Here is a 69,747-nt window from a genome sequence, read left to right as displayed (position 1 = left end):
GGCCATCATGGAAACAATATCCGTCATAATGCTCGGAGGTATAGCTTTGCGGAAATGGGGGTGGTGCCACCGCAGATTTTTATGAGAAAAGCAGAATCAGGAATGTTTATCTGATTCGGAGTTTTGTTCACACACACGAGGCGTGAGTCAGTCTGGAGGAAGCTGGCACCTTCTGGAACCAGTTGAAAGGAAACGCTCTGAGTGGGCGTTCTCTCTCTGGGCCAAAAGGTCTTTCCCAGCGATGGCACCTGTCACGTGTTCACAGAGGGATTTGGTCCTTTCGCCGTTATTTATACAGAACCTGCCACGACTCGGTGGGGTGGCTGTCCTTCTGACCGCCGTTTAGGGGGGGCCCTCAAACTCAGAGGAGCCGAGGTGCATTCATGGAGTGATGAAGAAAACCTTATTTTAATGCCGAAAAGATTAATCGACCTCTCATCCTTCGTGGCCTACGATCGGTTTAATGTTGGGAAGAAAGTGGATCACAGTAAAGAAGGAAAATGTTCTTCTTTTTTTTTTTTTTTATCAACCAAGGTGGTCTATTGTACAGTAGGCCTCTCTTGTCTAATATGTCTCAAAATAATCTAATCCAATCTAATCTAATCTAATCTAATCTAATATTTCATAATGTAATAATATAATAATGTAACCCTAACCCTAATCTAATCTAGTCTAATGTAATCAGATTTGGCTCAATATAATCTGTTGTATCATTTGTATAAAATCAAATTCAAAATCAATATATTCTAATCTCATCGAACCCAATCAAATAATCCTCAATCAAATTGAATCTAATCTAGTCTATTCTAATCGAATATAATCCAATCAAATCGGTCTCAATCTAATCTATCGCAATCTAATATAATATATTGTGTAATAATGTAATATATTCTAATATAATCTAATATAATATAATCTTATTTTGTCCTAATATAATATGTTGTATCATGTATATCAATATAATCAATATATTCTATTGTAATCTAATCTAATCTAATGTTTCTCAATCGAATCTAATCTAATCTAATCTAATCGAATCTAATCTAATCTAATCTAATCTAATCTAATCTAATGTTCCTCAGTTTAATTCTATCTAATATAATATAATATTTCTCAATCTAATCTAATCTGATCTAATCTAGTCTAGTCTAGTTGAATCTAATCTCATTGGTCTCAGTGTAATCGGTTGGATCATTTGAATCTATCTAATCAATATATTCTAATCTAATCTAATCAAATATTTCTCAAATTAATCTAATCTAGTCTATTCTAACCGAATAGAATCGAATCGAATCTGTCTCAATCAAATCTATCTCAACCTAATATAAAATATTCTAATCTAGTCTATTCTAATCTAATATAATCTAATATAATCACATCTGATCTAAATTGTGCAACATAATATATTGTCTATCGTAAATAATTACAAATATTTTAATAAAAAATATATATATATTTGACAGAAAAAAATCTATGTCCAAAAATATTTTTTCAGTGTTTTTAAATTCAGCTCAAACGTTACATCTAACTTTTGCTCCACTGCCAAAACACTAAAACCCCTTTTCTCCTCAACCATGAGCCATCAAAATAAATTTAACGCTAATAGGTTTTTTAAGCCCGGGGAGCTGACACCGGAGGGACTCTAAACCACTTTTTCCATGAGAAAAGACATAGTTTGGGACTCGGTTCCCTCTCTGGTGGAAACTTTATTTGAGATGTGGCCTCAGAGCCTCCTGTAATGTTAACAGAAGCCCTGGGCCACTAACCCTTGCTCTTTAACCCCAAACTTCAGTCATTATTATTATTATTATTATTATTATTATTATTATTATTGTTATTTTGGGTTAACGTTTTCAAGAAATCACCTCTAAAGTTAATTGTCATGTAGTCCTCCTCCATCCGATGATCTGAACTGAAGTCATTTTGTTGTGACAAATGTCACGCTTTGAAGGATTGTTTTCTTTGTGAATTCCTCGTCAAGGGGCAATTTGCGATATTTTCCCAAGAAGAAAAGAATAAAAAAATAAATGTTGTGGCTCTCCAAGCCAAGATCCTCTTCTCCCTTCCAAATATTTGTTGACGTGCTGAATTCTCTGACCCCTTTAAATGTGCTGTAGGTCTGTTTCTTGAGCTCAGCGGTAAAATCCAAGGGCACTCAAGCACCCTGGTATTTGGTTCCGGGCAAAGTGTTTCCATGTTGTCCACCTGGCATCCGTGTCCGAGGGTGGGAATCGAACCAGCTTCTTCTTCTGCTGTTGCTGCCGCTGCGAGGGAACGGTGCAGCCGTCAACCTGCTACGAGGTGCTGCTTGCGGAGCCGGCGCCGTCGGACAACTCGACGGCGCGTCCACGCCCTTGTGGGCCGGCCTGGTTAAGCAGCCGGTCCCTCCTGCACGAAATAGCGCAAAAAATACGAAACAGAAAAAGGCAAATGTATAGAAAACAAATCGAACCGTTTAACTTTGGGTGATTTGTCGTGGATTTAACAATGACGCTGTGTGTCGAAGACTAAAGCGATTAACCCTAAACTCTGTATGCGGTGGGGTTTTTTTGCCCTCTTTCTCAGCACACGATGGAAATGATTTAAAGCGAGGTTTGGGCTCCCCCATGGCCACAGACGGCGAGAAAATATAACCTTTGCTTTGATCTACGTTTTTGACAGCTACTACGAATGAAGACGTAAACCAAAAACCTAAATAAACCACAACCAAACATGTTTACTGTAAATCAGGGTTTCCCGAAGTGTGGGCCACGGCCCCCTAGTGGGCCCTGGAGGTACCACGAGGCGAGGAGCGGTCATTTACAATGAATGAATAAAACGTTTTTAATTTTAACATATTTATGAATAAATATTTACATTTTGAAGAGTAATAAGAACTAATAAAATGAAGCCATGGTAATGAAATTACGCGTTATTCATCATTTATCTGACCTATTTTTTGATCCGGATCATATCTTAGATCCCCCCACTGGGCCACAGAAGATTTTCAGATTTCACATGGCACGATTTCAATTGTTTCGTTTGGGAATGGCTGCTTTGAATAGAAAAACAAATACCTAAACAATACAAAGAGGTGGCTTCCTCCCGGTAATAGCTGGATGTAGCTCGCAGACGTAGCTCCCAATTCCTCCTCCTAGCATTCTCTGGGAAAGCATGCGGCGCGAGAAGATACTTAAACCGTCAGGGGATCTGTGCAACGTCTCGCGGCACACACTCCGGCATTCCTGATTGGTTAAACATTCTGACTGGGATATTAGATTTACAGCTCTCCTTGTGGGAGTGAGCGTCATCCCCTGCATCCGAAGGGTTGTTGCACATGGAGCGCATTACGGCGGCGGGTTCCTGTTTAGCTTTTTCTGACTTCTTGGAAGCTTCCATCCCGAGCGAGCCGCCGCGCCCGTCCCGGTAAATCACGTTAAGGAGCAGAAACTGCCGAACGTGACCTTATAGCTCCTGCTGTTGTTACACTCTTGGCAGTTATTGTCAAATAATCAATAGAATTTATTTCATTGCACCAAATGATAGTGTTCGGTTAAGTGGGGATTGTTTTTCAAACTTTCGCGGCCGCCCAGTTGTAGACAACGTGTCATCAGAAATAAATGTGTGTGAGCCCTGTGAGGCTCTCAGGGTGAAATATTTTGTGGATCTCAAAAATTCTTCAGAATGAAAGAATGAATTATAATGATCCCGAATGTTTTTGTTTGGTTCCAAATCCAGGCTGCATAGCCATTCGTTCTCCAGCTATGGGAACACTGCGACGTGGATTTATTATCAAGATAGATGCTTCTACATTCAAGTTCAGACACATTGGATAATGTTGCTTAGAACACAATGCTTCTGCTTGTGTTATAACTAATGATGCGGGCTAATGTTGGAATTATGGTAAAATGTGCACTTGGAACAGTAATTATAATTCACCGACAAACAAACTGTAATCAGTGACTTTTCTATTGTTTCCTATTGTGTCCATTCGTTCGTCGTCAGCATCGATTATGACTTCAAGGTTAATTTGTTATTTCTGTTCAGCGTTTCAGAGAGTTCAGTAATGACGTGCTGTTCAAACCATCAATGTGGAATGCACTATTAAGGAAAAGTTGCTGCGGTCACTCGCTGGCTGTATTCTATCACGTTAAACGCTTGCTGTTCTTTGGCATTTATGTTATGCACTGTGCACATTTGTTTCAGTAAATAATGTTATTGAGCAATGAAACAAAATAGCACATTCCTCCATTTTCTATACGCTATTTTAATCACATTTAACTTCTATCAGTACCTGGTACAACCATAATATTGCACTATAGGAAACATGTTGACATGTGTGCACTGTATGTTACTGTCTGTGTCATGATCTATCCCACTTTTACTTCAAAAAGACAACAAAAGACAGACTCAAACCCAACACATGTGAGAGAAGGCTGTGACCCTGATTTACAGCGGTTTGATGCTACTGTCTATAATATAACTGTAATTTAACTGTAATTTAACTGTAATATAACTGAAATATAACTGTAATATAACTGTAATTTACCTGTTATATAACGGCAATATAACTGTAATTTAATTGAAATTTAACTATAATATAACTGTAATATAACTGTAATTTAACTGTAATATAACTGTAATATAATTGTAATATAACTCAAATTTAACTGTAATATAGCTGTAATTTAACTGTAATATTGCTGTAATATAACTGTAATTTAACTGTAATATAGCTGTAATATAACTGTAATTTTACTGTAATATAACTGTAATTTCAAGTTCAAGTCAAGTTCATACATACGGTCATACATATATGCAGTGAAATGTCATGACACCCGGTGATTACGCACAATAATTTAACTGAACTACAGCTGTAATATAACTGTAATTTAACTGTAATATAACCGAAATTGAACTGTAATACAACTGTAATATAACTGTAATTTAACTGAAATATAACTGTAATATAACTGTATATAACATAATGCATGGTCTCCACCTTATGTGCACTGTATGTACATTTCCACTTGTCTGAAGCATGAAGCCTCCTGCTCATATAAAGCCTGGGATCACTTCCTGCTTCATCCCTCTTTATACTGTTTTACACTTATTGCATTAAGCAGAGAAGTCGCAGGAGAAGACATCCCAACGAGTGGTTTAATTTAAAAATTGCAAAGATAATTAGGGAGAAAACAATTATAACGGTTATTTCTGGACGGTTGCCCTGTCTCTCTTCAAAGCAAATAATAATGATAATGCCCAATCAAATTATTTCTGTTTGCCTTCATCCACCCAGAACAATTACGTAACGAAACAGAGCAAATGGGTTTCAACGAGCTAAACATCCTGATTTATTCATTCAAGTCGCTCTGTTGAGGTTTTTTCTTTTTTACAATGTTTTTTTTTTTCTTTTCTGAGCTTATCAGGAGATCGCACATGTCTAAATGGAGGAAATGAGCGTCAGTCACAGAATGTTATTGTGTTTGTGGAAAAGGAAAGAAACAACAAGCTCGGGCCTGGCGGGGAAATTACAGTTTATGTATTTATGAGGAGGATCACCGTTTAACATTCGCCATGTGGCGTTTTCTCCAGTCTCACACCATTCAAATGCATTTTACTGTATTTTCTCTCACAGCGTCCATTAACCTCACCATTTGATTAAATACACGGAGGAATTACGTTTATAACTAAATTTCATCTATTATCGAAGTATATTTATACCGTTCAGGCCATAATTACATAATTGAGTCACCCATCCATCAGTCAGAGACACTATGATATTTATATAATCTATCTATCTATCTATCTATCTATCTATCTATCTATCTATCTATCTATCTATCTATCTATCTATCTATCTATCTATCTATCTATCTATCTATCTATCTATCTATCTATCTATCTATCTATCTATCTATTTCTCCTTCCTTGTCTTCATTTTTTCTCCCCGTGTCCTGCAGGACATTTGTGGAGGTGGTCATGCGTCGTGAGTCTCTGGACATTGTCACGGCCTCCATCGTCTGTTTCCGCGGAACAAGTTTACATTATTGGATGGACGAGGGGCGGGGGGGGAACAGTGGAACACATTGTTGTAGTTCTCCATTGCCTTCGGTGCTTGGTAACACACTGTAAACATTTACATGCATGTAAATATTTACAGTCAGAAAAAACGTTTTTGGAGGATTAGTGTTGTGTAGATTTTCAACCGTAATTGCTTAAAATGAGCGACCTTAGACCACGGTTGCACTGCTCCACCGTTAACCCTAACCCTGTTCTCCGGTTGAATGGAATCTGAGCTCCCCGCATTTTCCACAATCGTGGACCTGGAAACGGGAAAACGCAGCCTTCCAAAGCGCCCCGCTGGGCCTCAGAACCCTTCACCGCCGGCCAATCGAGAAAAAATCAAAGACAAATCACATGAGGTCAGATGGGTAGACTTAAGTGTGAGTGTGGTTGACTTAAGCTTGTGGTTTAATTATATTTTGCATTCCTCATGGATGATACGGAGCTGATACGCGGGCTTTTGGTGTCACGGGGTCAAAGAGTTCCTTTTGACTGGGGATTTAACCTCGTCATATGGCAGAAAAGACTCAAATAATAAATAAATATTAAAATAAATAAATGCCAGAAATGATGATCCCTCTCAGCTTTTGGGGTGTAAGTTATCTGGAGTCCTTGATGCATTGGTTTGGTGTTATTGACTTGGCAGGCACCGAAACCATACATCTGGTCTTGATGTTATCTTGGTGTTATCACTCGCTCTCTCTCTCTCTCGCTCTCTCTCTCGCTCTCTCTCTCTCTCGCTCGCTCTCTCTCTCGCTCTCTCTCTCTCGCTCTCTCTCGCTCTCTCTCTCGCTCTCTCTCTCGCTCTCTCTCGCTCTCTCTCGCTCTCTCTCTCTCTCTCTCTCGCTCTCTCGCTCTCTCTCGCTCTCTCTCTCTCTCTCTCTCGCTCTCTCTCTCGCTCTCTCTCTCTCTCTCTCTCTCTATCCATCTTCAAAGCTGCAGCGTATCAATTGCTTTACATTAGAATTTCAAAGGGCACGTGACCTCCTTGCAATTTTCTATCGATTTATAAAATTGTTCAATATTTAGACGCATAGCGACACATAATGTCGGCGCGCTGTTTAGAGTGGAGGATGTAATCAGGGGATTGGTGCGAGCTGTGGTTGACTCCAGGTGTCGATTCCTGAAAGCTCATGTTCGATTGACTGTTCAGCCAAAAATGGATCCGTGTCTCCTACAGAACGTATTAGTTGAAGGTCGTGCAGAGTCTACTGCAGCAGTTTGGCCGTGTGTGTGTGTGTGTGTGTGTGTGTGTGTGTGTGTGAGAGAGAGAGAGTGCCTGTGCGTGTGCGTGTGCGCGTGCGCGTGTGCGTGTGCGTATGTGTCCGTGCGATCCGTGCCGCCCCGGTGCCACTATCCACAGGAAGAGCAGCAGCGTAGATCCAAACAAACAGACTGTCCCCTAATATTTCATGCCGGTGCCGGAAACTCTGGGCCCTGATGTGGGAAAAGAGGCTTTTCCATCTGTGTCTCATATGGGACTCGGAGAGAAACGATACCCGTGAAATCGGTGGAGAGGATCCAAGGCCCGCAGTGTGGTGGCGGGGCTCGGAGCCACGCGCTTTGTTTGTGAAACTCGATCCACATCAAATCCCGCGCTGCTCTCAGCCCCGATGGGAGGAGGGGACCCACAGGATGGTACGTGGGAGGCTGTATAAAGTCCATAGACAGAAAGTAAACATGTTATCATCCAGTAATTGGATAAAGACTCAAATCTGCTCCCTACGCTGACCTCACACTGATGGAGCAGAGAGTGAGCCTAAATAAGGCTTCATCCACCTGTTAAATCCTTTTAAAGCTGATGTTGGCGTCTTTCGGTCGACGAGGGTCAACCGAAAGACAGTCGAGAGAATAAATCGTAATCCCGAGGAGACACCTTCCCTTCATTTCATTTCACCTTTATTTAGTTGTCGGGGATACACTGAGGGGCGAAACCTCATTTTTTCGATGATGCCGTTAGGCAGAAACAAATAACACCAATTACAAAAAAATAAAATTATAATAACTCAAAAAGACAATTAATGTCTTTTTGATTTATTATAATTTTAAATGCTAGTTATTAAATTGTTTGTCAAACATCAAAACAACACAAGCAATTCCCAGTTAAAATACTTACATCTAAAAAATGAGATTTTGAAGCATATATCTAAAATGTCCCAGTGGTGTCAAGGAATCAATATTTAAAGTGCATTGTGGGTTATTCCATGAGTCGGGAGCGCAACATTTAAAAGCAGTCTTTTTCGAGTTCGGAGTTGACCCACTGGTTTACACCCGCAGAACGAGTGTCAACCAATCCCGAGAGCGGGTTTGATCAGCTCCTACATTGGGGTGTCGTAGTGAAGTCATGTAAATGGCTCATGTAACGTAAATCGCTTCGTAAATAAACATAATATGGTCTCGTCTCGCCAAGAGAGAGGCCCGGCCAACTTTTTCATATCAAAACAAGCAACGTCCCGAATCCATTCCCTGGCACAAATGCTCTGCTGTGCTGCATTTTTTAAGCACCCACCTGTCCCATAATATATTTATCCCTAACCCCAGGGCCGCTGAATTAGAAATGAGTTCCGGTAACTTTGTAAAAAAACCTATTTGAGCACTTTGATTTCATCCTCTGCCTCAAGCTGTCTCCTCTCATTCTTCCAACTGTCCCAAATTCGGCTCTTCTTGGAATTTTCAGTTCATCCCCAGCAACCCCACCCCACCCCACGTCCTTCCCCATGTCCTTTGACAGGTATCCCCTGCGGCCCCCAGGGGGTCCCGTCATTCCACCACGGGTCGCTGATTGGAAACAGAGAGGGGGCTGTTAGCGTGTCGTCAGAGGTCTCGTCCCACGCCACTTATTTCCAGTTTCATCCCTTCTCCGCCAGCGGTTTTTGAAGTGAGTTCTTGAGAAAGAGGTTAAAGTTCCTTTTTTAATTCAATTAGAGTTAAAGCCACACACACACACATACACACGCACACACAAACACACACGCACACGCACACACGCGCACACGCGCACACACACACACACACACACACACACACACACACACACACACACACACACACACCTTTGGCCTTTCCTCCAGGGGCTTTACATTTTTTTGTGGTTTGCTTTGTAGGTCCCGAAATTCTAAGAAACCACAAAAAGAGGCCGTGACATACTTTCTTCTGTTTTTCCTTAAATTATTTTTATTTTGGAGCCAGCATACACCAATCGAATCCTTTACAATTCACATTTACGCCAGACAAGACAGCTTCACAGCTTCATGTGAATTTGTATTTCACATCGGTACTTTTATTATATTATAGAGCATGGTGGGAGATCCAAATGGATTATATTAAAAATATAATACATTTCAAAGCCATTTCACTACATTTTTAATAAAAAAAAAAAAATCGATCAATAAAACATCAGTCTAAGAAACGTCCCGCGTGCAAATCAACTGACCCCGTTTGGGTTCGCGCCCCCAAGGTTGAGAATGTCTGCATTACTTTACTGTCTTTCATTCATCCTTTACTTTTTGATATTTTGGGCTTTTGTTGCTGGGTATGGATTACGATGTTTCACGGTCAATTTAAATCAAAATAACAATCTCAAATGAGTGCTACTTACAACACCTCAGCTTTTGTTCCGGTTTATTTCGTATGTCATACCTAAATCTGTCTAATGCAATTGAAAAAGAATGCACCTAAATTCCATCTTCCTAGTAATTTGATTCTGTTTTCGATGGCACACACATCCAGTGAGCCAAACGAGTAACAGCAGTTAGAGATAACAAAAATGTAATACCTTATGAAATTATTACCAGGAAATATGCAACAAAATATTTAAACCACTTGTTTTTATGGCTCTCATTATTCTATTCACCAGCTCTGAAAATATTTGAATACGGCCTCTTTGTTTTATTTTTCGGGTTGATCTGTGCCATTATAATAATATGTGCGTGCGTCTGTCTGCAGGCTTTGGTCCAACTTTCCATCCTGAGGTTTGTGTCTCCATCCGGCTCTTGTTTGTGCCTATTCATTTTTTTAATCTGTTACTAACCCTTTTTCCCCATTTTTAATCTCTTCCTTCTGCCTTTTACTTTTATTTTCCCCAAAACATTCAGTAAACTCAGTGGGGATCGTCATAAATTCATTAAGATAAAACAATAAAAGGATGGAGGCATGCCATTTATCCACTGCTACTAAAATTTAAAACCATGAACCTAAATTAATTAGCTGGGAACGTGGAGAGGGCAGAAGAACGCGATAGCGGCTGCCAATCACTATGAAGACCATAATTGTTGAGAAAGATTTGCAGCATTTTGGAGCCCGACGATGTTTTGATTATTTTGAACGCCTGAAACAGTGTTTCCCTGCAATCTGGAGATCCCAGAGGGGAGACAATGACCTTCACAGTAACAATGACCTTGTGTCGGTCGAGCGGGCTGTCCCTCTGAATGGACGGCAGATCTGAGATTCTTCCGTCTGAGGGGCACCTAGAGGGCACTTTACACTGTTTTCTCTATTGTAGGTGCACTCTAGAGGCATCGTCTCAGAGAAGCCGGAGCCCAGCTGCACTCTGTGGTGTAACAGGTTGCAGTCCTGGTTACATCTTGCAATATTATGCCCCTGATACATTGCAGCAGCAGCGCAGCGTTTGATTTCTGTTTGAGCTCAATCTGTTTTACATGTTGCATTGCTCGCAAAAGAAGGTATTCATTTGATGTGCGAGATGTGGAATAAAGAGCACACAAAGACCGGGCCGTGAACTTCGTCTCTGTTAAGTGTCCTGCTTCATGGGCAAAAATCGAACCACCTCCATTCGGAACAAAAAACAAAGCAGAAGAAAATTCCACTAAGCAGCTTAAGTGCGGTCACTAGAAAAGTACAGCTGAAGTACTGCAAAAGAGATACGCATGCAGTATTTGCATGAGCCATATAAGGTAGCCTGCATGATTGCGCGATCGATTAACTTTGTTTTTATGCATTTTAACTCCACCCTTTGATTTGCTCTTATCCCTGGGTGAATGAGAGCACATGATATCCCGCAAATACCATCACAAGGTCAATGGACCCACTTCCCACTAATCACCGCCGGTTGACACAGAACTCCTGTAAGCCGGAATCAAGTGCGGCCCAACAAGAGTCTCATGGTTTTGAGCATTTTACGCCCCGAATCCTTTAAGACCAGGGAGTGATTGCGAGGTGGGATTGGGCGTTGATTCCAGCTGCTCGACCAAATTCTGATAAGCCTCTTATCAATTAATTGCATGTGAGATAGACATATATGACTGCTCGTAACTCAGACATCTTGTATGTGTGCTGTGCAGTTTAATGGATGGCCTTCCGTGACACGCAGAAACACAAGCCAATAGATTAGAAACACAAAAAATAAATGTGAAAACTACACGCCGCGTCAACCAAATGAGGAGTAGTAATATTTATCGGGGATCTGAGAAATATGTCAAGTAAAGAAAAAACACTATAAGTTGCTCCTAGAATTTAAATGTCAGTGTGTCTTGCGTTATTTGGTGCTGTGGGCAATATGTTTAATCCTATTATTTGCGATTGGAATAAAAAGAAAAGGGGACTTGAAATGTTGATTAGTCACTACATTTTCTCCCGTCATTTGAAACATAGCGTGCACAGTTAACAATCCAATAGACTTGAAGAACATCTTGATTCTCGGAAAAAATCAGAGGTGACTGCAGCTAAACGGAGTTATCGCAGCATGAAAACAACGAGCGAGTGGACATCAAGAAGCCTATAAGAAGTATGGCCATCATTTGCCTTCAGAACGGCTAAAATCCTTCCGGGAATACCGTCCTAAGCCCTGAACTGTGTGTTCTGGCGTATTACACCATTGTTCAAGAAGAAAAACTTGAAGAGCTTAGAGGTACAAAGGAAGCGTAAAACACACACTCAACAACGTCCCGCAAAGGTATGATGATGTTAAACATCAGATGTTTGGGCCAGCGCAGGTGTTTCACGAAATCCACTGGATTTGTTTTGTGGTCGAGCACAGGGTTTGATTTCATTCTTGAACATTGGAAACACCAGGTGCAACATCCAGTGCACCTGGTTCCGCAAAATAGCCTCTTAATCCTTGGCCCTCACACAGTGTAACTATTGGACCCAACGGCTCCTCCGCGCTGCCCATACCAACACAGATCCCCCATGTTCAACAGTTGGCAACCGACATTGTGGGTTGAAGGCCGCCGTTGGATTTCTCCAAACCCATCTGGACGTAGGAAAGAGGTTGAAAAATGACTCACCACAAATGTTTTGCGGTGAGTCATTTCTATTTTATTTTGTCCACTGACACGCAACCCCGACATTGAACTCCATAGTACTATATGATTCACCTGCATCCATTTACAGAGGAAACACAAAAGGAAGCATTAAGAAGCGAAACCAAAAACAAAACAACATTGGAAAACTAGAGCGTCGAACAGCCGCTTTCGAATCCTTTGTGGCAATGGTCATCCTGCTGCCAGGGAGATAAAGTCACCCCGCCGTAATCGCTTTAATTGTTGGATAAAAAGGGTTTTTATATTTTGGGGACTTGATAAAGGATTATTTAATTTTCCCTTTTGGTGTACAAGCATAAGCGGTAGATGAATTGCAATTTCCCCAGGATATAATTTATTTTACGTCCCCGATAAGTCAAAAACTTGGACCTAATGTTGGGTTTACTTGACTGAAATTGGAGAGAATCCAGAGCCACTTCACATGGCATTAGTCAGAAGTAAAACAAAAAAACAGCAGGTACAATTTTGACCCCTAGATGGCAGCACATGACCACTCTATGTTGCTATAGCCTTTGGATTCCACCACAGTGTCAGTGCAAATAATCTTGACATTTTCTATGAAACACTGAGATAATGTTGTTTAGGTACAACAACCCGAATGGGGAAAAAAAAATGATGACAGGACATCAGAGTTCTCCCATTTATTCTTGATTTTTCTTTGTGCAAGGATAAGAGTAACAAACTCTACAGGCTAGAGATGATAATATTTCCTGTTTCTATGATACAATATTATTTATATAAGTAACCTTTAACAGTATGCATATCAATAAAATTATACGTACCTATTACACCTCGGAGATATGATGAGAATCCTTATACAACAGACAACCGACAACACCAAGAGTTTAATGTTTTAACATCTACGCCGCTTCGAAACTGATGTGGTGCAATCGTTATTCAAGCTTTAACGTTTTAACTCTGATTTTGCTATAATTTTGAACCGAGTACAACATGATCAAAATGCAAACACAGAAGCTACCAATTTGGGAAAATTCCCAATAGTTTATAAGTGCATTAGTCTCTTAATTGTAAGATTAAGTGTTTAAATGTTTCTTCAAACATAAACAGTATCTATCCATGGCAGAGATGAGTGGATTAAGTGAACCTTATAATGTGCCGAAAGTCCTACGCCAGGTCCACGTACAACCTGTGCGCCGTATTTGAATGAGATGCAATTTCCAGTGAATCCCTTTTACATCCATCATGGCTACGACCCAAAGTATAGGAATAAGGTGTTTTCTTTAATTATTATACATTTTTCCTTTGTGCTTTAACGCGGCTGACGGTCCTTCTAATTTCAATGTTACTGTACATGGGTGCCACCCTGCTGTTTTCCTGCACTGGGTAAACCAAATTAGTACCAATTAGTATCTAAGTATATAGTCTTGTCACCAACAGGTTGTCAGTGCTCTTTTTGGGAGTTGGGGGGAGGGCGGTGATATCAGTGGTGTTCTTCTGGCTCTGCAGAGTGACTGGTTTGTATATGATACCATTATAACCAGTACCGCATCTATATGTTTCCTTGTTTGTCTGAGGAGGAGGAGGAAGTGGAGGGGGACGGGGACGGTGCCTTGGGGAACACCCTGTCGGTCGGAGTGATGCCTGGACTGCCGAGGCCCGAGGAACTGGAGCTGCTGGAGCGGTGTGGACCCGGTCCCTGCCCTGGTCCCTGTCCCAGCACGGGCGCGGGCCGGACGGGTCGCACCGGCGGCGGCCTTAGGGGCGCATTTGGTCGCCGTGCCGACAGCGCCGGCTTGAACGTGGTCATGGTCTCGGAGGAGGAGCTGCTGCTGCTCCGTCGCAGGGCCGCGTCTGGGTCCCGGATCACCATGGTGTGCAGGGGGCTGCCGGGTGGCTCCTGGACCCCCCCACCAGCGGGGTGCTTCAGGGGCTCCAGGGTGTCCAGGACCACGTCGGGAGCTTGCTTGGCCACGTTTTGACGCTCCAGCTCGCGCAGCTCATGAAGAGCCGTGTTCATTGTTTTCTCTATGTCCTGAAGAATGGAAGCAGGACGAAGCATAATGACAAGTAAATGCATTGCCCATGGTTGTGTTTTCCTCCCCAAAAACACAATGGAAAGACATTCATATGGCACCCAGACACACTAAATTACCAAACCACCATTCCATATTAAAAGTGTGGCCGAGAGGTTTCCTTTCATACATAATGGTCAGCCTTATCCTGATGTCTTTGTGAGCTGCCAAAACGAGAATGGAAATCTTATTAACTCTATTGCATAATCCCCCAAACAGCTGCACGTCCCCAAAAAAAAAAAAAGAAGAAAAAAGACCCATGGAAACGGAAAATTGAGTGTAAGCAACTATTCGGTCTATTGCGAGCGAAGTTTCCCTGATATTTGACCATTTCATAATCTATATTTCAGTGCTAAAACTTACTTCATCCAGTGCCTCAGCCTCCAGCGTCTTGTGGTCTCCCAGGCTGGTGTGGCGCGCGGGGCTGGGCGAGGATCTCTGAGAGTTGAGGTTATCGGGGAAGGCCTTCCTGTCAGGGTGGTTGATGCTGCCGGCGCTGCCGAACGTGGTGAGGCGCCGCTTCTCCGGACTCTCCGCCAGGCTCCTGCTGACGGCCATGTTGTGCGGGCTACAGGGCCGCGGCAGGACTCGAGGGGGGTGGTCCGTCGCTCTGGGGGGGCTGTGGCTGTCGGCGCCGCCCCTGTGGCGAGAAATCGCCGCACCGTCCGAACGCACCCTTATCCTGAGAATCAGGATGGAGAATGTTTTAAGCACTGAGAGTAGATTTATCATATGTATTATATCGCTTCATTGTTTTTGCACATCACCTTCCCAGTGCAGCTCCAAAGCGGTGTTCAGGCGTGTGGTCGTAAGGAGTCCCGGCGTCGTTTCTGGACGGCGCTCTGTCTTCGTGGGGACAGACACTGGCCTCGCCGTCCGTCCTGTGAGTCAAACTGTCTGAGAACGCATCGTCCCTACAGGAATACAGTGTTATTAAAATAACTTTCATTTCCATTCTGTTTACCATTCACCTCAAACGCTGTCAATCGAATTGAAAATGGGCTACAGAAATAACATTTGTGATAAAGCAATGTCATTATTTAGTCTTTCACAATCTTAGGGGCAAAACAACCCAGTGATTAGTCCTAGGAGGCAAAGCATAGCGTTTCACAGGTAGAGTATTAGTCTTGAAAATGTATGGTCTCTTTTCTTTTTAATTGAATTATAATATGTGCCCTATGATAAATAATTGTATCTCAGAAACCAAAACTGCATTATTTGATCAACAAAACAAAAACATCAACATGTGTTGATTTGGCAACAAAAAGGTACACCAATCTCAGGATTCTGGACAGTACATATGTCCAGAATCAGAATGTCTCAAACTCTATAACGGCTGCTTATTCCTAGAGAAGGTTTATTGTAGCCGTGACTGTGATATACAGTGGTTTGATACTATGACAAATGTACTTATTGTAAGTCACTTTGGACAAAACTGTAATGTAATGCTAAATGAGGTAATTAAATTTGCAAATGTCTTTAAATAATGATGCCGCATAAAATAATGATATGTATAGTATACGCTACGCTACGTACTTATTATTTTGATTTAGATTATTTTTTGCTAATATTTTCTGCTCCCTGCACATTTATTCTTTCTGATGTAGATCATTTTATTCAATTCCTTTCTTCCTACTTGTTTTGTCCTTTATCATTTTACTGCACCGTTCTTTTATGACTGCATAATAATGACTATATGATAAATAGAGCTTATAGAGCTTATTGTGGATAATCAGCGGATGTCATGACATTTCACTGCATATATGTATGACCATATGTATATGTATGGGACAAATAATCTCTTGAACTTGAAATTGAACTTGAATAATGAAAAATAATAATAATAATCTTGAATCGTGAAATTATAGTCCATGGTTACCTAAAATTATTTCCCTTTGAAAATAAATATTTAATGTCCTCACATGTCCTGCACCACGATGTACTGGTGTGGGATTAGGCCGTCCAACCCGTTGTGGCGTCCCTCCCACCAGTCGTCGGAGGCTCGCAGGTAGAGCAGCAGGGATGCTCCCTTCTTGAAGGACAGCTCTCTGGGACTGCGTCCGACATAGTCAAACTTAGCGATGGCCTCGATCTGCTCAAGTTCTGTAATAGGTTTAAAAAAAAAAAAAAAAAGGTTAATCACTCCAAAAGTTGTCACTCCTTTAGTATTTCTGTGAAAATGCTGATGACTCACCTTCATCACTAGTGTTTGGTCCGGTACCATTATCTACCTCATCCAGTGCTCCGGGTTCACTGTGAGGGCTTTCACTAGAAAGGGAGAACGGAATAAATAAGGAATTCATTTTGCAATAATTTACAATCTCATCCATTGCTATCCATGACTCTATTATTGTATTAATCTGTATTCATACTATACTGAATATCCCAACTACATTTATACTACATATATTATCGGACATTTTTTATAATGTACAAGGCTCTTCTATTTTTTTTTTACTTGTACTCCTCTTACAATTTTATAACTTATTTTTACCTATTATTTTACTGTTTCTTCTACTTGGATTGTTGAGACAGCAGGAGGAGCATTTAATTAGCAAATCATTGACATTTGACAAGTCCCTCTTATTAAATTCACAAAGAAGTCTCAAGTGCTTTGGTCCAAGTATCAAGTCACAGGTTATGTCAAGTCAAGCTGCCGGTTATGCTAAGTCAAGTCAAGTCACAGTATGTCAAGTCAAGTCAAGTCACAGGTTATGCCAAGTCAAGTCACAGGTTAAGCCAAGTCAAGTCAAGTCAAGTCAAGTCACAGGTTATGCCAAGTCAAGTCACAGGTTAAGCCAAGTCAAGTCAAGTCAAGTCAAGTCACAGGTTATGCCAAGTCAAGTCACAGGTTAAGCCAAGTCAAGTCAAGTCAAGTCAAGTCACAGGATATGCCAAGTCAAGTTAAGTCAAGTCAAGTCACAGGTTTTGTCAAGTCAAGTCACAGTTTATGTCAAGTCAAGTCACAGGTTATGTCAAGTCAAGTCACCGATTATGCCAAGTCAAGTCACCGGTTATGCCAAGTCAAGTCAAGTCAAGCCACAAGTTATTTCAAGTTAAGTCACAGGTTATGTCAAATCAAGTCACAGGTTATGTCGAGTCAAGTCAAGTCACAGGTTATGTCGAGTCAAGTCAAGTCACAGGTTATGCAGAGCAAGTCACAGGTTATGTCAAGTCAAGTCACAGGTTATGTCAAGTCAAGTCACAGGTTATGTCAAGTCAAGTAACAGGGTTTTCCAAGTCAAGTCACAGGATATGCCAAGTCAAGTCAAGAAAAGTCACAAGTTTTGTCAAGTCAAGTCACAGGTTATGCCAAGTCAAGTCAAGCCACAGGTTATTTCAAGTCAAGTCAAGTCACAGGATATGCCAAGTCAAGTCAAGTCACAGGTTATGTCAAATCAAGTCAAGAAAAGTCACAGGATATGCCAAGTCAAGTCAAGTCAAGTCACAGGTTATGTCAAGTCAAGTCAAGCCACAGGTTATTTCAAGTCAAGTCAAGTCACGGGATATGCCAAGTCAAGTCAAGTCAAGTCAAGTCAAGTCACAGGTTATGTCAAATCAAGTCAAGAAAAGTCACAGGATATGCCAAGTCAAGTCAAGTCAAGTCACAGGTTATGTCAAGTCAAGCTGCCGGTTATGCCAAGTTAAGTCAAGTCAAGCCACCGGTTATGCCAAGTCAAGTCAAGTCACAGTATGTCATGTCACAGGACAGGCCAAGTCAAGTCACAGGTTAAGCCAAGTCAAGTCAAGTCAAGTCAAGTCAAGTCACAGGATATTCCAAGTCAAGTCACAGGTTATGTCAAGTCACAGGATATTCCAAGTCAAGTCAAGTCAAGTCACAGGATATGCCAAGTCAAGTCAAGTCACAGTATGTCAAGTCAAGTCAAGTCACAGGTTATGCCAAGTCAAGTCAAGTCACAGTATGTCAAGTCAAGTCAAGTCACAGGTTATGCCAAGTCAAGTCAAGTCACAGGTTATGCCAAGTCAAGTCACAGCTTATGTCAAGTCAAGTCACAGGTTATGTCAAGTCAATTGACCGGTTATGCCAAGTCAAGTCACCGGTTATGCCAAGTCAAGTCAAGTCACAGGTTACAGTATGTCAAGTCAAGTCAAGTCAAGTAACAGGTTATGCCAGGTCAAGTCACAGGTTATGCCAAGTCAAGTCAAGTCCCCGGTTACAGTATGTCAAGTCAAGTAAAGTCACAGGTTATGCCAGGTCAAGTCACAGGTTATGTCAAGTCAAGTCACAGGTTATGCCCAGTCAAGTCACTTTTGCCCCCTTGATACTGCAGTCTTCCTGCAGTATCCAGTCTTTATGAAGAGAAAAGAGAAGGTATTAGTACCTGTCTAATAATGACATTATTGGCCAATCTATCTAACCTTTTCAAAAAGTATGACATTGAAATGACTTTGTATTATAATTATTTATATTCAGTGAAATAAATGTAATCAAACAAAAAACTAATAACTAAATAAAAGATTATATATTTCTTCTCAATCAACTATATCACTTGTTAGACGACTATTCAAATTTAAATTTAAATTTGAACTTTCTATGGAGAATTGTTTTAATTTATCTTTGAAGGGGCAATAGACAACCGGATAGCTTTACTTACATCCGATTTTGTATCATTTAACGGGAGCAGCCGAAAGAAAAAGAAGAAGAAGAAGACACGGAGCTCTGTGTAAATGATCAACATCACTTTGGAAATCAGAGAGAAGAAAGAACTATGGACACTGAAGCGGTCGATTAAAAATTGTCACAATTTTAGTTAAATTTTTTTTGCATCATAGACATATAGACAGTATATAGACGCCGCATTGACAGTTTTGGCTCGTTACTGCGATACGTCAACGTCGCCGCCATATTGGAACGCCAAGACTGGCTTGTAAAACAACTACAAGTAAATGGGGGAGCTGCTGTTTTTTCTGGGTATTCAAAGGTTTATGATCGACCTGGAGTAAATTGCTCCACCGTCCACCATTTCTGCTAATGGTTGCGCATTGGTTGACGCACTTCCTGTGGCGCACTGCCATAAATTGATCATTTTCCCGGGAGTTCATACCCAGTGGCAGTCCCAATGCACAGTGATATCGAGGCTTATAGGGAACAAATCGTAACGCCGATGGTGTCATTATTCTACAGCCATTACATTGTGCAATCATCATTAACTTCATAATGATAAGCAAAAGCAAAAAAGTTTATTGCTTAGTTTAGTTTTTAGTTTTTAAAGTCTATTGCTCCTTTAATTTGTTGTTTTAAGAACGTGTCTAAACGTGTCTGGCACGAGATGGCATGGCACCGTTACCCCCCGAAATATGATTGGCCCCCCCCTGGTGCCCCCCTAAAGCCATTGGGCTACAGCAGAAGTTCCCAACCACCACGATCATTGCGGACCAGCGCGGGCAGCGGACCAGCTCTGTGGGCAGCGGACCAGCTCAAATGAAAACAGTCAGAACCAGTCAGGCACCCCCTGAATGGTTCCTGGCCCCCACTGTGACACCTCATTTAAATGATTCTGGACTCATCCCTGCCAATCATGACAATGCCATTCCCAGTGATGTGCTCGCATACCGGGTAACGCCCCACTGACACTTGTAATGTGAACACTGACGACTTGGAACATTTTATTATTTCATATTTAACATATTATTTAAGCTAAAAACATGATTTGAACACAAACGAGCCATTCAAGTCATCCTGTCTCAAGTCAAGTCAAGACAATAAACGACTGAAATAAACGACTTAAAGACAGAGCCAACCGTACCAGTAGTCCTCCCCCCCGGTCATGCACTTCTCGTACACGGGGCCGTCCAGCTCACGGTGGCCGGGGAAGATGAGCTCGTGGTGGACGATGACGGTCTTGATCACCTCGTTGACGTGCGCCTGGCACGCCACGGGGTCCTGGTCGTCCGGGATGGGCATCAGCGTGGGCCCGAAGCAGATCGCCAGGTTGTAGGGGTCCATCATGTTCTCATCGCTGTACTGGGACAGACTGGGGGAGGCAAAGGAAGACGGTTTGATTCCAAGAGAGATATGGGGGATACTGAGTTTGGTAAAAAAATAAATAAAAAATGGAAAAAAGCCAAATGGAAACGTACTGATTGAGAAACGCAAACAGATATCTCATCACGATGACGACGGGACGCTGCAGAGTCACGACTAATTGTTGAAGGTGATGAGCTCGTTCTGCCCCCGGATCCAGCTCTGGACGGAAGGAGGAGAGGGAGTGACATGAAAAATGATGAGAGTGATGGAGAGAAACGTACTAAAACAAAAGGTATCTGATTGATCCATTTATCGATCGATTTCAGCAGGAAGAATTAAACACCTACATTGTTACGATCACAGAGCTTCTATTATTCTGTGTTTTTATATGATTAAAAAATGACCTGGTTATAAATCTTCTTAAACTGATTTTTATTTTTTCTTGTTTGGTTCTCCGCATATTGGCGTTATTTGTTATGCTCTGCACTCACTGGTGGTGGAGATGAAGTCCAGGAAATGCTCCTTGGGGAACAGCGAGTTTTCCAGCCCCCGGAAGTAGAGCTTGAGGACGCCGGCCACCGAGTTGATGTCGTGGTCACTCTGATCGTCCACCAGCGGGTCCTCGCCTACAGGCACAGAACGCACCATACATTAAATCTAGTTTCCAATCACAGGGAAACAGTTTCGCCTCACCGCGTGCCGGACAGCTTTCCAAATATAACGTAACAAGAGTGTAACATGCTATGGTTCACATGGTTATGCTGATCCAAAATCCAGATCCGCCCAATTCAGCATCTTTCGACAGTGCATGCCCGTCGCCAGGGTCGTTACTCAGGACCACGTAACAGATGTGTTCTTTATTTATTTGTATTTATTTTGAACATTGTAGACCCCGCGGCGTGGGGGTAGGGGTGTTGTGGCTTTCAAGGCAGACAAAACGCAATTTAAAAACAATCAAGAGGAGATGGGCCCATGAGCACTGGGACTAACCTCTTTCAAATGAATTTTTAATATCATTGACTTCGACCTGGGAGCCAGGAACTCGGAATATACCCTGCTGCTGGAGACCTGACCACGTGAGCGCCCGGCCGAGGGGGAAAACGGGAGGGGGAAGAAAAAGGAAAAAGCGCCCAAGTTAAATGCACCGACGTAAAGTGATTGAAACACTTTTAATTCATAACGTGTGTGTTGTGTTGTGTCTGGCCGAAAGGGCAAGGCCAAGTATAGCGTGACGACACCTACCGTACAGATTGATGTATCTGACGCAGCTCTCCACCACCACCGGTATGGCCTGTCCCGTGTCCTGTCACACAGAGTAGAAAGCAGGGATGATAATAACATTCATAGAAGAAGAATAATAATAATAAGAATAATAATAATAATAAGCTGACGCACACTAAATAAATGAATAGGCTTTATGGTTAAGTAATAAATGACCATGCCGGCAGATGGGACTATCGAGCCGACACTCTTAAGGGCATCAGTGGACTATGCTATATAAACCAATGGATGAATGGCACTGCGTCACTGTTTTAACATGAAAATCAAGCAGGAAAAACCTCCACCATGTTTTTAAGACAGAAAAAAACCACCTCAAGGACAGAGGCAGAGCAGTTTTGGTTATTATCGATTATCATGCTATTTATTCATAACCCTACTCGCCCCCCCCCCCCCCCCCCCCCAAGAGTACCTGACTCCTGGCCCGGACATTCCGTCTTCCCCTGGAGGCAATGACCAGCGAGGGAGGAAGAGGAGGAGAAGAGGAAGAACCACAACAAGTTAGAAAAAAGAAACAAAAAAAAAGGAGGTACAGAGAGAGAGAGAGAGACCTTTGAGAAAGCGGAGACCCGGTCCGAGAGAGGAGACAGAGCACCAGAGCCTTGTGGGGGTGAGAAGAAGAGCCGTCAGACAGGAGGGCCACGACTGCAGATGGCAGAAGATATGTGACTGCCTTCAAAAAATATTTTTATATCATATAATTTTTTATTATTATATTATTGTTTATGAAATAATATTACATATGTTTTACATATTTTAGTTTGTTATTTCATTGTTTTATTTGGGCTTTTTTGTATTTTTTATAATAAATCTTTTTGAGACTGTTGAGCTTTTTTTTTTTTTTTAACGCCCATTCTCTCTTTATGTAAATACTAGCGCTTGCCTAAAATTGGCTTAAAAATAGATTCCGATTCTGATTATCGATCTTTAGTGTGAATCTTCACTTTCTCTTCAGTTTGCCGCAGCGGTATCGCCGGAAAAGCAGAAAAGCCACCTCGGAGGGACTTTGGAAAAGAAGAAACCAACCGCCTCCAATCCAAGGTCGTTGAATTTCCACCCCCAGGATGAATAAACTGCCCAGTCGAGGGAGAGAAAGCGTGAGCGAGCGAGTGTTTGGGGGGGGGGGGGGGGCCGAAGGAAAAGAGACACCCCCCTCCCCAGCCCCCCATCCCCACCCCCACCCCCCCAGGGCCGAAGAGAGAGCCCGATGCAATGAGCCGGGGTACCTGGATGAAGGCCTCCATATCGCCGTTAAACATCCTGACTCGGTTTTTAAAGAGCCGAGGACTAGCGTTCCGCTTCCCCCGGGGTTTAGGGGGCAGCTTGGGGGGCCTGAGGACATTTTTTTTTAAATGTCAGGAGGAAATGGGAATATTGATCAGAATGCGGTGAAAGAACAAATCTGAATATTCTTTTGGATTTCCCCATCCAGATAACTGTTTTTTTTGTTTGTTTTGTTTTCAGAAACAACCCCCCCCCCGCCCCCACTGTAATACATTTTCACAACTGTCTGGTTTGATTTATGTGTACACCATCTGCTGCACAATAATAGCTTTACCCCGCAAAGAAAATTCATTTTTCTAGTATTCGGCTTCCTAACACGCTTCGTGGATTATCATCGGGGGCAGCAGTTGAACCATTTGTCATGCAAATAAAAATTCACACTCAAACTGCTGTTCGCACATTTTCTGTTGCATTTCCGCCACAGGAAGGATTTCACAGCCCGCCGCCCACGCTATTTACCCCCCTTTTTTTATTTCTCCAAAGAACACCTCACCTTGTTGTTCCGTACTCTGCCCTGTCCCCTGAAAGAGGGAGAGAGAGAGAGAGAGAGAGAGAGAGAGAGAGAGAGAGAGAGGAGAGAAAATTAGTCTTCACGCAACTTTTGACAATGAGGACGGCGAGCGGCGCGGTTGAATGGCGGCCCCGCGCGCACAAAACGGGGGCTAAGCAGATGGGGCGGGGAAGGGGGTGTTATGAGAAAGAAAACGGGCGACTATTCAGGCGGCCTGAATGGTGGAGAGCCGCCATGCCAGCCGAGCGGCGGTCATTCAGCGGTCGCCCTAGAAACCAGAAGCGGGAGGCGAGGGGAGAGAGCCCCAGAAGGGGAAGGCGTCTCCAGGGGGAGGGAAAACAAAAAAAAAAAAAAAAAAAAAAAGGAAATGTGAGCTCGGTCGGTTGGTTGTTTATCGGGCGGGGGCTCATTTTGTACAGCAGAATGACTCCGTGATATTAAAACATAGCTCACTGCACTCACCGGCATCGCGCTGTGACTCCGGCGAATTAAGAGCACGTTGTGATCAGCGACTCAAAATGTCTCTCAAAGAGCACGTCATGTGTGAGGCAGCAGCTCCGAGCACAAAACCACCGCTGATCCCGTGTGGTTTGTAAGATAGTTAGATCATGTATACATCATGACGGGGGACGATTCCATGAGATCTGCAGACTACTGACGTCAGTTTTTCATTATCAAAAGCAATAGGGCTCCCACCCCTGCACCCCTCAGAATAATAATAATAATAATAATAATAATAATAATAATAATAAATATAGCTGCAGGCAGCAATACACAAGGTCTAGTTCAGTCATGTTAGTTATGACCCGACATCACTGAAAATTGCGGATTCTTTCTTTTAATCGCTCTCCTTTTGCTGGGATGGGGGCCGCGCCGGGCTCGGGTTGGGAGGAGAGCACTGCGGCCGGTAAGAGAGCGGAAGAAGCACCGGCGCTCCTGCTCTGTACTGGCTGTTCGTGTTTTGTAAAACGCAGCGCGAGTTACGGTTTTGCGAGTTTCCTTCAAACGCAGCCCCAGCTCAAGCTATCTGTCTGGATGTCGCACTCGCAAGTGGGTGAAGGGGAATGACTTCTGAGAGATGAAGCTTGGAATTATACAACTTTGGATGATGAAGTCACGAAGCAACTACAGTAATGAAAGTACGACAGTTTTTCACTCATTTCTGCTCCAAATGTAGATTGTTATTGATCAAACGCAAACAACAAAATGTCTGAAAAGTCTCGGTCCTAACGAGACCCCAACCATGTCTGTGTTATCGTATTTCAGATCATTTTAGCCCGAAAAATGCAGTGATTAAAAATAAAACAACACAGAGCAATAACAATAGCAATATAAACAGTAATAACAATTTATTATTAATAATAATAATAATAATAATAATAATAATAATAATAATAATAATAATAATAATAATAATAATAATATAAGTGGAAAATTCAAACGGTAAGGTGAGAATCCTTCAATAATATGATCTCCTGGTCCTGCTGTCAATCACAGTAACACACATTTTCTGCCAAAGAATTTTGTAATTTTCCTAATTCCATTTGAAAAGGCAGAAGCACCATTGCTTTGACAAATACAATATACGTCACCATTTGACACTGTTATGGTCCTTTTCTACAGGATATTGTGTTTTAATTCATCAATCTGAAAGGGGCAAAGTAACTGTGGTGTGGGGGTGGTGTGGTTTGAGCAGCCACACCTGTCCCGGGTCCAGGTAACTGGGCCCAGGATCAGTGTGACTATACGCCTGTTGCTCGCTAGAGTAATCAACGGGCAACAGGTAAAACCCCCATCGCCACACACGTAGTAACGTTCAATGCAAGGCTTTTTGATAGCCAAGTCATATGTCAATGCTTAAATAAAGGGAATTGATGGCGGGATGATATTGGACTATAGGTGGAGAGGAAAGATTTGTGTGATCTACGCTGAACTCTAACAACTCGGTGAAAAGAGATGGAGGGATGGCATCGGAGGGAAACCATCATCCCATACGATTCAATCAAGGCCTGAATCCTCCCGGTCTCACCTTCTCCTAGAGTCTGCTTTAAAAGGTCGTGCTTGGCCTGGAGTTTCACGATGAGATTGCTGCCATTCAGGTATTCCTTATATTTCTAGAAAAAGGACGGAGGGGAAAAAAGTGATGCTATCATTCAAGATTTCATCCCACCAGCCCAAATACTCGAATGTCTCGGAACTCACGGTGAAGTAGAATCCCTCCGTCTCTTGCTGGTTGGCTCGTCTCTTGGCGATGTTGGCCTTGCTCATGGACGAGTCTGACGAGGCGGATTTGACCGACTCGGTGGACTGGCTGTGCTGAAAGGCATCCGACACGTCAAAGTCCTCCACCGTCAGCATGTCCTGCAGCGTCTGCATGGTGGCGTCCAGGGTCTTCCTCACCTGGAAACACAGGGGTTGTCCAGGTTATTGAAGAGGTACTGCACACGAGAAGATGTTGAAATACACGACTGTTCTCTAATTGAAACAAAATGTGGTCAAAATCCGAACATTAAATCGGCATGACAACCAGTACGGGTGGCTCAGCGTCCACCTGCTGGTCGAGGATGCTGACGTAGATTACTTTTAGTGACTCTCTACTTCGCAAATGTCCCCCACCCACCCAACCACCCTGCATAGACTGACAAAAACCCTGACTCTTTCACCCACTTCTTGGCATTTTTTGAAATTGTGCAGTGGGTGGGCTGGAGCCAGGGGGTGGAATTACCCTTTAACAGAATATGGTCATTGAAAACGACAACACTATTCATAATGGCTGTACGGAGGCCAGGGCGGAGGAGAGTTCTGCTGCGTGTGTGTTCACCCGATGGGAAGAGAAAAGTGAGAGACGTGGCTGGAAATGGTTTGGAAACCAGGTGTTTGCAGTTGTGTTAATGTTGCTTTTCTGTCTTTTCCGGCACAAACTGTTCTATCCTGCTTTTGCAAGGGAATGTGACTTCGAAAAATGTGGAATCATTTTATATGAATTGCTCAAAATCTGATTGAAACTGGTCGGTAAACAGCGATCAACTCCTTATAGGGGCTTCAACAACTCTCACATAGATCACAGATAATTTCTATTTTTTATCAATGACGGACAGACATAAAGACAGACAGACAGACAGACAGACAGAGAGTGACACAAAGAGCAAATCGTCCCTTGGTGTGAGGAACTGTGATGACAAACTTGTGTCATGTTCATATGAGGCAGAGGGAAGTGAGCTGTGCTTCTAGATTCAGAACGCGCACACACACACACACACACACACACACACACACACACACACACACACACACACACACACACACACACACACACACACACACACACACACAAGGTCAGAGGTCATAGTCTAGGTCAGGGGCAGCGGCGCAGTGGCCCAGGACCAGAGAGTCTCACCACGCGAGTCAAAGCAAAGTCAATAAAAACATCTCCTCACCTCCTCGTTCTCTATCTTCAGCGTGGCCAGGCGGGACTGCAGCTGGTGGTGCCGCATCAGGAGCTCCGTCTGCACGGGCTGCTGTGCACTCACCTGACACATCTGACACGAAGGAAAGAAGGAGAAACACCCCGAGTTGAACGCCAAACGTACCCTTCTCAGTGTAAATATACTCTGTGATATTTCAGGTCCCCACCTCATCCGCCATGTGCGGCTGGTAGTCGAAGCGTGCCGGCGGGCAGAAGATCTGGCTGTGCATGTCCATGACTTTGAGCTTGTCTCCCCTGATGTCCATGGCATCCACGGCGCCCTCCAGCAGGTCCAGGCCCTCGTGGCGCGAGGTCTCCAGGCTGTACTCTGCCGACAGGTAGGTCCTCAGGGTGCGCGCCAGGCTGGCATGGTAGCCCAGGTCACAACACTAGGGGTGGAGAAATGAATCATAAATTAAATATTATATAAATTAATACTTAAATACTAATAATACTACGACCCTATACTACTACTACTACTTCTACTACTACTACTACCTCTACTACTACTACTTATAATAATAATAATAATATTGATAATAAAATAATATTAGTATAGCACCTTAAATATACAACATGCAACTCAAAGTGCTTTACATTAATAGTATTCCATCAAACAGTAAAAATAAAAAAATAAAAATGCCTTTAATAAAAATATGTAAATATTATACTCAATTTCAGTTTTGGATCATCAATTGAGGCCGAGACCTTGAAGGATCACGATCATTCCTCAGCAAATGATTTTCAATCATTATTACTCTTGAATTATTGGTCTCAAAATATTAGACTTGAACTACTCCAACCAGCTGTCAAATAGTTCCTCATAATAACTCTCCCAATAATTGCTTGCTTCTGAGACCAAATATAGTTTCTCTGTCAATATATGTTTTTTTTAACGCTTTAGGAAAATGTGACTCACATCAATCAAATCGGAGACGTCGTGGATGTAGTATTTCGCTACCAAGGCGTTGGTGGCCGCCAGGTTTAGAAGGTAATCGTTCCGGGCCTTGGTGCATTTCAGCTTGTTTTCAGAGTACTTGGCTTGTCTCTGAGGTGGAAGAGGGGGACAGAGAGTCACATCAACACTGGTTTTGCTCAAATATTTCTTGCAATAATAATCCATTATCTTCCAACAAAGGATGGGTGGGGTTGTAAGGAAACTCTATATGTGCGTGAGGCTGTCGGGATCATGACATTTTACTTGATGATGCGATAATTGCGATGGACAATTTATTTGGTTTTTGCTCATTTTATGCCACTATTGCAGAATAAGCTTGTGATTGGTGTAATAATATACAATAATAAAATAGTAATAATACACATCCACCTTCCTAGCAAGAGCTGAACATTAAACATTGTAACATAAAAATTGGGGAAGACAGTTTATTTGCATCAACCTAATTCTATTATTATTATTTTAAAATTCCTCCGAAATTCAGATGGAAACGGAAATGTGTGGTGAAATATGACGGTGGTCAGCTCAAATAGTCGCTATACGGTGACATCGTTTAAAAATATTTTGTCACAACAATATTGAATATACACAATATGCAATATCGTAAGACAGCGACACACTTTAAAGTGGTGACAGGCTCATGTTACTCATAGGATCAGGTTTAGATAACATTAATACACTTCATGAGTCCTTGGGGGGGGATTCAGGTCTGCTGTGTAATCACACTCACACACACGCACGCACGCACACACGCAAACACACACCTTCTCCTTCATCTTCTCCATCTTCTTGACAGAGCTGCGTCTCTGCGGGCGCTCGTCGTGGCCTTGGCGCAGGAGGCCCACGTCGATGGCCTTGCAGATGTGCTTCTCCTCCAGCTTCTCCGCCTCCTTCAGCTTGCTCTCGGCGCTCAGACTCTCCGTGTGGTACATGTGGTAGGTCTTCATAACCTGCAGAGTCACGGAAGACAACCATCGGCCGCCGGGTTTAGTGGCAGAGCGTTGAACACTGGGAACCGCAAAAAAAACCCCACATTTATAGGTCGATCTAAACAACAAATTCTTAAATACAGACAATATTCATTAAAAAATAACCATAGGTGACTTTAATTATAAAATGAATTGCACCTATGGGAGACCTGATACGATAGAAATATTAACTGGACTGATCTTAAAAGGCTCTACTGACACATTTCCAAGATGAGTTGTTTAGAATGTTCCGTTTCTGTCAAAGCACGTTACTGAATTAAGAAACCGGTAAAGATGCAAGCTGAAAAAGTGAATCCCGCTGTTTTCATGAAAAATGTCAAATGCGGATTTGACACTTCAAAAAAATCAGTCGCTGCCATGGAGTGTTTGGTGCTCAACCACATGGGTAATTAATGTCTCCGACTGAAGGAAAAAAAAAAAAAAAAAAAAATGAAACGTGTGTTACGCCGTCTTTCAGCGGAACAAAAATCCAACTCACATGGAGTCAACTGCTAAACTCCCTCCCCTCCATACGTTCCGGTTTCCAAGCAACACTGATTAAGATAATTGATGAGGGGGGGATCAATCAGGGAGGAAGGAGGTTTCAAAGGCAGCGAGCAATTTCCGCTGCTAAAAGCGAAACGAGAAACTATTTGATGAGAAAATAAGCAAGCGGCGGCGGAGGGAAAAACAGATTCCAAATTAGATTCAAGTCAATCGCCGATGTGACGCGTGCACCGTGGCGGTGTTAGCACACGCACACACGCACACGGCTTTAAATAAGTTTTTCCTCGCTATTGTTGCGGGTATTGCACCGAAGGCGGAAAATAGACCCCACCGTGTGTGAGGGGGAGACAGAGCTTTAATAATGCATGGATGAAAAAAACAGAAAGAACGGAAATCAATGACTGCAACGGCCACGTGTTGAGTTACACGTGGGGAATTTTCAGACTGAGTTCCAAATGATTAGTATACAGCACATATATCTTACAGACAATATTTTCGAAATGACTTTGGGAAGACCCCTCTATTAATTACAAAACGACGGCTTAATAAAATAATCTAAAACAATTTCAAAATTCACCATCAAAATAGCTTGATACTTATGATGGTATTTGTTTGCAAATCCTTAGACATTTAAGTACAAACAAAATACCCTCCTAATTTCTTCATACAAGAATGCAGACCATCTTAATCAATCACCAATTCTTTAAACGGTCTAGTTTTTATTTGTGAATGAAAACTCTCTGATAGTCTGAGGAAAACAAGACTCCTATGAGGGTAACAGGGGTCGAGATCAGCTTTCCAATAGTTTGCAATACAACACGTCTGCAAGTGTCTGACGACTATATTGCGTTGCTTTCATAGAGAGTGATTCAAAACTGTTTTCAGACAATCTCTGCCCACCCACCACACAAATATGAAGGATGAATTTGAGGGAGAGACGGCGAAAGGGAGGGGGAGTGCCTCTGTCTACCGGACAAAGCACGATTTGGTGTTTCATAACATGCGCCTGGGGATGGATCGGTAGCGCTCGCATGTACAGTATCTGCACCCTTCTCACTGGTACTTGCACTAGAAACCTCATCACGGTTGCTATGGGACACACAGAAAGGATGTACCGACATCGATGTCATGGAACAAACAAAAAAGATTAGCAGCCTTGTCAGTTCCCTCCATCAGCACAGACGTGAACATACAACAGCTTAGTATCACAGGTCTGGCTACCCACATCCTGCCTCAGCTAAGATATGTCGTGCCTGCGTGTGTATGTGTTTGTGCGTGGGTGTGTGTGTGTGTACGTTTGTGTGTGCATGTGTGCATGTGTGTTTGTGTGTATGTGTTTCTGTGTGTGTATGTGTCCGTGTGTGTGTGTGTGTGTGTGCGTGCGTGCGTACGTGCGTGGGTGGGTGTATGCGTGCATGTCTTGCTTTACTTTGCTCTGTATGGAGAACATTTCAGTAATGAATGGCCATAGGGGTCTGTTTAAGATCGGCTCAACGTGTTCGAGCAGCACGCTGAGCCATTCCGCAGCAGAAAGTGCTGAGTCGGCGCAGAACGTCACCAGGACTGAGAACGCTTTCCCCCTCCAACTGCTGCAGCATCACAGCGGGTGGAGGAAAATGCAAATTCTGCCCTTTGATGTATCTGGGTGCAGGAAGCAATGACCTGTCAGAGGCTGGAGCGCTGATAAGGCATATCTGCCGCGGATGGTGACTGGACGTAGCCCCTCAACAGGTAATAAACAGCTCTCAACCCCGGGCCTCAATATAGAGGCAGCCGAGGTAGCCAGGGTGACAAAGTGAAACGCACAGAATAAAAAAAAAAAAAGAAAACAGGTGCAGAGAGGGGAAAAGATGAGATTTTTTTTTTTTTTTTTTATCTTTTACTCACAGTGTAGAGCTCATTTGTGACTTTCACCAACTCCTCGTGCATCTGCACCCCGATGTCTTTGCTCTGGGGAGAGAAAAAGGTCAAAAAGTATTCCAGTTTACAGTTCCTTAAAGGCGGACAGAATTAGATGTGTGTCATTGCTGCAGAACAGTCTCCAAGGTGCTGGGGTGTCACATTCGGGGCTGAGAGCCAACGACGGCTTGGAAATGTACCATGATGGTTCTTAAAGTGCGTGGAAAAGAGAGGGACACGTGGACAGTGGTTTTGTAATCCAGGGGGGGGGGGGGGGCACGATCCTCTCAGGGACCACGTCTCAAAATAAAACTTTCCCCCCCCCCCATATAGGAGGGAATTGCACTCAACCTCAATACTAATTTTAACTTCCTATTAACTCACATAAGTGCTGGTTAATTTATCTGCCGTATAAACCTCTCGTCTGGAGCCAGCGTCTTGGAAAGGAAAGAGTTTTCCGGTGTTCCGTGTTGAGTTTCTGTGTACCAGGGCTTTCAACGTGGCAACGCCAAGCTCCCTTGAGGGCGTAGTTCATAGAAAATGCTCTATAGATAGCGGATCCTTAAGAGTCTCTAAATGGTTAAAAGTCACATGAATTGCAAACTTTACATTATTCCGCACAAGCTGACGTGTCCCTTGTCCAGTGTGGAACAATACAACAGCTGTGGTCATACACCAAGACGTAGTTTTATGAGCCTTTTGTATAGGAAACCTTCTCACAGCGTTGTAATAAATGAATTATTTAGCATGCCCGAAACAAGCATTTTGCGCACGTACACCGCGTGTCACAGTGCACCGCGGTGACACTCTTTAAATTGAAGGGGTATTGTTGCGTCGTGGGCCGCTGACGTCACGTTTAATTCGTCCTCTGACCTTTTTGAAGAGCCTGATGACGTCCTCGCCCACGTGCGCCAGGCGTACAATGACGTTGTTGTTGTAGATGTCGCTGAGCGTGGCGTGGTCCCGGCTCTCCTGTCTGGTCTGGTTCAGAACCAGATACCAGCAGTTCATCGTGGACAGCAGGTTCTGATCCTTTCTGAAACGCACCAAGGGAGAATCCTCCATCTTTTAATACTGCGGATGTTAGGTTTTCAGGCGAGAAAGTGGCAGGTTCAAGTTGTTGTGGTTGTTTTTCTCCCCCAATGTCACATTTAAATTTAAAGCACATTTTCCTGAATTAAAAGCAGCGACCCGGTGGGTTTCTAAGAATTCTAATCGTTAGGTGAAGAACATTAATAACATATCATTTTGGACTATCAAAATTTGCTATGGAACGCTTGATACTGCATGGAAATAATGAGACTTTGAAGAGGAAGTTTGGTTTTGCACGGAGTCTAAGTATGGATTTAGAGTGTAAGTCGGTGTTCCATTACAGTATAACGCTGGACAAATCGCCATTCGACATGAATAAATCAATAATTTGTAATTGGATTATTTCCCATTAATAATCAGGCTACAATGCTCAAATAACATATTCTCTACCAACAACCAATCAACCAAACGATAAAGCACTGAAGGTTCCCGCTAGTGATTCCCTGACGTGCACGGCAGCGTGAAGCTTCGTTCTCATGCAGGCTGCAGTCTCTGTCTCACTGGCAGATTGTCAAAACTCTGGATTGTATTCTGGGACCTGGAACTGATCAACAGTCCCAGATTTAGAACAGTCCAGTAAACGTCCAAGATGAGAAGGTCACCCCTCGTCTCGCTGAAGAGAGAGCGATATTAAGACGACTGGAAATAACACCAAGCCTGCTGATTAGCAACAGGAACGGGAAAAAAACCTGACTCGCCGCTTTTTTATGCTCTAGATGGTCGTCAGAGGCTGCACCAACTCAACCCATTTCCAAATCGGACAGAAAATCAACAGCAATGGACTGAGTGGTAAGCAACATCCCTTTTGTTTACATTGCAAAAGCAGAACAATCTGCCTGATTTAATTCCACTACACAGTGATCATATTAAGCTGCTTTCACACATGCACTGCAACCCTGAAATTATCCGGACATTACCCAGATGAGCTGTATGTGTGAACGCAAATGTCCGAATCAATTGGACCGGACATTACCCGGACTTTACCCAGCCAGCACCCGAGTACAAAGTCTGCATAATGTCAGATTGAGAGATATGTGTGAACAGGGCAGGTGATTGTCCGGATCATTCGCAGCGAGCGAGTGGGCGTGTCGCGTCAGGATGACGTATCTATCATGCGCCAGTTATTCTCACTACTTTCTGCTTTTCCTTTCTATTCCTTTCCACTCTTTCGTTTATATTATGTCCAAATACATGGAGTATCAACGCAAAAAAAGAGAGAAGTCAGTAGCCTCGTCGTGTGCTAAAACTCTGCAGCGTCATTGTGTCACGTCCTGCCTCCTGCACGCTCCACCCAGGCTCCGCCCCTCGTCTAAACCAGACAGAGTATTTCCAGGTAGTGTACACGCGTCTGACACGGACTATCTCCTGTTGTGTGCTGCATGTGTGAAAGGTCAACTCTGGACAATGTCCAGACCTGATTATCTGGACATTGTCCGGAGTGCATGTGTGAAAGCAGCTCTAGGTTCAATTTATTGACATTACTCAGAGTCCAAGTACTGAGGCACCAAAATGCTTTCTCTGCATTTTACCTACCCTAGTAACGGACTTAGCGGCGCCCGGGATGCAGTTAAGGGGTTAAGTGTCTTTGAGAGAGTGAGGGAGAGAGCGAGGAGCTTGGTCTGTTCCAGGTGAACTGAAGCCTCAGCATTTCTCTTCATTGCTACCTCTCGCTCCTCCTTTCATCCCAGAACTCTTTGATAAACTAAAAATTTGAGTGGGCTATCCCAACGGACACTCCTTTAAAAGCGGAGCTGGCGTTTGATCCTGGACACCGCGTCAGGACGGCAGGAAGTGGACTGTAAATCCCGGGCCGCGCCGTCCAAATCAGAAGTGCAGAGTCGGAGTAGTACGGCCGCGGGTCTATACGAGCATCCACACGACTCCACACTGTGGTGACGGAGGAGCTTCTCGTGGAGGCAAAGTGACTGAATCGCACAAGGCACTTGGCATAAGAGAGAGGAAGAGCGTGGCTCGCTGCCTGGCGGCTTACAGGCAGAATGAGCTCAGCAAGATAGATGAATATAAAATATTCACGTCTTCATCAGAACGCACTTGTCAATCACATGTTGTGCCAAATACCTAATGCCTTACCACAACAAAAATTAATCCCATCAAAATCCCATCAAATTAAATTGCCTGTTTACGTATATGCCTTCGAGGGCGATTGGTAATTATATTGATATAGTGCCCAGACCTGAGCTCATCTATTTGACTGACTATAATTAGAAACACCTCAATAATGAACCGTGCGGCATTGCTGCATTTTGCCGAGAATTGAAAGTGTGAGACAACCCAAAATAACAATTCAAACAAAAAAACTAATGGTGACCACTGAATGTGAGACCGAATGTGAGAAAGGTCTGCCAATCATGCATGCGTTGATTGGAAGAGCTTGGACAAAGGAAAGGCAGTTAGACGGTGAAAGCACATGATAACAGGAACCTTTCAGGGTTCTCATTGCACACCAGAATACTGGAATGATTTGCTGTCATGATTTTTTAATTACATATTAAAATAATTTTTTACGTGTTTATTTATTTGTTTTTATTTTATCCATGTCCTTACTTGTGTTATTAGACAGAGCTTTCAGATTTTTATACAAGATGTAGGCATTCCAAAAGTAAGAAAACCATTCATGAATCACAGACGGGCGGCAATCACGTCGGAGGGCTCCACATTGAAAATCGCCCACGTGCTGCAAAGGATATTTACCGCACAGACCCCTTTGTTTCGCAGTTGGCTCCAAACCTTTTAGTTGATCCTTGGGAATAAAACAAAAAAACAATAGAAGCCTTGATTTTTTTTTCTCCCCCACCCCCCACCCCCCTTCCCTATGTGCATTGAGGAGCATTTTGTGAGTATTTGGTGATCTGTCTCGCCTGCGGTGTTATCGTGCGAGAGCCAGAGAGGAATCACAGTCACTTATAAAAAGAAGGAATGGGCGAAGGAGTCTGACCTAGTTGGGAGAGACACAGCAGCCCGGGGGCCACAGGCTTTCTTGGCTCTGTCCTGGTTTCGGTTCAGGTCATTTCTTTCACTTTCATTGTAACCCACCACCCCCTTCAGACATGAGGGGAATAGGGAGGGGGTGTTGTTTTTCTTTTCCTCTATTTTTATCTGTGCTCACCATAAACACTGCCAATGATAGGGCAATGTATAAGAAAGTAAGAAATACACGTCCGCCATGTATTGATGTGCACTTTGTAAATGGTGGACATATGAGGACAGGAGGGGCTCACTTGAACTGCTGGTGCTCCCTGGACGTGCGGATCTTGGCGGAGTAGCGCTCGGCCAGCTTGTCCAGGCCTCTGGAGTACTCCAGCTGGAGCTCGGCCTTGCGGCGGAAGAAGTCCTGCAGATCCTGCAGCAGCTGCAGTCTGGACTCCGACTGCTGCTCCAGACAGCGGAACTGCTCCACGAGCTGGTTGCGGATTTCTGGGATGTACAAAAACAAAGGAGGAATTAAAAAAAAAAAAAAAAAAGGGGGGGGGGGGTCAATTTCTTTTCTGCCAAACATGTGTCGAGTCAACCATAAAAGCACTAGAAACACCGGATGGGGATACAGTCTAGTCTGGGCTCTAATGAAGAAACATAAAGTCATCATAATTGGATTGAGCTGAATGTCAAAGTGTATTTGTCTAATATCTGTGTGTGTGTGTGTGTGTGTGTGTGTGTGTGTGCGTGCATGGTGGCGGGGTTGCGTGTTTGAACGCCGGGTAAGTGCACGTGTGCATGTGAGATGCATGTCGGCTGATTACAGCAGACAAGACGGAAAATATAAAATAGGTCAGCTTCTCCAAAAGCATTGTGCCGGGAGAGAGCCAACGGAGAAGTTTTGTCTCAAAAAAAAAAAAAAAAAAAAAAAAAAAGAGAGAGAGAGAGAGAGAGAGAGCGAGAAAGAGAGAGAGACATTCTTCTGCAATATGAGATCGCTTGTGGTCGCTGCTTATGAGGTTTGGAGTTTGATGGCAATGGAAAAATGCCAAGGAGCGAATTAACGGTCAATATGTGATTCTGAAAAATACACTGCGATATTCTGCCGGTAAACTTAAATGGCACTTCAAGTTACGTGGCCTTAACAGGTAATGCAGATTTAGTTTGTTTGTTTTTTTGTTTATATCCTCAATAATACAAACAGATAGACTTTGCTGCAGTGTTTCTGCTTATTTATTTATTAGTTTGTTTGTTTGTTTGTTTGTTTATTTTTCCCTCAAAACAACAGCAACTCAATAAGTACAGACTTCCAGGGCAGCAAAACAAGTATTTGCCAGTTCATGAACTCCTGCTGTACAGTATATACTTGATTACACAGCCAGACTGGCACACAAATAGATGCACAAATAAACACACACCAGGGGCTGCACATGACTTTCTACTCACAAGAAGAGGTGGTTGTGCAGTATTAAGGTCCTTAAACGGCCTATTATACTGCACCAGTCTGTTCCGACCATTATACCAGTCTGTTCCAACCATTATACCAGTTTGTTTCAGCCGTGCACATTATTCATACGAGAGGGAAGGGAAAAGGAAGCACGAAAAGAAAAAAAAAAAAAAAAAAAAAAATCTATGGAAAAGATGGCTCAGTCGAAGAAAAGTCCTTTATCCCCTTCTGAATAGTGTTTCTGTATCAATGAGGAGGATTGCACAAATGCCTCATCACCCCCAACGAAAGAAAGAAAGAAAGAAAGAAAGAAAGAAAGAAAGAAAGAAAAAGAAAGAAAGAAAGAAAGAAAGAAAGAGAGAGTGTGGCACCCCTCCTTGGTCTCCTTGGTTCCCAGTTGCCTGGATACTGGTCTCTGGAGGAATCTCCAAGTCCCATGTTCCGGCAGGACAACTTCCAGCGCCAGCGCATTAACAGTCTGCACTGACGAACGGACCAACCATCAAGTTCAAAATGGGAATGAATCACACTGCGCTTCACCCTCCCTTGTTTAAAAATCTGTGTGTTTGTGACACTCTTATCGGGGTTATGAATTATTTACGCCCCGGGTGTAAAAGACCCCATTAGCAGAAAAATCAAACGGGGGACGAATTTTCGAAAGCGTTTAATTACGCGATATCCAGACGACACTCCAAACAGACTCAAAATATTTGCTTTCCTCGTCTCCTGGGCCAGCTATTTTTAGCGCTAAAATGGTTACTAAGGCAGGGTGTAATACTGCACTATATTTAATGAATGATTCAAGCCTTTGCAGAGCAAGGCGTAATGAGGACACGTGCGGGCAGCTTGAAGTCCAAAACGCAGCGCGCACGCACGCATGCACAAAACGTCTGTCTCGGGTGAAAAACAAAACAAAAAAAAACAAAAACAATATTTGTGTAGAACATGTAATTCATGATTAATGGGGTTTACTCCCCACGGTAAATTGCGCGAGACTATTACATTCGGTCCAAGTGATTGAAATATTTCACACTCTATGACAAGCGAAAATCTACTGTTGAGACTTGATCCCCGAATCATTTTTTTCTTTTCTTTTTTTTTTTTTATCTCCCACTCCCAAAAATTTCAAAAAACCGTGTGTGCTCTGGTGACTTTGACAAAGAGCTGAGGAAAACATTAAGGCAAAGTCAACCGTGAAAGAGATGCTCTCACAGTTTAAAATGATGCACTTATATATATCTTACATGTATGTATATATTTTTTTTACACAACTGGGACAGTTTTTCAAATTCTGATGCACCACAGCAGAGATAAATTATCAAGCGACACCCCAATTATACTGTACAGTGCATGGTGATATGGAGGAAATTAATCTGCATACTATGCGTGGTTGCCGTTGGAGTGTAAAGGAAAAGCGCTCATAACATGAAGGGTTGTTAGGACAACAAATCCCCCTAAAATCTACCTCGACAACTAAATCAAATGACGCTGTAACTTCCAATCCACAAATATAATGACGGCATTATTGATCAGATTTCAATTTCTTCTATCTTCCAGTTCCTTTTTTGAGGTCTATTGCATATTGCCATCTTCATTACTTTATCATTCATGTGATATTTTTCATGTGAGCTCACTGCGATTTCCACCTCCTGGGGTGAATAAAGTATATATCGAATTCCATAACACGATAAAATAAATAAATAAATAAAAACCTGGAGCCGGGCGTGCCCTTTTACTCCCCATAGTTATCGAGCCGCTGGCAGGAGCCATGCGGTCCGGTAAAGAAAAAAGAGGAATTACCACGGGGACAGGGAAGGTAAAACCTCTCTGTACCTGTACCTCTGTACCCGTCCAGACCAGATTCCTCGACGAGCGCGGTAGCGCAGGTCTTGTCAGAATTTGGCAAACTGTCAGGATTGACGATCGATCCAGGAAAACCAACGGCCCCGCCTCCAAACGTCCCTTATGAAACAGATTTGGACTCAACTCTCTCTCTCTTTCTTTGGCGATAAATATTACCCCTAATCAGAAAGACGTGACTTCCTCTGATTACGTGTCCCTGATCACCAAAATAAAACTCCTAGCTCATTCATGTCATTGGTATGAATATTCTTCCATGGTTCATCGACTTGTTTTTTTCCACCCCAAAACCTTTACCTGTTATTTACCACATAACATTTTCCAGAAGACTAACGCCATTATATCTAAGTTTGTTCGGAACAATACAGAAAAGCCCAGGGGGAGTTTTTCCACGATGCGAGGCCTTGTCGTGCCACCTGGGAATATTAAAACTCTGTGTTGTTTACTCACTATATAGAAAATATTCTCACAACTACGTTCCTTATAATACACTCATGGTTTGGAAAGATGCAGGCAAATACCTGGAAGATCCCTAAAGGTATGTCAGTCGATTCTACCACTGTGCTCAACCCAAAATTGCGCTTTAAAATCACAGAAGTAGAAAGGTTACTTCTTAATGGGTATTATTTCTGATATATATGATGTTATATATGACGTTATTATATGTTATGACTCATTGAAGCAGGTTTGGATTTGATGAGGGGGAGTGGACTTGTACTTGTGATAAGATTTATCCTAAGCGTACCCCCGTTAATACTCACAAGCTCGATTTCAAATATCTTTAAATTTTTCCACACTTGGACACTTGACGATATCTTGCCAAAAAGTGCATTTTATTACTACGGCCCACGCCTGAAGGAACTTCCCTGAAGCTGTGGCTGACTCAGGCTTCAACCTTTCCACCCTTACAGAAACTCACATTATGATCTCCACCAAAGCCGAGACATTTTGAAACATCTGGTCCCTCCTCTGTGGTTTTATGTTGAAAACCTTGATCAGTTGAATGAAAATCCAGGAGGGACGGAGCGTGCAATGTTGTTCCACTGTCTGATGTGATCTTTATCCTTGTGTTTTGTGATGTGAAGAAGTGCATACTGTGTTATGATGCATGATCCCCATTTTACTCCCTTTTCCCCCCTCTTTAACCCCCTTTTTGTAATTTATTTTGTGTCTCGCTTAGTTTTTGTATGTCTTTATTTTGCTGTATCACCTCTATATATATATATATATATATTTAAAAAACGGGAACTATTTTGTCCTTTCTTTGAATGCCTACAATGTATTTTCCCCTGGGGAGCAATAGAGTGTTATCTTACCTTATCTAATCTTATCTACTCTTATCTTATCTCATCATATCTACTCTTATCTCGGCTTATTTTATCTAATCTTATCTTATTTTATCTTACGTATCTTATCTTGCCTTACGTATCGTATCTTATCTTATCTTTAGCGAACAGTGTGATGGGTGGGGGGGGCACGGTGGCCATTGGCTCTGTGTGTTTGTGTGTTATCCATGCGTGACTAGTCACATGTGTCCTAACCCGGGCTGACACGTTGACATAATTTGGTACAAATCAAGGCTGGCTCCTGTGAGTGCTTGTCTTTTCCTGTGGTAATGACTATGGTATGTACGCTGCTGAAGAATATTTTGCTAGTTTTCTTTTAACAAGAACAGGAATCCTTATCTATGGAGATAGAGGACAAAAAATGACATATATCTATATATATATATATATATATATATATATATATATACACACATATATATACACAGACATACAGACAGACAGACAGACAGACAGACACACAGACAGACACACAGACAGACAGATGGACACACACACACACACACACACACAAAAGCATTCTTTCATCATGATGCATAGAACCACAAAGTAAGAAGCTTTTCCCATACCCATAGGAGGTATTTCAACAATGTAATTTCTGCCAGTGGGGCAGCCAATAATATGCCATTATACTTCACAGGACACACACCGTCATCATAAATACAAAAACAAAGGCCCAAAGCAACAGCATGCCTCACTGTACGTCTGTTCCTCAAACTAAATCTTTCTAGTTCCAAATAATATCTCAATGACACGTCACATCACGCACATCATCAACGTGCACCGAGTGCCTTGTGGTTCAGTCAACTAAAGGGTTAATGCATCACTACGTGTTACTGTTGATATAAGATATTACAACAGATTAGGAATGAGCATAAGATGAGTTCAGCTTCCATTTGGAGATGAGCAGGATCAGAGCAGGCGTTGAGCGATGACATCATGAAACCTTTGAAAATAAATAACTTGGCGAATCACAGCGTGACAAATCACACCAGGTTAGGATTCAACATCCCATAACGCTCACACCGCCAATCACAGTGACTATAGCCCCAAGTACGGCACTAAGAAACCACCTCACGTCTTATGTCAAGTAAGTCTTATCAATTCATGACATTTTCCACTAATTCACTACAGAGGAGGAGGGTGGGGCCAGTACTGCAGCGAGAGAGTACAACATGTGGCAGAGGTCAAAAGGTGGAGGTCAGCCAGATTTTAAAAAATCCCGGACTACACCCGCGGGAAAGAAACGCTCCCTCAAGTCAACCACGTGCTCCAGAACGCCCTGTTCAGTCATTTGTTTTCTTCCCCTCTCGGATCTTCCTGAAGGCGGGCGCGCGCCGAACGCAGCCGAAGCGCTTGTGTCGTGGGTGAAGTCGTCGTTCGCTGGAGGCCGACGCCGGAACGAACCCCCGATCGCGGCTCGCGAACGAGCCTAACATGTCGGCCTGAGAGCTCTGACTGAAACCGAGCCAAAAAAGAAAAAAAAAAAGGGCCGACAAACACACGTCGACAGAGCGGCGGCGAGGGAGGGAGGGAGGGAGGGAGGGAGGGAGGGAGGGAGGGAGACAGGACAGAGAGAGGGAGAGAATGTGTGAGAACAGGACAGGCACGACGGAGACGGGAACAGAGGTAAACACAGCCACACCTTTTTTTTTTTTTTTTTTTCCTGCAGAACGCTGCTCATAGTTCTCATTCCGCTCGCTAATGACTCGGTTTCGAAACACCCCACCCCCCCCCACCCACCCGCCCCTCCACCCGTTCGGCTGGAGAACAAAAGTTGCGGTGGAAACAATAATCAACACTTCCCCCCATTCGCGGGAACACTGGTCTCCGGTCCTCCCAGGATTCCATGCCCCGATTGACTAACGCATATTTTTGGACCGATTGTCGGGGCGCCGCACGTCGCATCGCAAGCGCCGTCTCCTTGGGTCGAGTGGCCGTCACCGAATAACAAAAGTACACAACGTTCCGGTTTTTACCCCGGAGTAGTCGGGCTGAGATTTCGAAGGCCACCAAACTCAGAACACCCAGGGCTCCTGCGAGCGAGTCACGTCCCCGGGCGTATGACTTTGACCGGCGCTTTCTTCTTCCGGACTGAATCTTTGACATTTTGTTAAACTGCGCCATTAAAATGTATCTCTAATGTAAGTCTTACATTTTTGAACGGGCAGGCAGTAGTATTAGTATCGAAAGAAGACTTGCAGCATACACTGTTTGACTGTGCAGTATATACATTGTGATAATATCGATATTGTGATAGGAGACTAGATATCGTCCGGGACTTTGGTTGTCGCGATATAGCCACTGTAAATAGTTAAGTAATGCCATTTACTGAACTCGGTCGACTGTTCTGATTTTTCGAAACAATGCATCTACCTGCTTGGTCATAACATCCACATTACCAATGAAGCCACTGATGTCGTCAAGGTGTTGGTCAACAAATGATGTGATTGACTGTCTCCATACAGCCCAGCCCCACATAAAACACAGCTCTTTCAGCAAAGGATCGGACGTTATACAAGTTGATTCTTCTTCTCTAAAAGGCCAAAAACCTAAAAGATGATGCAGAATATTCCGGCCGGATCAAAATGAGTGCGAGTTGTCTTGAGTTTGACACGAGTGATCTGCATATCGATGTTACCGACCTATACCACAGTGTTAGAGATACGCATTGTTATGGCTCCACTGGAAGTAAAAAACTAATTTTTCGACGCTGAGATCCGTAAAATATCCCCCCCCCCCCTTTTTTTAATGTTTTTTTTTCTCATCACTTGACGGGAGCGATCATGAAATGATCTCCTACGACGATCAAATATATATGACTTCAAAGGGTTCAAATGGCGACATTTTGAATCCACAATGTCCAATGAATATGGATTCAAATGTCCATTATCAAAGGAAAGTAAGAATTCTTGGTAAGGGTGCTCACTCTGAAGCTTGTATTTATCATCGCCTATTAGCGTTTGTCAGGTATGAGTCGAATCTCACTTACGAAATGACCAGACAGTGGGAGTGTGACAAAACGCTGTATTTTGAAAACGCTGCCGTATTAAATGTGGAATTCCTCCTGGAAACGAGACTCTTCTCCACTGGTTTATATGGTCACATTCAGCAGCAGACAGGTAAATGCTCTCATGGTCCATAATTCATACTGGCAGTATACATTATTTATCGTCTTTCTGAACAGTTTGCGGTGTGACCTCTCCAAACGCACCATCCTCCCTCCGACAATTTCCCTTTTGGAAAGCAGGGAAAATGTAGAGCAGTCTGATGCTGTATTCCACTGCAATAATCGCTAATATATTCCAAATGACTGGTCATTTCAGTCCAAGCGCCCTTGCATCCAGACGCGCACCAATCAGCTGCATTTGTGGACAGAGGCTCACTGGTCGAGATGCAAGATGAACATTAAAATCCATTTTCCGATTCTGATGTTAGCCGCCAGCCGGAAACATCACACGGACTTTGCAGCAAAGTTCTCGTTGGTTTTAGCAGTTGAACTGTGCACACACACAGGCCCTGCCCCCAGTGGCTTCGCGGCCATAGACCATGGACTCTGCAACCGGGTCCTGACTGCAGCCACAAGAACAAGTTTCGAGCATCCCGCGCATCGCCCAATTACTGTCTGAAGAGGTCTTCGCTTGACGTGACCAGTGTTTGGGAAATGGAGCTAGACCTATGGCAGAGGCATAATGTGAATTTATGAAGGATCTAAGCCCTTCCTCACCTTCCCTAACCTTTTTCAAATCAAGGACCTTCAATTTGACACACATCGGGCCACAGACCCCGGAGGATTTGTCATTCTTAGAGGTGATTTATAGTCCAAACTCCCATACCAACTGTGCAACAAGGATCATTTATAGTTATTGTTGTACATTCTATAACGGTGCAAACGTCTCGAATGTAAAGGTAGTAAATGCAACTATAATTAATTTTACTGTGGAGCCACTGAACCTCTCTCTGAAAGAACCCCCGGTGGCTCCCCGAACACCATGCTGAGAACCATTGATCTAATCTTTAAAAAAAAAAAAAATAGAAAGAAAAGAAAGAAAGAACGAAAGAACGAAAGAAAGAACGAAAGAACGACAGACAGGCAGCATTGAGTCCAACCCGCTGCATCGCAACACGCAAACGCGGTGACAGCCACGCCGAGCTCCGCGCTCCGGGCTCCGGGCGAAGTTACGCAACGACGCGGGCACCGACCTTTCACTTGTGTCTCATACTCCGCGATGATCTCCTTGTCCTTCTTGGTCTTCGTGTGAGCTGACATGGTGGAGTCCGGGTCTTTTTTTTTTTTTGTTGTTGTTTTTTTTTTTTGTTCAAATCCTCCCCGCGATGCGGCCCGGGGCAGCAGATGACCGCGCGGTTGGGGTTAAATAAACGACGACGACGACGACAGCAACAACAACAACAACATGTAAAAGACGCAACTTGAGGGATCCGAGCGAAGCCGCTGCGGCGCTGCCGCTGCCGCACGACGTCCGAGTGGAAAGTGCGGAGGATCCGCGTTGGCCACTCCTTATGCCCAGCGCCCTTCAGTGCATCGTGAGGTTACACCCTGTATATACACATATATATATATATATAGATATATATACGCATATACACATTGTGCATATCACGGGCCTTTATGCTGATCCGGAGCTAGGCGCGATGTCTGCAGTGATTGCACGGTGCTAAATCCTCCATGCGCTGCAGCGTCTCGCAGGGTTCCTCCGCAAGTTCAACGCTGCAGAAGAAGCTCAATGGATGCGAGGCAGGCTCCGCCCACCGCCCCCACCCTCCCGTTTTTTATTATTATTATTATGATTCACATTGATTTGGGATAACGTGCAAGTGTCGCTACACTAAGCTCATGCATCGAGGGAGATATAATATAATACAATACAGTACAATACAACACAATACAATATTATATAATACAATACAATAAAATATAAAATACAATACAATACAATACAATACAATACAATATAATATAATGTAATATAATATAATATAATATAATATAATATAATACAACAGAATATAATACAATATAATACAATATCCTATATCATATAATATCATCATATAAATACTTGTTAACAAAATGATTGATAAAAATAAACAAGTAATCATATTGTGATGTCAAAACTAGGATCTAAATTGGAATGTCATGTATTTATTATTATTTATTATCATTGTTGTTATTGTTATTGTTATTGTGATTCATTTGAAGCAGAACACCTAAAAATACGCGAACAGAACACAATGAATACAATGTTACAGAAAGATATATTTTAATCAGCTTCAGGTTTTTTTTCCAGTAGAATTCAAAATGGTTTGTAATGGTTTGAATACATACTGTACACACACACACACACACACACACACACACACACACACACACACACACAGTGTATATATATATATATATATATATATATATATATATATATATATATATATATATATATATATATATATATATATATATATATATATATGTTTTATATATATATAAAATTTGACCTTAAGCAATCCAACATTTACAAGTATTTGTGAGTATATGTGCTGGAATGTTTGAGTTGCACGGTTTGTTGTTTTGTTTTTCACACCCACTGAGTCAGATGACACTAAGTTCAGGGAGGTGATTGCATTTTTCTTTTCCACCAGTATTTATTCCTTTACACGCATTCGATCGCAGAAACTTTAAGTGTTGGGATTGAGATTGAACGCCCCGTGTTCTAAGAAACGACTGCATAGGGCACGAAGCTCAACATCAACGTCGAGAAAACCCTGTTCATAACCCGTCATTTGAACAGAAAGAATGTCCTAAATGTCTGTTTCCCAGATGTAACTCTGTCATGAGGACGTCGACGGCAGTGTCATGATCAGCACATTTCACCGAATCATACGTGCCTGTTATTCATTATGTACGTTCGCCCGGCAAAGAACGAACTTTGAAGACGTTGCACTTCGAGGTGTCCACATTATGACATCTCATGCGGCAAACACAATAAACGCATGGAACGAGGGGACGAGGGGACGTCAACGGGGGACGGCCCTCTGCCGGTCGGATTTACAACTGCAAGTGACGCCAGCCGGTCGAAACAACCATTTCACCTTTGAACTGTCTCTTGATAATCAGGTTAAAATTAACCACCAGTAACGCAAAGACATAGACGAATACAAAGACATATCAAAATGTTTATTTTCAGACCGGATAAAATACGAATGAACAAATAAATACATAAGTACATCGACGTACATACACACGTACAATACCAATATACTAATATAGCTGCAGGCAGCAATACACAGGGTCCATTTAGTACTGTTTGGTACGTATTACAGTTTTCCCCAAATTTTACTGACAAGGACTTCATTTCCTACATTATAGTGAATTTTAGTGCACGTGAATCACAAACTAATGAGCCAACAACTGCTTAGTAACAACTGTCGTGAACCTCTAATAAAACCAAAGGTACAGATCATTAAGGAGGGAGACGACAGAAGGACTAATGTTTGACCAATATATATGAAATAATAAATAACTACTGTACTTACAAAACAGAGAATTAGGTTTTGGCATCAGTTCATCAGTGGTGGGTACAGGGTCAGGGATGGACTGGTTCCAAAAAAGTTGCCCTGGATGTTTTCACCCAGACCAGCCCACCACAACCAGTCTGCGGATACTCCACCAGCCCTGCCCCATCAACGCACATACAAACACACCAGCCCTTGATAGCACCACTTATAAGTATAATGGATGTATACTGCAAGGCTAAAACAGAGACATTTTAAGCAAAGGTTTGTTGCCAGCAGGCCACCACTGTGAGGATACCATGACAGATTCAGGCAGTCAGTGTTTCATGGATGTCTATATTTGAACAGGCTGTATAACCTATTTCAGGACAGGAAATAATTTGGATTTCCTCCTGCAGTACTGCTAAAGTGCAGTTAAACAATAAATATTTAAATAAACTCTAAATAATAATCTCTTAATAATATCTCAAATTGAACAAAAATTAAGGACTGTACCTTTTTTTTTTTTGGCCTGCTGCTAAGGTACACAGGTGACAGGTACAGATTACTCCTGGCCTGGGTAATGCTGGTCTATGTTCTTCCTTCGGCTGCCTCCAATACCTTCTGTTCTGCGGATCTACCTCCCTAACTTTTTCTCAGTACCACCGCCTCTAAACTGTACAACATAGCTGGTCTCACTACAGTCCTGTAGTCCACTCTCCGCTGCTTTGGATGGTCGACCCCAAGTACTTGAACTCATCCACCTTCTCAACCTCCACTCCTTGCATTCTCGGCTTTTCGCCGCCCTCCCTCCCATTCAGGGACATGTATTCTGTCTTACTCCTGCTGACTTTCATTCCTCTTCTCTCTAATGCATGCCTCCACTTCTCCAGGTTCTTCTCAACCTGCTCCCTACTCTTGCTAGAGATCACAATGTCAATCCGCGAACATCATAGTCCACGGAGACTCTCCTCTCCCTTTCCAAGATGGTGTTAAACAGTCTAGTTAGGATCGCCACTGCCATCTCACCTATACATTTCCATGCTTCCCCAGGTATGTCATCTAGGCCAACTGCCTTTCCACTCATCCACTCATCATCTTCTGTTCTCACCTCATCCTTGCCAATTTCCTGCACTTCTTGATCCACTATCCCCACATCATCCACTCTTCTCTCCCTCTCATTTTCTTCATTCATCAACTCCTCAAAGTTCTCCTTCCACCTTCTCAACACACTCTCCTCACTAGTCAGGACATTCCCATCATCATCCTTCATCACCCTAACCTGCTGTACATCCTTCCCAGCTTGGTCTCTTTGTCTTGCCAATCGGTACAAGTCCTTTTCTCCTTCCTTACTGTCCAACCTCTCATACAACTCGTTGTATGCCTTTTTCTTTGCCTTTGCCACTTCTCTCTTCACCTTGCACCGCATCAGCTTGTACTCCTGTCTACTTTCGTCATCTCTCTGACTACCCCATTTCTTCTTTGCCAACCTCTTCTGCTCTATGCTCTCCTGTACTTCCTCATTCCACCACCAAGAGTCCTTGTCTTCCTTCCTCTTTCCGCATGAAACACAGAGTACCTTCTTGGCCGTCTCCCTTACCACTTCTGCAGTTGTTTCCCAGTCATCTGGTAACCGTTCATTCCCACCCATTGCCTGCCTCACCTCTTCCCTAAATTGCATGTAACACCCCTCCCTTTTCAACTTCCACCATTTTATCTCTGGCTGGCTCTTCTTTCACTCTCTTCCTCTTCTTGGCCTCCAGAGTCATTCTACAGACCACCATCCGATGCTTCCCAGCAACACACTCCCCTACCACCACTTTGCAGTCACTAATCTCTTTCAGATTGCACCTCCTGCATAAGATGTAGTCCACCTGTGTGCACCTTCCTCCACTCTTGAATGTCACCCTGTGTTCCTCCCTCTTCTTGGAATACGTATTCACAACAGCCAATTTTGGCAAATCCACCATCATCTGTCCTTCCACAATTCCTCTCCTTGACTCCATACCTATCCGTCCCCTTCTCGTCACCTATGTCTCTGATCCCTTCGCCACCATGCCCACTGAGATCTGCTCCAACAACCACTTTCTCTCCCTTGGGGAGTCTCCGGACACGCCTTCCCCCTCTTCTCTCTTCTTCGGCCGACAGTAGCACAAATTCCGCAGGCACCCTGTCGGCTAATGGCACCAGTGGCGGTCGTTGTTAACCTGGGCCTCGACCGATCCGGCATGGAAATCAGATTTGTCGGCCGCATGTTTGATTTGGCATGGTTTTTATGCCAAACGCAGACGCAGACGCAACCCTCCCTATTCATCCGGGCTTGGGGCCGGCACTGATGATACACTGGATTGTGCACCCCCAGTGGCTAGATTGGGGTATTGCTGGTCTATGAACAATACTTTAAAAATAAATCATCAGCTTGAATACATTTGTACTAGCGCTAGGGTATTGCTGGTCCATCATTTATGAATGATATCAGAATTTATATTTTTATGAATAATATCGGAATTGATATTGCCGACGCTTGGAGGCAGCACGGTGGCATTTCCGACAGGCCTTGAATGCAGCGTGCAACTTGGGGATAACGAACGCTGTGGCGCGTCCCTTCCAGTGTTAAATGACGCTCTTACAAACCAGTGACGTTGGTGCATATTCCCGGGGGTAAGGAGGCTCCCAAACTGTGCGACTTCTTTTCGTGAACGGACAGTTACATGGCTAGATTATTTGGAAGAGAGAATTGGTAAGTAAATAATAATAATTACCGGCAGGACTCTCCGTTTTTTCGCCACCATTTACACTTTTAATTGTGCAAGACTTAAGTCATTTATTAAGTGTGTAATAACAGATTCAGGTGTCCAAATCTGAGAATTGTATTGCTTTTCTGTTGTGTTAAATCACCAACAATTATATATTTGGTTTTTTTTTCCCCCCTCTCGATCAGATAAAACAAGCAGGTTGTAAAAGTCACCTTAAGAAGAAGAATCTTTAGTTGTCACGCAACACGCCACACTACAACGCATGCATACACACACACACACACACACACACATGCACATGCTTTTGGATGGTGGCCGGTCAAATGAGGCCTGGTGACGAGTGTCCATCGCTGGTCAGACGATGATGTGTGCATGTTTTTTTTTGGGGGGGGGGTCCTTACTGACGTTGGGTGGAGGAAACCCCATGTGAGCACGGGGAGAACATGCAAACTCCACACAGAAAGGCTCCTATTTGGGAGATAACCCGCCGCGCTCCGGGCGGGAATCGAATCGAACCCAAACCTTGGACAGTTTGCAGAACAAGAGAAGACTTATCAAACATCCCCGGGGACATCAACCAGGCCGGACGGTACATAAACACACACACACACACACACACACACACACACACTCACACACACGCCTAGTTTGTCATCTCCGGGCGCGACGCGAGTGGATTTCTATCGAGACGATGACGTCACAAAGCGGCCACCGCGTCTTGAGTTTCTGGAACGATGGCGCGTCGGCCCCGTATGCGGCTCGATTTGGATGCAACTTGCACCACGGGATGTGGCGTCCCGCTTCTCTAACGTGACCTCAGTCGGGTCAGTACCGTCGGCGTTCGCCCTGTTCCGGGACACTTTTAGCCCAAAACGTTCTCAAAGTTTGGGGATGAGAGGAGAATGAAAACCCTAGCAATAATAATAGGCATACATCGATACACACGTTGACAAACTATCAAATACATGCAATGTGATAAGATACAAATAAAAAAAAGAAAGACATTTATCTTCCAAGTTCTTATCCTCCGGGTTTTGTTTTTTTTTTTAAAGGATTGCTTTCAATCAACCGCTTTTGTTTAGTCTTAGTCAGATTTGGGACGGTGGGGGTCTGGTTTCGATCCAACGTTGAGTCATTTCTACATTGATACTATAAACAGCAGAGCGACGCCGCGCAGTTGTGTAACGCGGAGGGAGTGTCGGTGATCCAACGCGGCGGGACCCGCCACGCGACGGGCGCGGTGGACGTGGCAGCGTCCCAAATCCAATTTGGGGACGTTAAAAGGCGGAACTGTGCCCGGATGACGTCATCGCCGCGTCATCGGCCGCGTCACGTGACACGCCGAGACGAACCCGCGACCTGTGGCGTTCAAGTTCCAAGTTCAAGAGATTATTTGTCACATACATATACATACAGTCATACATATATGCAAGTTCACGAGATTGTTTGTCACATACATATACATACAGTCATACATATATGCAAGGTCACGAGATTGTTTGTCACATACATATACATACAGTCATACATATATGCAAGTTCACGAGATTGTTTGTCACATACATATACATACAGTCATACATATATGCAAGTTCACGAGATTGTTTGTCACATACATATATACATGAAGGCTTTCCTTTTGGACTTTGGGGCAGCAAAACGAATGGCGTGTATTTTTTTTTTTTTTTTTTTAATGTATTTTCTTGCTGATGATTGAGCTTGCAGGCAGCTGGCCACACCCCTTCCTCCTTCCAGTCAAATAAACCACAGGTGAGTTCCACTCCCACGGCTGGGTTTATAAACAGTGCGTGACCACAGAGCAGAGCATTGTCTCGCAACAGCATCATGGTATGGATACTGCTCCTGTTGCTAACCGGCCTTTTAATAGGACTTGTTTTCCTAAAAAAGGGACGCTCGAGGTAACTCTTTATTTTATTTTTTTCAACTGCATTGACTTGTACATCAAATTTGTTGTTGTTTTGCCACATTATTATGCCTTTTTTTTGTCTGTTTTTAGCTTTTTATTTCTATGTTTTTGTTCTTCCGTGTGTGCCTCATGTAAAGCACTTTGAATTGCCCTTTTGTATGAACTTATGTGTATGAACTTGCACACATGTACTCAGGGAGTGTACTTGTTCCCAGGGTCCTATGTTCCCCTGTTCAATATTCTGTTAAAACAGATTAACCCTCCTATTGTGTTCGCATCAAACGTGACACGTTTCAAGTTAAAATATTACATTTGATTAGATTCAACTTATTATCATTGCACAGAGTACAAGTACTGAGGCAATGAAATGCAACTCACCATCCTAGTAACTGACATATCTAGGAGCAGTGGGCTGCCATATAGTGGCGCCTGGGGAGCAGTTAGGGGGTTAAGTGTCTTTCAGGAGTGTCTCGTCCTCCTTACCAGGAGGGAAACAGCTTTCCTACTTGGCAAAGATTACAACACTCCACTCGATTGACGCTGTGCCTTATGCTTAGTGGCATACAACCCCATGAAAATATTTATTAGTGAATAGTATACATGAATATACAGTAATATATGGGTTTCCAAACTGGGGTCCGCAGACCCCATGGAGTCCTCAAAGGGATGAAAGGCTTAAGTTTAATGTTAAACCCAACAGTTTGTTATAGGCACATGAAGTGTGTACTTCTAGAAATCCCTGTCCTAACACAAGTACTCTGCCAGAAACGAAAAGTGAGTTTAACTCTCCAAAATGTGTGTCTTTCTCAAAAACGTCTTGTTTCTGATTGTCATTTATGATGTATGACGTGACAGGAAGAAAAATGAGCCGCCTCTCGACAAGGGCTTCCTGCCATGGTTGGGGCATGCCCTTGAGTTTGGAAAAGATGCTGCAAAGTTTTTAACAAGGATGAAAGACAAACATGGGGACATCTTCACGGTAAGTTCTCACAATGAATGTACTTTGTTAAAAAAAAAATGGACATAATGCGTCACTGTCTTCCACCAAGCCTTTCCCTTGTATGCGCCTAAAGCAGACATAGCAGGAACACAGAGAGCACCTCTATGAACTGGATGCTCCAACTGTTGATGCTGTTAAACCAAAAGGAACAAGTTGAACAAGTTATCTGGAGTGCAGTGAAGGAGAGCGCTGTTGAATCCTGCATATCAAACTGAAAGCAGAAAGTTCCCATAACTAACTAAAGGTGCATTCCGCTCAGGTCCTTGTTGCGGGTCATTATGTCACCATGCTGCTGGACCCCAACACGTACGACGCCGTGCTGTACGACACCGTCTCCTTTGACTTCTCCTTCTACAGAAACATCCTGATGAAGAGGGTTTTCGGTTTGGTGCTCCCTGGCAATATACATACAAAAGAAAGGGAACAGATGGAACAGTGAGTGGTTTATGCGTCATCTCAACAAAGACCTCATGTTTCGCAAATTTGAAAAGGAACGACTGCTGGGTGTAGCCAGCTGCCATCAATATAAAGTGTTTTTGTTCTCATTCATCCAGCTATTTTCAAGGTTGCAGTTTGGCAAAACTCAGCAGCTCCATGAGCGCTCACCTGCAGACCCTGTTCCTGGCTGACCAGAAGGGCTGCAGCTCAGAGTGGAGGCAGGAGGGGCTCTTCGACCTCTGCTACAGTCTGCTGTTCAGGTAATAAGCCTCTATGTAACTTTGTGTTATTATTATTATTATTATTATTATTATTATTATTATTATAACTATTATTAGGGGTCCAGCCCGCAGGCCCACGGACATGGTTCAAGTTCAAGTTCAAGTTATCCTCCTAAATGAAACTAAACGGTTGAGGTCTTGTTAGAACCGGGACGTCTCACACATCTCGTCATTCAAGTTTGATCCATATCAATCTACATTTGGAGCAGGAATTAGTGAAAAAAACAATGACATTTTACCAGAAGTAGCAGAACGGTCGTGTATCGACGATACATCAAGGTTCTAAAACTTCCGGTCGGGTGGCGGAGCGAGATGAGTTTGTTGAGTAGGATGCTCTGTTACATCATCATCCAATTTTTTATATATGTGCAGGCTGTGGCTCTCGACGCCCATTCGCATTGTGCAAGGTGCATGATGTAGACTCCCTAACTCTGTAGTAGTTAAAAACTGAGTGTGTGTAGGTGTCTGAGGTGTGTGTATCTTACCTGCTTGACGTCAGCGCGTCATTACGTCACTCCGTCACTCCGTCATTGTTGCCCCACACGGCATCAAACGCTCACGTTTCCGTCAAAACATCATCATTGCCCAACGCGGCACCAAACGGTCCCCTGTCCGTCACTGAGAGCGCAGCTCTATATCCACAGACAACACGGTGAGTTATAACAATGAGAAGTTCTGGTTTACAGGCAAACATGGACGGGAGGGCTGGGCTGTGTAGACGGCACAGTGGTTGCTCCGTGAGACGAGCAACCAGGGGACGACAGTCCGGCTGATGCGGCAGTTCAATCGTGCTGTGTTTCAGAGAATCTGGAAAACTGTGATACTCTCTAAGCTGGACCCCATATATTGCTGCCTGCTGCTAATTTTTTATTTATTATTATTATTATTATTATTATTATTATTATTATTATTATTATTATTATTATTATTATTATTATTATATTGTTGCTATTGTATTATTATATCTATTTTTTTTTTCACTGTTTAGGTCTGGATATCTGACAGTGTTTGAGAGAAGCACCAATGCCGCCACAGTCTACCAACAGTTTCGCAAGTTTGACGACCTTCTTCCAGGCCTGGCTCGCAGCACGCTGAATAGAGGTAGACCGTCCCGTTGTACACAGCGAGCGCTCACTCTTAAGCCCTGGGACTTGGAATGGGGTTTGGCTTCCTCGCTCTTCCCACTCTACTGTGAAATGTTCTAACATAATGTAAATAATAGGGTTTCTCTCTTTTCTCGTAGGGCAAAGGAGTGCGGCCACCTCATACCAGGAGAATCTGAGGGAGCTGCTTTTTCCAGCGCCTGGCGGCACTTTGGTTGGTTCCTCATCCAGCTCGTGGCAGCAGCGCTACCAGAACTATCTCCAGGAGGAGGGAGTCAACGCGGACACCCAGAGACGAGCCTTACTGCTGCAGCTCTGGGTCACCCAGGTGAGAGCTGGAAATTTTTTCCATCTTGTCTACCTCGCCCCTCCCTCTCGCTCACTTTCCCTCTCATACACACACATATACACACATATACACACATATACACACACACACACACACACACACACACACACACACACACACACACACACACACACACACACACACACACACACACACACACACACACACACACACACACACACACACACACACACACACACACACACACACGAGCGTGCGCACAGGTAACATTCCACTGCAAAGGGCCTGCTTCCTCATACACATTGAGACACACACACACACACACACACACACACACAAGTGTGCGCACAGGTAACATTCCACTGCAAAGGGCCTGCTTCCTCATACAAATTGAGACACACACACACACACACATACACACACACACGTACAAGTAACATTCCAACAAGCAGTGAAAAAACAAACTCTACAAAGGGCCTGCTTGCTCCTTTTAATAATATCCTCCACAATCTGCTGTTAACATTGGAAATGACTTGGACAGAGTTTGTTCACGCTCATTTACATAGGAGAACCTGTTTCACCTCATGACTGACTCATCTTTGGAAACGATTATGCCTAGACAATGGAATGTAAATTTGAAATCATGTGACTCGGTTTCCATGACACCTGGTTTTACTTAATGTAACATTTCCTCATCTGAATGAAATTAGCTGGAATGTTTCACTGAGGTGAACCATATTACATGTGACATATGGGGCAGGCTTTGAATAACCCATTTCATTTACAGCTAAATTTGCTTAAATTCCAATGTAAAATTGAACAGTTGAGTTGTTATATCATTCTCCCAACATGTGCTTGCCCACTATTCAGATTGGCACATTTCTAAACAATGTCGGCCAAAACTGTCCCGTCTCATAGCTCCTACGGACAATCAGCACATCACTTTTCTTCCCAGAGTTTAATGTTCAGACAGTATTGGGGGAAAAAGCGTTGAGACTAGATTTAAGCCGCTTGTGCGATGTGCCGCCAGCAGGGGGAGACGGCATGCTGTGCAATTGTCATGTTATTACAGAAACTCATACATTGGTATTCATGTTATTCAGGCTTTGTTATTCAGCAATTTAGCTTTCACGCTCAGATATCCTGTATCCAGGGATTTGATGGAGGTAAACCCAACCTTACCCACTTTTATAATTGTATAATAGGTTTTACATACATTTCTAATCATGAGCAGACCAGGGCATTTGCATGGGGTATTCTTTAGAGTTGAACCCGTTTGGATTTACACACCATCTAATGTTACCCAACCAACCACCCATTGCCTCATTTCCTCCCTGGGTTGACTGAGTTCAGTATAGTTTCTTTGGAAAGAGAGAGGAACCCTTGCTCACTTTTGTTCCACCGACCCTGGGATCATTCCAGCCCTTCTGCCGCCCGGGTTTGAAAAGGGACGGCGAGTCTTCCCCATTATTGTTTGATACTTAACTGTGTCAGCTGGGTTGTTTGAACACACATTCTCAGTCGGGGCTGGAAACTGGAGCAGCACTTGAGAGAATAGCGGGATTAGATGTGAAGCCGGTGAGAGGAAAGAGCCACTGTGGAATGCTTTATCTGTAGTACAGTAAATGTCAACATTAGTTACAGTGTATGCAGTCACATCAAAATCGTGGCTTTAAAACCGCAGCCCCGACATTTTCGACAAAGCTGTTTCTCGTGTACCGTAAGTCAATTACTATGCACAGTACACAGTCATTTTTTTAAGTCATTATTTGTGTGCTTCTGAAACGTGTACTCGACTTTGACCACACCCCTACTACTACTGGTAGCGGTGATATTAGTAGTAGTAGACATAGTAGTAGTCACAATAGAAGAAGTTATAGTAGTGGTAGTTATATAGTAGTCATAGCTAAAGAAGTCATTGTTGTAGTAGTCATAGTATCAGTAGTCATTAAAGTTGTAGTAGTTGTCATAGTTGTAGTAGTAGTCATACTGTAGTAGTAGCAGTAGTCATAGTAGTAGTCTTTGCAGTTGTAGCTGTCATTGTTGTAGTAGTCATTGTTGTAGTAGTCATAGTAGTAGTAGTAGTCATCGTTGTAGTAGGCATAGTAGAAGTAGTAGTTGTAGTAGTAGTAGTCATATTAGTAGTAGTCATAGTTGTAGTGGTTATGGTTTTAATAGTCACCATTGTAGTAGGCATAGTAGTAGTAGTCGTAGTAGTAGTTATATTAGTAGCAGTCATAGTAGTATTAGTCATCCTTGTAGTTGTAGTAGTCGTACTAGTAGTAGTTATATTAGTAGTAGTCATAGTTGTAGTGGTTATCATTGTAGTAGGCATAGTAGTAGTAGTCATAGTAGTAGTAGTAGTAGTAGTTGTAGTGGTCATAGTTGTAGTAGCCATAGTTGTAGTAGTCATCGTAGTAGGAGGATTCTACATTGCAGCCAGCAATAAGCAAGTTGGGTGGGACATGGTCTCCCTTTTTGGTATTTGTTTTAAAAGAGAATTTGGCTCGTGGCACCTCCCTAGTAGATGTAGTAGTATTAGTAGTGAGTAGTATGAATAATAGTAGGAGCAGAAGTAATAATATTTTAATACTAATAATAGATATAGCTGCAGGCAGCAATACACAGGGTCCAGTTTAGTCGTGTTAGGTATGTATTACAGTTTTGGAGTTTCCGGAATGCCGGGATCAGACTGCACAAATTCAGCCCGATTTTGACCCGATTTTGAGTATTTCATCAGTATGAGTATTTCTCATGCTCATGTGTTCGACCATTCACCGCGCACTTAGGTCACTGAATGTTCCTCTTGTGTCGTTTCGTTCAAATGCCACCTCAAGAACGGTGTTTTTAATAATTAGGATCGTTCTGGATCATGAAGTGCGGACACAAAAGAAAGGGACGGTTCCTAGAACCTCCTGCGGTAAGAAGACGCCTTCTGCGACCGATTATAGTTTTCGGGGGTTTTGTAAAGAGCTTCCTTGAAACGCAGCATCGGCTCAAGTTGTCTTGTCTATGTGTAGCAAGTGGTCGCGAATGAGTTCCGAGAGACGAAGCTCGGACTTCTATAACTTCGGAAGATGGTGTCACGTTCTTCTTCTACTTCCGGTGCAATTACGACAGTTTCTCACAAATTGCTCTTTTTCAATAACGCCGAGAAGATTAAAAAAAAAAATAATAATCCCAACAATGGAAATGGCCAGGGCGGATCCCTTAATAATTGAAACTACATAAACTACATCTGTTTTGTATACAATATTAACAGTAACATATTTTCAATATGCGATAAAAATATTAAAGAATAAAGGGCAGGGTGGCACCTTCAATCACTTCAGCGTACTTGCCCCGTCTGTCAGACGAACTGACCTGAACACTCCGGTGCTGAGAGGAACGTCTCCCTCGACTTTCGGCAATTACCGTCTGACAGGCGCCGTGTCAGAGGGCGCTCAGATTCTAGGAGCTGGTCACGGTTCCAGTGGCGCTCAGACAGCAACACAAAGACACACATTCGATGGAAGGAAGGGCAGATCATCAGCAATGTTGAAAGCGGATCACAGTAACGGTGAATTGAAACACACACATGCGCCATACCAGAGGCCACTGTTTATCCAACCTGGACATTGATTTTTGTAAGGTTTCGGCACAGGGGCCCTGAACCTCAAAACAACAATGTCTTTAGTCTACTATCAGAGGTGGGAAAATGGCAAGTAGTTTGCTAATTGTAAGTCAGAGATCATGACTTTTTTCCTGTTCTAAATGAGCCACCACAATAATACAGTGTAATCGTGTTACTGGTTGTAACTAATCAGATTATTACCGTGAGTCAGAGCTGGCTCTTTGAAATTAGTCTCAAAATCAATTGACTGAATAATATTATCTTGCCCCGTCTACACGACAATGAGTCATGGAAGCATAATATTGTAAGACCCAGATCACATCATCAATATTAAGAAAGGACATTTAATGATGAAATTAAAAGCAATATTGCAATGATAGCAAACTCAATATTGCAAAGAATTTTTTTTTTTTTTTTTTTTAGTTTTAAGACACCAATCCACTGAGTTAATTTCGTTATATATGTAAATGTGATGATGCCAAAAAATATCCCTGTTCTGATGAAGATAACGCAAAGGATAATGATGATGTATTGTAACTTGGGGTGTCTTTAGATCAGTGTTTCCCAACCCCCTCCTCAAGTACCAAGTACTAAGTACCCCCGCTCTGCAAGTTGTACCTCCAACTCTACTTGTGCATGCTCGGGCTTCTTGAGGTTGTGTGGTTTTGATATAAATGTATTTATGTGTTTGTTTATTTTCCTCCTTTTCTTGTTGTGTGAAGATAAAAAACAATAAGGAATTAATTATTAATTAATTCAAAATTATTTGATTTAATGAATTTATTATTGTGCAACTCTGCTCTGAATGTTTTAACCCAGGTCTGATGTATGCACACTTTGTTCATACGGAGGACTCAAGTTGTTCCTTTTTTCTTCTCCTTTTAGGGCAACGCTGGAGCCGCAGCCTTCTGGCTCCTCGGCTTCCTGCTCACTCACCCCGAGGCCATGGAGGCCGTGGAGGCCGAGATCAGGAGTCTGGCTCTGCGGCACGACTCCCTGCAGCGTCTTCCTCTGGATAAACTGGAGACATGCAGCACACCTGTGTTTGGTGAGGACGAGCTGCAGGCAGCCTCTTCAATTTTTTATCTGAACGCCAAGACTTGCAGGCTTAGCGCTAAAAAAAGAAGGGGAAAAAAATGAGCTAAAAACAGAGTCTATATCAAATTGTGGGAAATAAAAAAAACAAAACACAAGTGAAGCCTTCCACATGAGAAGATTTCACGTTTTAATTAATCAGACAAACAAGAGAAGCCTTTTACGCAGTCAAAATGTAGAAATGCGTTCTTACCTTCCTCTTATCTCTCTGAATCACAGTTATAGTCGTTATGGCTTTGCTGATTTGATTAAAACTGGCATCCCTCTGACATCACCCACCTCCTCCTTTGCAGACAGTGTTCTGAGCGAAACCCTGCGACTGTCTGCGGCGGCCATCATTACCAGACAAGTGGTCCGGGACAGAACTCTGCGCATGGCCAGTGGTCAGGAGTATCACTTGAGACAAGGGGAAAGAATATGTCTGTTTCCGTTTCTCAGTCCTCAAATGGACCCACAAGTGCACCGGGACCCACAGGTAGAGTGTGCAAGGAAGGCCACGACATAAGTGCTTGCATGAGCATATGGTTTGGAAAATTGGAGATACTTCTGTTTGAGATTCTTACGGTACTTTAAATCAAAAAAATTTAAAAAGTAGGTTTATATACTAAGGTCGACTTTTCTCTGATTATAGGCAGACCCCTGAAACTATTTTCTTTCTTTTTTCTCTTTTGTTGGCAGCAGTGCTTAGCCATCACTCCGTCTTACTTTTGACGCCTTATTATGCACTAAGATAGATTATAAAGTCCTACTGAGCGGGGCACTAGTTAAACGCCAGCACGATTAGGTGGTTCCATTTAAGTGGATGACATAAAAGATCCTAGGGGATAAGCTGATAATAGCCTGTAACTCCGAACAACATGAACAGGCATGAGTGCAAGACAGGGAACATAACGACCCAAGATCAACCCATGACATATTCATTATCTTCATGTGCCTTCAAGGGTTAGGGGCTTTGTAATTACATTCAATTCATGTGTTTTATTGGCGGTTGTACAAAGAGGCAGGTACAATAAATGCAGTGTTAAAAATGATGATGCGGCGGTCTGATTTGTGTACTTTAAATCCCATTTACAGAATTTCATATACAACCGCTTCCTCAATGATGATATGACCCAGAAGAAGACGTTCTACAAGTGCGGGGAAAGGCTGAAGTACTACAACATGCCGTGGGGCGCGGGGAAAACAAGCTGTGTTGGGAAACAATTTGCAAGCAGTACCATCAAAATGTACGTATGGCAATCTGTTTATTCTATTATTATTTGTTTTCTAAATATGTAACCATACAAGTTACAGAGACACTCCTGCGTGCTCATAATGGGCAAATCCCAGCATTCAAAAAAAAAAAATGTCTTTGATTGAAGAAATTTAGATCTCCTTCAAATCTGAGAGCCTATAAATACTGGTATAGACACTGAATAATATTACAATTCCCATCCAGCTTTCAGTCTCCACATTATTGTATGTCTCGAGAGGAATGTATTCCAACCCAATAAAATATAAATGTCACCCTCACCCCCCCAGGTTTGTGTTGCTGGTGCTGACCCAGCTGGATCTGGAGCTGTGTGAGCCGCACGCCCGGCTTCCACCAGCGAACCCAAGTCGCTACGGCTTGGGGATGATGCAACCACAAGGAGACCTGCAGATCCGATACAGACCGAAACACAAACGACACTGAGATCTGTGGTTCGCTGTCGTATTCAGAATTGATCCTATAACGTGTGTGCGTGTGTGCGTGTGTGCGTGTGCGTGTGTGTGTGGTCAGGCAGATACATCTCTGCTAACATAAACAGACTGAGATCGTCGTTAACGAAAAATGTATTTTTGCAAAATAGGGGAAGAAAAAATAATACAGCATACACTTCCACGCAGCATGGCCGAGGGTGCTTTTTATAGGAGGAAAAAAAAAAAAAAGCCGAACACGGCTTTGTGGCACAAGTTTCACATTGAACAACCTAGGAGGTTGTTAGGACATTATGTTTGGGAAATTCCTAGGAACAGCGTGGACACTTGCACGTAAGCCCAGAATATCCGTTTCGTGGTGTCACACAAGCTCACACCGGCTATGCCGCGAAATAGTTTCTCTATTTGTTATATCAAGCATATAAAGTGTCAATTATTACATTTCCTATCACAAGTACCAATTGTTGTATTTTCTATCACATTATCTATTCAATAAAATAAAGGAAAACAAAATATGTTGCTCGATTGATCATATGCTATGAATTGCTGAATATTTTTATTGCTTAATGGGGGTAGAGGTTTTGTCTTGAGCTAATGAGCAATAAGCTTGTAAAGTAAGCGATAAAAAAATGTAATAATCAATCATATGAGAAGTATGGGAAGATTGTGCCAGAATTCAAATTTGTGTAGGATAGATCGATCGATAGATAGATGCAGTGGCTGGATGGGTGGATGGATAGATACTTTATTCATCCACACACATCATAACAAATAGGCAACAATAATAAAGTAATGACGTAGAAAAAATGGCAATACACTAAGCCTGAAAGTGCCGATGCCATTTTATTTAATTTTTTTGGTCATTATTTGTTGGTGTGTTGTTTTGGGGGTGGGTGGGGGGGGGTCTCCCTGGCATGTGAGGGGTTAATGGGATGTGGCTCGGGCTCCGTGGATCCTCCTTCTCGCGGGGACCGGTCGCCGCCTCAGCAGCCTGGTACGCCCGCAGCCCGCAGGACGACTCCTGGGCGGACTTGTTGCTCTTTCCTTCATCACCGGGTCGGACAGTGAGACGAACCCGTGCGTGGGATGTCGGAGCCGGGGCTGGGTGGACGTGGACAGAAGCCCGGAATAACAACAAACCAGTAACCGCTTCACCGTGATCTTTCACACAGCGGTACGTGTCACGTCGACGGGGTTTGTTGTTGTTGTTGTTGTTGTTTTTTTCCCTGATCAACTCGTTGTCAAAGACTCATTCCTGTTATTCCGGATTTTTTTTTTTTTTAATTTTAATTGTAATTTTTATAATTGATAGTAGTTTATTAATTGGGATGGATCGGCTGTGTCGTAGACCGCTCTGCATCCAAACTAAACCTAACGCACCGCGAAGGGAAAAGCAAAACTGGGAAGAAATCCGCTCGCGGTGACGCGATAGTTTCTCCACGGTTTCGTTTTAATGTCATCCATGGCCGCTGTTCTATCGCTGTTGCCCCAATTCGTGGCCGGCGAAGCGCTCGACTGGGCTGAGTTGTCGAACCAGCCCGTGTAGGACGGAAGGGGTGGGTGCTCAAAGAAGCCAGTCGCCCAAATATCGATCTGTGATTTCGCTCATCTGCCCTGACCCGCCGTGTAAAACCCGGGGTTGTTATGGCGCCGGTGTCCACTTTGCACGAGACGTCGCGACAAACTTTGGGAGTCCCGACCTGCGCCCAATTTTTAATCGATGCAAGTTGAGTGCGGACAGGACCAACGGCACGATTGTCGGATTTCGTGGGGTTTTGTCGCCTTTCGAGGGGTTTCTTTTGGGGGGAAATGCGGCGCGACCTTCCTCCCGGGCTGGCGTTTCAGCACCACCCGGGTGGACAGCGCCCCAAATCCCCGTGTCCCACCCACAGAGACCCCAAGACCCACACATCAGCAGTGGTGGAGGAAGTACTCAGACCTTCTGATTAAGTAGAAGTACAAATATCCCTGAACAAAATACTGTAGTCACAGGGAAAGTATCACACTGACATTTCTACTTCAGTAAAAGTAGATATGTGACCTAAAGTATTAAAAGTAAAAGTACTTGTTATGTCCAGTGCCCTAATATAAACAGGGCCTATACTAAGTGTATAAAGTGCTCCTGTATCTTTTCTTCCTGCAGAGTACTTGCTCACGCGTTTGATTACAATTTACAATGAAATGGTGGTGTAGGTGGTGGGAGTAGGTGGTGTCATAGTCATTCACAAAAAAGTAAAAAAAAGTCTCAGAAACGGAATATACAAGTACAAGTACAAAGATACAGTAAAGAAATGAACCTGTACTGCTCGTTTCCATCACTGTACATTATGTTTTATACATTTGAGCGAGGGGAGATGTCTTATTAAAAGATAGACGTACTCAATTCTGGCCAGCATCCCACAAGGCTAACGATTTCCACTCTGTGTTTAGGGGCAATAATGGAAGACAAGACCAAGTGTGGATCGTAGCCAGGGAGATCATCCTGACATCATCATGGAGAAATCCACAGCAGAGTTCCTCAAAGCTGCCTCCCGCTCCACGTCCTCGCTTCCGCCCGAGCCGGTGGACGTCCTCCACAGCAAAGGCTGCTTGCGGAGGGTGAGGCTCAACGTCGGGGGGCTTCCTCACGAGGTTCTGTGGCGAACGTTGGACAGGCTGCCTCGGACGCGTTTGGGAAAGCTACGGGATTGCGACAGCCATGAGTCTATGATGGAGGTGTGTGACGACTACAGCATAGAGGAGAACGAATACTTTTTCGACAGACATCCGGGGGCGTTCACGTCCATTCTGAACTTTTACCGCACGGGTAAGTTGCACATGATGGAGGAGATGTGCGCCTTGTCCTTCAGTCAGGAGCTGGACTACTGGGGCATCGACGAGATCTACCTGGAGTCCTGCTGCCAGGCCCGCTACCACCAGAAGAAGGAGCAGATGAACGAGGAGCTCAAAAGAGAGGCTGACAACTTGAAAGACAGAGAAGGCGAAGAGTTTGACAACACCTGCTGTGCTGAAAAACGCAAGAAACTTTGGGACCTACTGGAAAAACCCAGCTCGTCTATTGCAGCGAAGGTAATTGTCAATGGTTGAGGGTTAGATGATGTGAGGTTGCAGATACATGAGACCATTTAAGGCCATTTTTACTGGGATTGTTGCAGTCAAAAGACATCAAAGGGTAAACCATTGTTATCGTTGACTTTGGGTAATAGTAATATCATGTGTCTAAAACATTGTCAATATTTCTCAGTAATGTTGCCTATCAATCTTGCACGATTGCACAAAAGTTGCTCAGTATATATCATCAGCCTAAGAGACTGCTTAAACATGGGATTTTCAATTAAAATAGAATCAAAATAGTGACAATCTACACAGTGGTGTCACTAGGGTTGGCCCGTATAGGACCACCCCCCGCCTACATGTGAATAAGGGGAGTACCGGCACATTTATTTCCACTTCAAGCATTGCGCACTGGGTGACACCTACCTACCTATATAATCTCAGGTGCCCACAGTGTTACCCAATTCACAAACAAAGCGAAAACAAAACAAAATACTAGTTACGCAAAAAACAAATATGCTAAACAAGAAAATAATGAAACAAAACAAATCACTAGCTGATACAGTTTCGCCTACCGTGCACCACCCAAGTGGCGTGTTCAGGGACCTCCGGCACAGAGACACAGGGGACTGGGGTTGTAAACACCAGTTTATTGTAGAGAGTGGGCTTGCTGGATTTAGCCCAGGAGCAAATAGAACATGTCATGACACAGGCTCCTATCCTGAGTGTGTGTGGGGATGGGGGTTTTAACCTGTTGTTCGTTAGACCAACCAACAAGCAACCGGTATGCAGCCACTCTGACCCGGGCCCCTAATTACCTGGATCCAGGTCAGGTGTGGCTGCACAAACCACACCACACTTACAAAATAAAATACTCCCAAAAATCGAATCTAAATAAAGCAAACATCTAAAATAATCAAACAACACTACCTATTATTAGTAAAACAACAGCTAAATACCAACAAATAAATGGCTCCTACACTCCTGCCCCTAATTGTGCATAAAATCACAATAACTTCTATTTTCGAAATGAGCTATTCCCGCAACATCAACTATGAATTTAGGAATATTTTGCTTCCTGTAACATTCATTGACCTTCAGTGAATCTTCTTCTTCATTAACCTACAAAAAAATAAGATAGAGAGAAAAGGAAGAGGTAGAGAACAAGAGAGTGAGTCCATAATGCTAAACTGCTGCTTCCAGTCGTAGACAGAGCTTCATCACAGGCCTCTCCAGAATGCCAGTCCTTGGTTGAAGGTGCACAGAGCTCACCAGGTCCTTTGCATCTGGCCTGACGTCCAAAACTTTCCCCATCACCCAAGATCCTCTTCGAGCTGTGGCATCTGCAAGAAGGACAATGTCTCGAGGAATGAAGCTTCTTTTTGGCTTCTTCATCCATTTTTGTATCTTCTGCATCATAAGTAGGTACTCTGAAATCCATCTGTGGCAGTTTTTCCTACCACACGCCACCCAAGTGGCATTTTTAGGGACCTCCGGCACAGAGACACAGACGATGGGGTTTAAGACACAGTTTATTACAGAGAGTGGGCTAGGTGCAATAAGCCAAGCAGCAGATGAACACATGTCATGACAAGGACTCCTCTCCTGAGTGTGTGTGGGGATGAGGGTTTTACCTTTTGCTCGTTAGACCAACAAACGGACAACAGGTATGCAGCCACTCTGATCCTGGGCCCCAATTACCTAGACCTCCACCTCCATGGTCCATCGGTGACCCGACAGACTCCCCTCCTCCCTTCCAGAGAGTAGGGCCTCGGGCTGCAGTGCTGGCTGGTGGAGTCGTGGCCGGGCATGGCTGTTGTGGGGGCTACTTGGAGGGGTGGCCTGGCTTGCTGCATGGTCCCGGCGGTGGCTGCTGGGTGGAGCAGCTAGCTGGCAGTGGTTACCCGTGGTGTTGCTTCAGCTGCTTCTCCCCTGGTCCTCTGCCGGACACCCTAGATGCTGCTGCCAGTCGCGAGAGGGCTGCAGCTGTGTCCCTTCCCCATGCCGCAGAGTCCCTGTTCAGATGCCAGTGTAGCAGTTTCGCCTACCACACGCCACCCAAGTTGCATTTTCAGGGACCTCTGGCACAGAGACACAGACGATGGGGTTTAAGACACAGTTTATTTTAGAGAGTCGGCTAGATGGACACGTGTCATGACAAGGGCTCCTATCCTGAGTGTGTGTGGGGATGGGGGTTTTACCTGTGGCTCGTTAGACCAACCAACGAGCAACAGGTATTAGATTGGATGAGGTTAGATTCAACCGATTGTCATTACACAGAGTACAAGTACTGAGGCAACAAAATGCATTTCTCTGCATTTTACCTATCCTCTGACATATCTAGGAGCAGTGGGCTGCCATATTGTGGCTGCTCAAGGACACATCAGCATGCTACCAGGAGGAACCATCTAGCAATCTTCCGATTACTAGATGACCCGCTCTACCTGAGCCACTGCCTTAGAGCAGCCACTCTGATCCTGGATCCCAATTACCTGGACCCAGGACAGATGTGGCTGCTCAAACCACACCATCCCCACACCACACCTTCTCCTCTAAAAGAGTTCAGCCATGTATTGTATTTTCTTCCAAGTTTTCCTGATGTAGAGATCACTTTGGTTGAACAGTCCTGGTGGCATGATTGGTTTGCCCTTTAACATTAGAATGTGGTTTAGTGTAAGGACTTCAAGGTCATCTGGGTCATCTGAGACTTTGATGGGTCTGTCATTTAGTATTGCCTCAACCTCACAGAAATGGTTTGGAGCCCTTCATTGTCGAGAATTTTCTGTTTAAGAACTGAGGTGAGAACACCTTTCACTGAACGAATCAGCTCCCAGATGCCACCTTGATGGGAAGCTGTAGGTGTGTTAAGGTTCAATTTTAAGCCATCCTGGACCAAAGCCCTTTGAACTTGGCTATGGTTCAGAACAGCCAGACTTTCTTTCAGCTCCCGGTTGGCTCCAACAAGGTTTGTGCCGTTATCAGACCTGATGGTTGATAGACTTATCCTCCTGTCTGAAAGGTAAGTCTACAGATGAACCTCTGAACTCTATCTGTACAGGAGTCTCTACCCAGTGTATATGCCACTTGCAAGTGAACAGCACAGCCGTTCAGGGGGGTGAAAACACACAATATCTTTTAAGAAGACTTCTGCCTCTTTTGACATCGATGGGGCCAAAATAGTCAGCTCCAAAATCTGTGAAAGGAGCCTTGTCAGACAACACACTCTCCTCAGGCAAGTCTTCTGTTCAACAAGCTTTCCGCTGTTTTGCCTCTACAAACAACACAGTCAGATATGACTTTCCTGGCACCAGAGTTTACGTAAATGATCCAGTACTTGTTCCGTAACCTGGACAGCATGTGATTTCTTCCATGCAGGCCTTTGGACAAAAAGACTGTTGGATTCTGATGGCAGTGCTGCTTTACTCAACAGACCACCCACTCTGAGGATTTCATCATTCATTACTAGGTCCAGTTTGCGTTGTAAACTCTCCTTGGGGATGATTTTATAGCCAATCAGTGAGGCTATTTCAGCATTGAACTTCTGCCTTTGTACATATTGAATGATTGACTGATCTGCCTTAGCAAGACCTTCAGGAGTTTGACGTTATCATTTGAGAGTGGCTTTAAAGCTCTGAATGGTTCTTTAAACTTTGTGTTCTTGAATCTCCAGATTGTCCTTACCGAGGCCTGTAGACGCACAATAACATGAGAATTTCTTTGACCTTCAGAAACCTAGATACAGATGTTTCTAGCCTCATCCAAGATGAAAAGTAATAGATCAGGTGGTTGGTGGCATTTTCCAAATCCTTGACAATAGCATTCACTATCACCTCTGGGTCATCTGCAGGAATCACGTGAAGATCCACATCCAGTTTGGGGCCATTCCTCTTTTGACTTATGGAGAAACTCAGGTCCATTTATCCATCTCCTGCCTTTCAGGAAATCCTCAGCTCTCATTCCTCTTGATGCTTCATCTCGCTGCTTGATGCTACATTCTCCTTAGAGCCCACATATCTCCACTGATCAACATCTGCTGCTTCTCTGATGACAGAGGTTCTGTTTGCCACAAAGGTGTAGAATAGATATACACCGATCAGCCACGACATTAAAACCACCACTAATAACCACTAATATTGTGTAGCTCCCCTTCTTGCCGCTGAAACACCCTACAAGACCGGCCATTTTGGAGATGCTCTGACCCTCTTGTTTAGCCATCACAATTTGGCAGCTTGTCAAAGTCGCTCAGATCCTTACGCTTGCCCATTTTTCCTGCTTCCAACACATCAACTTCAAGAACTGACTGTTCCCCTGCCGCCTAATACATTCCACCCCTTAGCAGGTGCCATTGAAACGAGATGGTCAATGTTATTCACTTCCCCTGTCAGTGGTTTGAATGTTGTGGCTATTTTGTGTATTTAAGTACTGTTGTGCTGTCAGTCCAGAAATCTGACTTCTCCGGCTTAAGTTGCAACTCCTTCTGAAGTATTTTATCAATTCGAAAAGCAAGAACTGCAGCTGTGAGTTCCAGTGGAGGAATTGTAGTCCGCTTAAGTGGAGCAACTCTGGCCTCTCCCAAGAGAAATGCAACATGTACTTTATTATCTTTTCTCAGTCTCCAGTAAGACGCAGTTCCATATCCAACTTCACTGGCATTGGAAAATTGGTGAAGCGTGCTGTAACAGGGTCTCCAATGTCTCTTGGTTTAATACAGTGATTCACTTTGATCTAAGCAACCTTTTGGAGGTCCTCCAGCCAATCAGACTAATGCTCAGAGAAGGAATGGGGAATATCTTATATCCCACCCCAAATTTATCTGACAAAGTTCTTGCAGCAACAGCTTGGCTGGCGTACTGAATGGGGCTAGAAATCCCAATGAGTCATAAAGTGAGCTGACTACTGACACACTGTCTCTTCTGCTCGATGGCCGTTATGCTGAGGTTCTGAACTTCAACTTGTCAGTTTCAATGCACCAATGTAGTCCTAGTGTGCGCTCCATTGGAAGTTGGTCTGTATACAAATCCAGTTTCATAATTGTTCTGCTCTGCTGTCCTCAGCGATTGACTGGAGCACTGTACGGCTGTTGCTGATCCACTTTGCAAGATTGAATCCTCCTTTATGACAGTGAGAAGTCAAATCCTTGATCATTTAGTCCGCGTCCTCCTCTGAAGCCAGGCAACCAAAACAAATTCCTTTTTTTCTTGATGAAATAATCTTAACATGATGTACTTTCACTTTCAACTGTGAGCCTTTATCCTATGAGCGACTACTTTGTGAACAAAACAGACAGTTGTGAGTAGAGTAGTACTTATTTCCTGTATGTTGAGGTATGACTCATTCCTTTACTACAGGGACATTGGTGGCAAAACTGCATCCCCTTTTCCTTTGCTTTAAGCGACTAGCACTGGAGGCATTAGAGTTGGTGGGTTGTGAGTCCTGTATGTTGCCAAAAAGTGGATCTGAGGCAAAAGTGGATCTGCTTTTTTGATGAAGGCAACAAGATCAGTAAACAGCGCTCCCCTACCACAAGCAACTTGGACGTTTCAAGATGAGGCTCCTCATGTTAGATGGTAAGTTCAGTTCCTTCATATGCATCATTTGCTCTCATTAAGTTTGAGCATCCTAAAAAAAAAACAGGGAGAATGATTGTAGTGCTTTAATATCCTCACTCGTAACGGGTGTCCAGCTGAGAATATTTTCCATATAAGCAGATGCAATTTTGCGTTCATTTCCAAAGTGCTCTGCTAGAAGACTGTTGACTCTGTGGTATCTCTGCTCTGAAGTTAAGTGTTGACAACTGTGCACAAAGTCTCTTGGCTGCTCCCTGGTGTATTGTTCCGGAAAGTGCAAACAGTCACTCCAATTAGTTGTCTTCTTCACTCCATTTTCAAAAGCTCTGAGGAAAGATATGTATTGAAGAGGGTCTCCATCGGACACAGGGATATTTCTTGTATTTGCTGGACCAGCAGAGCAGTGATTTAATTTTGTCTTTGCATAATGTTTACAATGTCATTCTGTATCTTTATTAACAGTGTGTGTCGCTTGAGCTGGAGCATCAACCTTTAATAGCATCTCATCCATCTGTGTT

General features: G+C 43.4%; 3 protein-coding genes across 4 annotated transcripts in view; 2 read left to right on the top strand and 1 right to left on the bottom strand.

Moving 5' to 3' along the window:
• Positions 1-12,965: 12,965 nt before the first annotated feature.
• On the bottom strand, positions 12,966-44,597 carry LOC307230416 (SLIT-ROBO Rho GTPase-activating protein 3-like). Of its 2 annotated transcripts, none has more exons than XM_080000809.1 (22): positions 44,099-44,597; positions 35,548-35,743; positions 32,090-32,252; positions 31,205-31,267; positions 28,607-28,792; positions 27,807-27,935; positions 27,055-27,276; positions 26,859-26,960; positions 25,624-25,821; positions 25,451-25,535; positions 23,404-23,431; positions 22,853-22,958; positions 21,591-21,651; positions 21,339-21,416; positions 20,840-20,974; positions 20,462-20,567; positions 20,128-20,355; positions 16,554-16,627; positions 16,282-16,462; positions 15,127-15,273; positions 14,723-15,041; positions 12,966-14,319 (listed from the first exon to the last, which is right to left on the bottom strand). In XM_080000809.1, the coding sequence occupies exons 1-22, from the start codon at positions 44,163-44,165 to the stop codon at positions 13,837-13,839; spliced, it is 3,357 nt and encodes a 1,118-aa protein (XP_079856935.1). In that variant the 5' UTR covers positions 44,166-44,597; the 3' UTR covers positions 12,966-13,836. The 2 variants fall into 2 exon arrangements, with proteins under 2 accessions (XP_079856935.1, XP_079856934.1); XM_080000808.1 differs by lacking the exon at positions 22,853-22,958 and adding an exon at positions 22,039-22,069.
• A 5,255-nt stretch (positions 44,598-49,852) lies between these two features.
• ptgis (prostaglandin I2 (prostacyclin) synthase) lies at positions 49,853-60,834 on the top strand (the record flags this gene model as incomplete). Its single annotated transcript, XM_080000996.1, has 10 exons — positions 49,853-49,911; positions 51,944-52,067; positions 52,348-52,471; positions 52,654-52,786; positions 53,796-53,908; positions 54,051-54,238; positions 58,719-58,881; positions 59,222-59,403; positions 60,003-60,154; positions 60,450-60,834. The coding sequence occupies 10 exons, from the start codon at positions 49,853-49,855 to the stop codon at positions 60,601-60,603; spliced, it is 1,392 nt and encodes a 463-aa protein (XP_079857122.1). The 3' UTR covers positions 60,604-60,834.
• Positions 60,835-63,101: 2,267 nt separating this feature from the next.
• The window catches only part of kcnb1 (potassium voltage-gated channel, Shab-related subfamily, member 1), a gene marked incomplete at both ends in the record, with an annotated part of 32,217 nt that continues 25,571 nt past the window's right edge, over positions 63,102-69,747 (top strand). Inside the window, one exon of the mRNA XM_080000957.1 lies at positions 63,102-63,677. Coding sequence (XP_079857083.1) covers positions 63,102-63,677 — 576 coding nt within the window. The remainder of the gene's footprint in view (positions 63,678-69,747) is intronic.

The sequence above is a fragment of the Zeus faber genome, assembly GCF_960531495.2.
Source record: "Zeus faber genome assembly, chromosome: 5".
In the NCBI taxonomy this organism is placed as follows: Eukaryota; Metazoa; Chordata; class Actinopteri; order Zeiformes; family Zeidae; genus Zeus; species Zeus faber.
Note: the sequence above shows the minus strand (reverse complement) of the source record. Positions and strands in the feature narration are given on the sequence as shown.

What these genes read in the sequence shown, in the direction of transcription:
- LOC307230416 (XM_080000809.1), bottom strand. Translation starts at nt 44,165, where the DNA reads ATGTCAGCTCACACGAAGACCAAGAAGGACAAGGAGATCATCGCGGAG. An exon ending in TGAAGATAGAGAACGAGGAG is followed by an intron (nt 25,822 to 26,858) that starts GTGAGGAGATGT and finishes CTGTGTTTCCAG; the next exon opens with GTGAGGAAGACCCTGGACGC. An exon ending in TTTGGAGCTGCACTGGGAAG is followed by an intron (nt 15,042 to 15,126) that starts GTGATGTGCAAA and finishes CCTGATTCTCAG; the next exon opens with GATAAGGGTGCGTTCGGACG.